The 71,007-nt window shown below is 42.7% G+C and overlaps 4 protein-coding genes across 6 annotated transcripts; 1 reads left to right on the top strand and 3 right to left on the bottom strand.

Annotated features, from left to right (window-relative positions):
• The first annotated feature begins 14,369 nt into the window (after window positions 1–14,369).
• On the top strand, window positions 14,370–16,105 carry THRSP (thyroid hormone responsive). The gene is made up of 2 exons (XM_032770886.2): window positions 14,370–14,821; window positions 15,819–16,105. The coding sequence occupies exon 1, from the start codon at window positions 14,405–14,407 to the stop codon at window positions 14,795–14,797; it is 393 nt and encodes a 130-aa protein (XP_032626777.1). The 5' UTR covers window positions 14,370–14,404; the 3' UTR covers window positions 14,798–14,821; window positions 15,819–16,105.
• Window positions 16,106–21,025: 4,920 nt separating this feature from the next.
• Window positions 21,026–28,585, bottom strand: NDUFC2 (NADH:ubiquinone oxidoreductase subunit C2). Its single transcript, XM_032770871.2, has 3 exons — window positions 28,385–28,585; window positions 25,120–25,263; window positions 21,026–21,245 (listed from the first exon to the last, which is right to left on the bottom strand). Exons 1-3 carry the CDS (start codon window positions 28,521–28,523, stop codon window positions 21,196–21,198), a joined length of 333 nt encoding a protein of 110 aa, XP_032626762.1. The 5' UTR covers window positions 28,524–28,585; the 3' UTR covers window positions 21,026–21,195.
• A 2,254-nt stretch (window positions 28,586–30,839) lies between these two features.
• On the bottom strand, window positions 30,840–58,749 carry ALG8 (ALG8 alpha-1,3-glucosyltransferase). 3 transcript variants are annotated; one of them, XM_032770868.2, is made up of 13 exons: window positions 58,613–58,749; window positions 52,309–52,387; window positions 51,010–51,203; window positions 49,478–49,587; window positions 48,117–48,184; window positions 47,382–47,508; window positions 41,472–41,575; window positions 40,961–41,081; window positions 40,451–40,590; window positions 39,398–39,537; window positions 35,644–35,741; window positions 33,516–33,588; window positions 30,840–31,547 (listed from the first exon to the last, which is right to left on the bottom strand). In XM_032770868.2, exons 1-13 carry the CDS (start codon window positions 58,702–58,704, stop codon window positions 31,316–31,318), a joined length of 1,578 nt encoding a protein of 525 aa, XP_032626759.1. In that variant the 5' UTR covers window positions 58,705–58,749; the 3' UTR covers window positions 30,840–31,315. The 3 variants fall into 3 exon arrangements, with proteins under 3 accessions (XP_032626759.1, XP_074917893.1, XP_074917895.1); XM_075061792.1 differs by lacking the exon at window positions 58,613–58,749 and adding an exon at window positions 56,943–57,152; XM_075061794.1 differs by having other exon boundaries at window positions 30,854–31,547; window positions 39,398–39,503; window positions 40,451–40,548; window positions 40,948–41,081.
• Window positions 58,750–64,973: 6,224 nt separating this feature from the next.
• On the bottom strand, window positions 64,974–70,456 carry KCTD21 (potassium channel tetramerization domain containing 21). Its single transcript, XM_032770872.2, has 2 exons — window positions 70,306–70,456; window positions 64,974–68,672 (listed from the first exon to the last, which is right to left on the bottom strand). The coding sequence occupies exon 2, from the start codon at window positions 68,640–68,642 to the stop codon at window positions 67,860–67,862; it is 783 nt and encodes a 260-aa protein (XP_032626763.1). The 5' UTR covers window positions 68,643–68,672; window positions 70,306–70,456; the 3' UTR covers window positions 64,974–67,859.
• Window positions 70,457–71,007: the final 551 nt, after the last annotated feature.

Here is a 71,007-nt window from a genome sequence, read left to right as displayed (position 1 = left end):
GCTGAACTGGTTACACCCTGCTGTCCCAGCCCTTGGGCCTCCTCACTCTGTTTAAAGACACAGTACGTGGGTTAGTCTGAACCATACATCCCATGACTCACATGCGCTCTGGCCAACATGTTAAGACTCGGATGTCCATACGTGGCTGTGTTTCCTGGGGTGCTCAGACATTCATTAATTGTTGCAGGTAAAATAAGACCAAAGCCAAAGCTCCACTCAACCCTGAACTGTTTTTGATAGTTCACAAATGTTTGGTTAACATTCCCGCCTCACCTCATTTTTGATACACCTGGATTCACCTGGGCTCAAAGGTGGAAAGTATCAGAAATTCCTTGGCTGTGGTATTTCCAGCCTAGCTGGAGTCAGGCAGCACCAGAAAACTTGTGGGGGGAGGGGAGGGGAGGGGAGGGGAGCTATGCTAATGAGATTTCCAGCCAGATTTTTAAACCACAGAGGTTCAAAGAAGAGTGAATATAAACAGGAACTCCAAAGGAGGTAGGGTGACCAGCTGTCCTGCTATTATCGGGATTGTCCTACTATTAGGGGCTTTGTCTTATATACGCAACTATTCACCCTCTATCTTGCCGGGGGAGGGGAAGTATCCCAATTGCTATCTGGTCACCCTAAAAGGAGGGAGAGTGCTGAATCCAAGACCTGACCCAAAAACATTGCTGAAATTCAGATCCATAGCAGAATCTTGCAGTACAGCCTCATCTCTGCTCCAGATTTTTTGAGGTGTTCCTGGTACGTCGGAGGCCAGTATGTCCTTTCCCTTGTCTGTCTGTCTTTGTGGATCATTCCCACAGCTGGACTGTGTCAGTTTGCAAATGTTCATGCCAACTTTTTTTTGGTTTTGCTTTGTGTGAGTTTGCATCCCTCTCCCCCTGTGAGAACCGGGCTTTAAGGTTTGGTCCAGAAAGAAACTTGCAGCACAAAGTGAAAGAGATTTGAATGTGCCTCTGTCACTAATTTTTGAAATTAAACCCATCATCAGCCAGGTCTTGATCAAAGCTAGGCCCAGGTTCTACTGAATGACTCATGCACTTGAGTGAACCTTTCAGTGAACTTGGCCAAAATCTTGATTTTATGATGCAGCCCAGACCAGGTGAGTGTCACATGCTGTTAGGTTATGGTCAAAGCTTCCTGCGCAGCTGTAACCACTTTTCCCCAGAGCTCCTCAATAATAATCCATGTCTGAATAACTATGCATTCTTTTTAGTGCAGTGCTTGGATTTTCTCTTTGTCAGGCCTAAAGAGTTAACAGAGCTGAATGCAGTGAAACTTGAGATGTCCTTGGAGGCAGGAGGTTGTGTGAGTCTCTTAACACATAAACAATCAAGACTCACTAGAAAACAGTGAGAGTTGGCAGGTTTGAATTTTCTAGGTCACTGATTTTTGCAAATCCCATTCTTACATGGGGACAGCTCACTTATGCCTTCCAAACATCCTGGATTTAATTCACTTGTAAACCTGAAGCTGCTGACTGATATAAATTCAAAGTTTGTTCTGTACAATGAGTTTTTGTTAGTGGAGTCATCAGCCTCTGTTCCAGCAGCTGCAGGATTGGAACCTCACCTCTCTACCCCTGCAAACTTTTAACTAGAGCAGTGGTTTTTAACCAGGAATCCGGGGGCCCTGGGAGGGCTATGAGCAGGTTTCAGGGGGTTGATCAAAATAAACTAGAGAGGGGCCAGTGTTTGACTCACTGGGGCCCAGGGCAGAAAGCCAAAGCCAGAGCTCCACCACCGGAGGCTGAAATCAACAGGGCCGCCCTGGGGGGGAATTGGGGCAATTTACCCCAGGCCCTACAGGGGCCCCCATTAGAATATAGTATTCTATAATATTGCAAATTTTTTTTAAGGAAGGGGCTCCTGAAATTGCTTTGCCCCAGGTCCCCTGAATCCTCTGGGTGGCCCTGGTTTCAAATCAAAGCCCAAGCAGCTTAGCTTCATGGGGCCCCGGGCAATTGCACTGCTTGCTACCCCCTAACGCAGGCTGTGCCTTTTAATCTACTGGATATGCAAAAAACAGTTGTTGTGGCTCAGGTAGGCCATGAAGTTTTTATACCATGTTGGGGGGCCCTCAGAAAGAAAAAGGTTGAAACCTCCTGAACTAGAGCATGGCAAATAAAGAGGGGAGAGGTTAGCTTTGTTAAAGTTCATCAGTAGGATTTTGCAAAACCAAAATCAGGGGTGCTTATGGCCCTCCCCAGGATCTGAACACAGGCCTTTCAACAACAACAGCACAGATTTCCCCCACTTAAGCAAAGGTGGTAGCAGTAGTAGGCCATTTTCCTCTGGTGGACCAGTTTCTTGAAGGGGTTGCAGTTCCTGGGCCTCAGTCTCCATTTTCTTACCCCTGCTTTATGCTGGGGTCACTTACAGCAGCATGTGACCCTGAAGAATCCAGGCCAGTGTTTGTGAAGCATCTTGAGTTGTTTGGCTGAAAGGCGCCATGTCTGTGAGACCTAGGATCGTTGTAACTGTGCTGCTGTGCTTGCAGAGCCCTGCTGACAGCATGGCTTGTTTTAAGATGCTGTTTCACAGTCCTAGTATGAGTTTCTCCCAGTGGGACTTTTTTGTTATGGGTTTTTGATTTCCAGCTGCCAAATCCCTCCTGTTTGAAATGGGTTTAAGAACTGCACCCCACTTTCTCCCCAGGGAGCACGTCACTGCAGAGTTGTGGGCATTGTACACCTGCCTCTGAAGCAGCTAATACTGGCCCCGACAGAGACAGTGAGCCCACTGGTCTGGCCTGTTTGGCTGTAGCCCTCCAGGCTGCAATTTATTCCTGCAAGAGGCTTTGAACTGTCAGTGTCTGACTCTGGAACAAAGTCCTCTGCACTAGCATGACGTGGAAACAGTTGCTCTTGCAGCCTGGTGCTCTTCTCTTTTCCTCCTCATCAAAGGGAGGCTACTGGGGCAGGTGGTGGGAGAGCAAACGATGACCTGGAAGAGCACAGTCAATGTTTTGAGGGGGATAAGAGAGGCAGAGCTGGGAGAGGGCTCTCATCCTCCCCAAACACTGACTGTGTTCTGCCATAGCTCCCCACAGCCTGGTGGTTCACATCTCCCTCTCCCTTGGGAAAGGGAAAAAAGGCAGAGAGCTTGAAAGGCTCCATAGTCCAGAGTGAAGAGGTTCCTGGGGTTCCCACCACCATTGCAGCTGCTGTTCTATCTGCCGAAAAGCCCCGGCAATTGTTGTTAAGGCCATTAGGTCGGTTCCTCCCTTTGGGGACGTACAGCCTAGAAGCTGGAATGTCTGAAGTATTGACCTGCAATGTCAGCCCGGAGCTCTGTGTTGGACTGTGCATTGGCAAGAAGCGCTCAGCGAGCTGTTACCTGGAGAATCATTGAAAGCTGCTCCTGCACTTCCCCATTCGCCCTGTCTGCTGGCCTGAAGGAGAGGAGAGTTCTTAGAACTGTTAACCGGGCAGGCCCAATCTAGTAGGACCATGAAGGTCACAGCCCAAGCCTCAGGAACCTGAGGATGTGGCCAGCTGTTGATGGGTAAAACTGAATGATGTTTGATAGAATATTGCTATTGCCTTCCCCCTCTAACGAACATAGGCCCTCTTGGGCCAGTGTTTGTGTCCTGGCTGGTTCCTTGTTAGGGTGACCAGATGTCCCAATAAAATCAGGATTTGTCCCACTAGTTAACCCTTTGTCCTGCGTCCTGATCAATGTACGACCGGGATGCCATTTGTCCCGATATTCAGGTAAGGAGGCGAGCAGGAGGGAGGCACTGACTCCATGGGTGCTCCAGCGTTGGAGTGGGGAAAAATTGCAGCCAAGCTTCCCTCTCCTCACCTTCTTCTCCCCCCTGCCATCCAGTGTGCCATGTTTTCCCCCCCACCCCGCCGCCAGCGCTTTCCACCACTTAACAGCTGTTTGGCGGTGCTTAGCGCTTTCCAGGAGGGAGGTGGGAGGACATAGAGAAGAGGCAGGGTAGGGCTGGGGAGGGGGAAGGGTGTGGAATGGGGATGGAGTGAAAGCGGATGCTTGGGAGGGAAGAGGCAGAGGGTGGGGGAGCACCCACCCAGCACAGGGGAAGTCAGCGCCGTAGGGGCAAGTGGCAGGCAGGGGGGTGAAGATGGCAGGCAGGCAAGGTAAAGAGGCGAGTGGTGGGTGTGGGACTGAAGAGGGATGCAGCAAGCCAGCAGGGGGCCAGGGAATTAGGAAGGGCACGGTGGGGGCCGAGCGGGGAGGGAGCGAGACCTGGGGCAGAGTAGGGGCAGAGCCTGGAAGGAGCCGGGGTGGACTGTGGGTGGGGCTGACGGCACTTCAATGTGTCTCGATATTTTAGTGTTGTGATCTGGTCACCCTATTCCTTGTCTCTACGCAGAACGCTGAGTATTGTGTGCTGGAACTGCTCTCGGTGACCAGGTGAGACCCACTGTGTACATGTCCTCAGGAGGCCTGATGACACCCTGCAGACATCACGAGGCAATTAAGCCAATTCCAGTTGCTTTTAAACAGATGATGCCACAAACCAATCAACTCTATCTTGACTTAGGAATTCAAGCCCCCGCAGGGATAGTCACCAGCTTTGTGTAGGCCAGCAGGAGTTACACAGCCCTGCCTTGTTTCTATGACTGTTGCGTCTGTAAAAAAACCACATAAGGGGTGCTCTGGCTCAGTGTGAGGCTAAGTACAGATCACCTGATAGACTGGAGCGAGGATAAAGGACTCGTTGTTATAGCCTATGACATGAATAATTTTTATGGGTTCTTGTCCCTATCTTGGAGAGTTAGTGTGTAGCCAGATGAGGAGTAGCTAAAGATTTTATGTGGGAACTTTGCTGCTCAGGAAGCTCACAGAGCAGTGAGGTGGAGCAGGGCTGAGATCTCTAGGTTGTGCCCCACTTTCCCCATAGCTCCTTGGAATCCATGGTGCTCAGAGGCCATCTGCTCCATGGAGCTGTAAACCCTTCCCCCATGGACTTTTCACTAGTAGCTCTTCTCTTTTCCATGGCAGAGGACTAGTACACCTCTACCTCGATATAACGCTGTCCTTGGGAGCCAAAAAATCTTACTGCGTTATATTGAGCTCGCTTTGATCCACTGGAGTGTGCAGCCCGCCCCCCCGGAGCAGTGCGTTACTGCTTTATATCCAAATTCGTGTTATAGTGGGTGGCTTTATATCAAGGTAGTGGTGTACTTAGATTGTAAGCTCTTTGGGGCAGGGAATGTCTTTTTGTTCTGTGTTTGTACAGTGCCTAGCACAAAGGGGCTCAGTTCATGACTGAGGCTCCTTGGCACTACTGCAATATTAGTTAGTACGGCCTAGTGGACAGAGCACTAGCTTGATACTCAGGAGAGCTGGGTTGTGTTCCTGCCTCTGGTGTGATGGGTGACCTTTGGCCTCGGTTTTCCCACCCATAAAACAGGGATAATGATATTCACCTCCTTTGTAAAGTGCTTTCAGATCTTCTGTTGAAAAGAGATGGGATCCTTGTGCCTATCCAATAATATATAACTTGGCAATGCCTTTTATTGTGAATAAATAGGTGGTTTTTATGTTGTATAAATATGGACTTATCAACAAACTGGAACAGCTCCAAGTTTTTATTGTGGGTCTGCTTGAAAAATAACATGAGCTGTAAACATTTTTTTTTTAAAGCAGATGTATTTTTCCAATAGATTGGAACTGCCGCTTCTGTTCTGGATTGTTAGACAAACAATAGGTAGATGAGTATTTTATAGCTCTTTCTAAAAATAAAATAAGTCCTGGTAAAAATTACATACTTAAAGAAAGCTGATGCTGTGACATAAAGTGAAATAAGAAAATTAAACTATAGGAGAGTGGGTAGGCTAGAACTAGGAGGAACTCCTGTCTCTCTTTCTGTATCCACCTGTTGTCTCTTATCTTGTACTTAGATTGTCAGCTCTCTGGGGCCAGGGGCCCTGCCTTTTGCCCTGTGTGTATAGTGCCAAGCACAATGGAATCCTGATCCATGACTCAGGCTCTCGGGCCTTACCGTAATGCAAATAATAATAATATATAATAAGTCGGCAAGGGAAAACTTGTAGACACCAAATATCAGGAAACATCTCCTACCAGGGATATCTGTTCGGCTGTGCACACTCCCATGAAAATCCCAGGAGGAGCCCTGTTGCTTGGATTGTTTTAAGTTGGGCTGAACAATAAAATCAACTCTAGGGAAGAAGCAAGAGGGCGAGATTACAAGGCTAGCATCTGTAATTCTGTGGAGGTTATACCTGTTTTTAGCTCCTGCTGCTTTGTCTTTGATTTTGACAGGGCATTCACTGACTCCAATTCAGCAGAGCTCCCCAACCAAACCCAATTCGGGTCATAACCCCCCACTTTCCTGGGCCATCTCTAACTTCTTTGAGGCCCCAGCATGTAAATTCAGGGTCAGATTTAAGCTCAGTGGCTCAGACGGCTGCATACTGCCCCTCCCTGTGTCTACAGGGGTAGCTGTGCTGGAGCTGGGTTTCACCCTGGTGATGGCAGTTTTACATGCCAGCTGGGACTCTGCCATCAAGACTGCCTGGGAGATCCACTGGGTCCGCTTATGTCTGGCTGGGATGGCTTGGTCCTGCCACCTCTTGAAGTTTTTCTAAGGACTGCAGGATAGAGCCTTGTCAGGCGGCACAGTAGAAGCTCATTAGTTTTCACTAATGCCTGGGAGACCTTGTCCAATTCACTGACGTCTGCAAATTTCCAGGTCACCCTAGCAATAGGAGACCCTGCTACACTGACCCCACTGAACTTAACTGTCTCCTCAATTAAGGGTCATGTAATGAGCCATCATTTGTCACCACTGGTAGCTCCTAATCACTCCTGCGAGGTGCTGTCCACATTCAACTCCCACTGTCTGCAGCAGTGAGTGAAGGATCAGCACCTTGCATTATCTGATCCTCAGTGAAACACTCCTAACTTAAATAGAAGCTGTCTCAGCCTGCACAAACATTGCTGTGGGTCCCACCCTTTGCTTCCCAGCCATTTATCAGCTCCACCCTTTTAGGTACACAAACCCCATTTGAGGAATGCCAATCCACCCCAAGCAGGCTCTGTGACAGCTGCCCTGGAATGTAGGGACTCCACTCCCACAATGGAAATTGCTTATCAGCATCTTCTTGCCGGAGGAGTGAGCATCGCTGCTTGGTGACCCTGGTACAAAGTGCGTTATGGTTTCTGACCACCCTCTTGGAGCTGGCTCACCCAGCACATCCCTTAGCAGTGGCACTTACAAAATTCTCACCCTTGCCATGAAGCCCATGAGAGAAGAAGAGAGCATACGAAACTAACAACTGCTGCTATCAATTATAAATAGCCCCACTGAGCTATCAAGATGTTCCTGTGCCTGAGAAAACCAAATGAGTTTATCATTGTCTCCAAATCCTTTCCTGTACCCATTTGTCCACATGCCTCCTTCACTTGTGTCACATTAAACTTAGTGTGTAGCTGTATTGGTGCAGGGCCCATATCTTTATAACAGATATGGGGCATTTAGTGTGTAAGTGTTTTATCGAGGGTATGCTTTCCTCTGGATTATCTGCTAAGAGCTGATGGGATCCCTGACTAGACACACCATCAATCTGTTCTGGTCCTGCATTTCCTAGTCTCTTTTGTTTCAACTTTTCCTTCCTTCCCACACTCTTTCCATTACTCAGTAGATGTAGTTGTGTGGGTGTTGTTATTTATAACTCCCCCTAGCACAGCAGCCCTGTTAGCTGTGTTGACATGAGCCAACTCGGCTGCTGAAAGAGATGTCTCCCTTCCAGTCTCTTTAGGAAAAGCAGGAGTATTCTAACACACTGGACTGCCTCCAATCCCTTGTTAGAATCAGGTTGATGCTGCCAATCTGGACAGGACTGGGAAAACCCACAGCACAGGGAATAGTGTGTGCCTTAAAATGGTTCCGTCCGAACAAGGGTTCAGCCAGCAGCACAATCCCTGACTCCCTCCAGACCCAACGCATTGGCTGGGGTCCATTTTGGAGGAGGTGACTGGGTGGGCCAGAGGATGGGCTGGGGAAAAGGACCCCATCCAGCCCCATGCAATGAGGTGGAAAAGATGATACAGCCCCAGGCTGTGTAGCCCTTCCCAGAGTCCAGGGAGGTTATTGCAGCCCAGGGGAAACCCTTGTAGTGCTTCAGTGGAGCTAAGGATTAGAGCTAGCGTATAGGCTAGGGCCTTCTCACTGATTGCCCTGGGGTCCTCGGTGGAGCTGAGCAGCGCAGGCTGGACCAGCTCCCACTGTGCTCTCTCACGGACTTGTACAGAAAAATACCCAGAAGGATGAAGCAGTTACCAAACCCCCACACAGTTTATTATATACAGTCACTGCCTCACCCTGTGTGGAGCTCATTGCTGTATTAAGACTTTACACACCTCACTCCCATTAGCACTAGTCCAAAGCAGCATAGGTATTCCTGCCTGTTGTGGGAGAGAATGTCTTTATTTAAACCTTTCCTTGGACCTGGGCACCTTACACTACCCTCTACCAGTGGAATCATAGAATATCAGGGTTGGAAGGGACCTCAGGAGGTCATCTAGTCTAACCCCTGCTCAAAGCAGGACCAATCCCCAGACAGATTTTTTGCCCCAGATCCCTAAATGGCCCCTCAAGAATTGAACTCACCAACCCTGGGTTTAACAGGCTAATGCTCAAACCACTGAGCTATCCCTCCCTCATTAATTCCTATGCCGGAATATAGTGTTAACACACTCCAGGAACCCTCCTATTCCCTTCAAAACTAAATCTTAAAGGAGCCAGCTATCCGCATACCTGGCAGGCTCTGCTGAAGGGAATGAGCAATCCAGATCTGCCTGGCGTTAGGTTAACTGCCGAGCAGCTTGTCATAACAGATAGTTAAGGGTTAATGTCTCTTTACTTGTAAAGGGTTAACAAGCTCAGTGAACCTGGCTGACTATATCAAAGGACCAATCAGGAGACAAGATACTTTCAAATCTTGGTGGATGGAAGTCTTGTTTTGTGCTTTTGTCCTGTTTTTGTTCTCTGTGGGATCTGGAAAGGACCAGATATGCTCTCCAATCTTTCTGAAAAGTCTCTTCTATTCAATACTGTAAGTACTAGATAGCAGGCGGATTAGGTATTTGTTTGTTTTCTTTATTGCAATGTGTATTTTGCTGGAAGGATTTAACTCTGTTTGCTGTAACTTGTATACTTAGGCTGGAGGGGAAATCCTCTGGTCTAGGTTGAAGCTGAAAGACCTTGTAACATTTTTCCATCTTGAGTTTACAGAGATAATTTTCACTTTTTTCTTTCTTTAATTAAGCTTTTCTTTTAAGAACCTGATTGATTTTTTTTTTAATTCTTGTGTAAGACCATGGATTGGTTGAGGGAAAGGAGAGAAGGGAGGGAAGGTTAATTTCTCCCTGTGTTAGGATCAGTGTCTCTCTCTCAGGGAGAGTCTGGAGGAGGAAGAAGGGGGGGAAGTGAATTTCCTCTCTGTTTTAAGATTCAAGGAGTTTGAATCACAGTGATCTCCCAGGAACCCAGGGAGTGGAGAATCTGGGAGGAAGAAAGGAGGGGGAATGGTTTATTTCCTTTGTTTGAGACCCAGGAGATCTGGGTCTTGGTTCCCCAGGAAAGGTTGGGGGACAGAGAGTGTTACCAAACCTATATTTTGGTTGGTGGCAGCGTGATAAGATCTAAGCTAGGAATTAAGCTAGAAGGGAATAAGCAGGTCCCCACTTTCTGGACGCTAAGTTCATGTGGGAAAGAGACGCCTGACAAAGCTGGAAGACAGTTGTTGAGCAAGAACACCTGAACCTGATAAATGGCATAGGAGAGTTTAGGTGGAAGCTCCTGAGGAGAAAAGGGTCCTAGGAGCCTGACCTTGAAGAGGATGCCCTAAGGCAGAAAGATAGGAGCAGTACTTCTGCTCGCTCAAGGCAGATGAGAGAAGGATTGCAGAGCTCTCCAGGCCAGGGAGGCCAGGGAGAGAGCCTGAACAAGCAGGGGAAACACTAGAGAGGTGCCCAACCACAGGGAAGCCTGCGGCCTTAAGCAGAAGGAACTGTGGCTGTCACTCAGGACTTCCAGTTTGGAACATAGGTCTTATCTGGGCTCTGCTTACAAAGGGCTCCTTTCAGAAGGCTTTATTAAGGGGCATGTGCAGAGTATTTGCCTTCTCCTTCATCAGGCTGTTAAAGCAGAGGTGGGCAAACTACGGCCCTGGGGAGTCGGGACCCTCCTGCCTGGCCCCTGAGCTCCTGGCCCAGAGGCTAGCCCCGACCCATCCCTGCTGTTCCCCTCCCGCACAGCCTCAGCTCCCTGCACTGCCGGCACAATGCTCTGGGGCGGTGGGGCTGTGAGCTCCTGGGCAGCACAGCTGCAGAGCTGGGCTGACCCGGTGCTTGTGCTGCACGGTGGTGTGGCTAGCTCAACCGGGCAGCGCAGCTGCCTGTCCTGCTGCTCTGGCGGTGCGGCTTTAGCGCTGCCAGCCATTGGTGCTCCAGGCAGCACAGTAAGGGGGCAGACAGCGGGGGTTGGATAGAAGGCAGGGGAGTTCGGGGTGGTGGTCAGGGGGTGGGGGTGGATAGGGGTCAGAGTGGTCAGAGAGCTGGGAACGGGTTGAATGGAGGACAGGGGTTCTGGGGGCAGTCAGGAAGGAGGAGGAGTTGGATGGGGTGGCGGGGGCAGTCAGGGGCAGGGTTCCGGGGGTCATGGGGACAGGAAGTCGGGAGTAGATGGGGCAGGGGTCGGGGGGGCTGTCAGGAACAGGGGGTTGATGGGCAGGAGTCCCGGGGGCATCAGGGGCGAGGAGCGGGGGTGGGATGGGGGGGGGCTAGGCACACCTGGCTGTTTTGGAGGCAAGCTTCCCTTCCTGGCGCTCCATACAATTTCTGAAACCCGATGCGGCCTTCAGGCCAAAAAGTTGCCCGCCCCTATGTTAAAGGGACCTCATTGACCCAGCACGCAAGCTTTGGTTTCTATTGCAAAGCTGCCCCTTTTCCTTACCATGTTGCACTATACCAGGGTAGGCAATCTATGGCACGGTGCCGAAGGCGGCACGCGAGCTGATTTTCAGTGGCACTCACGCTGCCCGGGTCCTGGCCACCGGTCCGGTGGTCTGCATTTTAATTTAATTTTAAATGAAGCTTCCTATGTTTTAAAATCTTATTTAAATTTACATACACAATAGTTTTAGTTAATATATATAGACATAGAAAGAGACCTTCTAAAAATGTTAAATGTCTTACTGGGCACGTGAACCTTAAATAAGAGTGAATAAATGAAGACTTGGCACAGCACTTCTGAAAGGTTGCCAACCCCTGCACTAGACATTAACAGCTGATTTAAAAACTATACCTGCTCTATTAGTCTTAATGGGCTGCAGAGCAGGCAGTTGAGAGCAGTTGCTGAGAGCAGGGCTACACTTAAAATGCTGCATTGCTACAGCTGTAGTGCTGTAATGAAGATGCTCCTACATCAACAGGACAGAATTCCTCTGTAGTGGAGGCCAGACTTGAGAGGCACTGAGTCTGGAAGCTGATAACAACAAAACTACAGCATGAATGACTCCAACAAGTCCCCAAAATATCTCCTGGAAGGACCCTCTTGGAATTTCTTTTTTTATTACCTCCATTCTTTCGTGGCTTTCTCAGTTATTTAAAGGCACAGTGCGGGTGGCAATTTTGCAACAGAAAACCTTCAAAACCAGACTCCAACAAGAAACTGCTGAGCTGAAACCCAAAACAGTTAGACTTCTCTCCACTACAGATTAAGGGCTGGTCTACGCTGAGTTTTTAAAATGTTGAGTCTTCAGGGACCTCTAGTGGATGGAGTGAGACCTCAGCACCTCTGAGAATTAAGCCACTTTTATTTAGGAGCCTAACTAGAGACTATGGGGACAGATTCTCAGCTAGTGTGAATTAACATAGCTCATTGACTTCATGGGAGCAACACCAATTTACATCAGTTAAAGATGTGGCCTGTAGTTGCCTAACTTTAGGCTCTCAAGTTTGAAAATGTTGGCAAGAGGACAAGCCTGGCCTGGCAAGGAGTGGGTGACATGGTAGATCTTTGCATTTTTTACCTCTGTCTATATGACTATAAAAAAATAGTTATTTATGGGATCTAGAACCAGATGGATCCTGTTTTTCCTTTTAAACTGGCATATTTTAAAATCTATGAGTGCTGGTAGTCCATAAGCCACTTTATTTAAGAATACTGGACCAGATCTTCGGCTGATGTAAATTGGCATAGATAGCACCAGTGAAATTGATGGCATTGTGCTGATTTATGCCAGCTGAGGGTCTGGCCCAGGAAGAGCACGTGTGCTAGGAAATCACAGGGAAGATTATGAGTACTTGTGGCACCTTAGAGACTAACAAATTTATTTGAGCATAAGCTTTCGTGGGCTAGAGCCCACTTCTTCGGATGCGTAGAATGGAACATACATTGAGGAGATATATATATACACATACAGAGAGCATGAAAAGGTGGGAGTTGTCTTACCAACTCTGAGAGCCCAATTAAGTAAGAGAAAAAAACTTTTGAAGTGATAATCAAGATAGCCCAGGACAGACAGTTTGATAAGAAGTGTGAGAATACTTACAAGGGAAGATGGCTCAGCCATTCCCAGTCCCTATTTAAGCCTAAATTGATTGTTATCTTGTTTTCATATCAATTCCAGCTCAGCAATTTCTCATTGGAGTCTGGTTTTGAAGCTTTTCTGTTGCAAAATTGCCACCCACGCTGTGCCTTTAAATAACTGAGAAAGCCACAAAAGAATGGAGGTAATAAAAAAAAAAAATTCCAAGAGGATCCTTCCAGGAGATATTTTGGGGACTTGGAGTCATTCATGCTGTAGTTTTGTTATCATCAGTGAGACCAAGCCAATGCACACAATTCATGCTCAGCTGTAAAATTCGTTCTCAGCTTAGGACTACATTTATTAGCCCACTCTTTTAACCCCGCAAAGAGAAGGGAGTAACTAATGAGTCAAGCAAAAACAGGACACTGGAACACCATAAGTAAAGAAGAGGTTGTCCATTATGAAAAGGATACCTGTCAAATACTGGACACTGTAGAATGCCTCCTAGCACTCCTGTGAAGTGTTGTTATTCCCAATTCACAGATGGAGAAAATCAAGACACAGAAATTCAGTGACTGGCCCCAGGAAGCACTGAATCAAGAATAGAGCAGACGGCTGATGTACTAAACACGACACAACACTTTATTTTCGCTTTATTTTGGTGGGCTTAATTAATGGAGTCCAGGTGGGGCTCATTTCTGCCATGAATTTGGGAACGATATTTTCAAGTGGGTTAGCTCCACTGGGCTGCTTCTCTTCGTCTGCCACTTAAAGAACATTTGGAAGGTTTTTGGATGGCAACATAATCTATTGGCTAAGGCACTGCATTGGGAGTCAGAGGACACGAATTCTATTCCTGGCTCTATTTCACCTCTTTGTGCCTCTGTTTCCTTCCCACCTCTCATCTGCCTGCTCTATTTAGACTGTAACTCTTTAAGGCAGGGATTGTCTGATAGCATAAAGTTGCACAGGGGCTAGCATCATAGGGCTCCAGTCTCAGGCAGGCCCTCACCACACTACCGTAGTACCATCCTCCAAAAACAAAAAACAAAGGAGTGTCTCTTCAAGATGGCTAAAAATAAATTCTCTCAACCAACTGGAAATATGGTTTGCCTGTGTCTGTTCTCACACAGTGAAATCTAGGATCACTTGCTAATAGAGATCTTAACTAGATATCATATCCTGTCATTTCATCATTTAATTTTTCTCCTCCCCTCCCTCCCCCAACAAACTTCCCACTCTCTCTCAGTCTCAGCTTAATAAAATGTACCTGGTTTGCTGATCACTTGTGAGACACATGCTTGTTGAGTCTCATGTGCCAGATAGGCGTATGGGTTTCAAGGTTACTCAGCTTGCCAGCAAAGGCAGAGATATGTGCAAACTTAATAAGTCAGGACAAAAAGGGGAAATCATTACTCTGCAGCCTTCACGTCTTGCATCAGCTTTTCAGACACCAGCTTTTGGGGGTTGAGAAAGGGGGCAGGGAAAACTCTGTTCTGATCAGCAGTTATCTTCATGGTCATTTTCTTATCTGGTCATTGAAAGATAACATGACCTATGAAATTCCTGCTTTAAGGTCAAGTTCTGAAATTTAGTTAAGTCATTTGGGGTGAGGTCCAGTTTGCAAATACAGACCCAATGCTGACCCTGAACAGATTACTAAGCAGGTTTTGAGACCTGCAGACACCCAGTGGTGTGATTAGCTGGTATACACACCCCTTCTCTCCACTGTTAAAAACCACCTGTTCGCTGTGCTCCTTTCACCCTCATCATAACAGCCAAGCAGCCTGAAAGGCTTCAGCACCATCAGCCAGCATCCCTGTTAAGACCAGCAAGATTCAGAGCCGGAGAAGCCGTTCAACTACAGCCATGGAAGAGTATTTCTCTGCAATCCGCAAGATGGAACAAGCGGTTATGTTTCCCAGCCTCCTCAGAGGTGTCTATTTGGAACAACAGGATGACACATCCACTGGTGATTTTGGCAACAGGGACCTGTATGAGTATTACATGCAACTGAAATCCATCAAACTCGCGGTGGAGGGTAGACTGGCACCTCTAAATGAAAGCAAACACCAAATCACCAGCAGAGAGGAAGTACAAGAGAATGGAGAGGAGGCCGATCTTGAAGGACTGCTTTATCATCACTTTACAGGCTTGTATCGGGTCCTGACCCATCTGACCAGAAAAGCCAATACCCTGACCAGAAAATACAATGAAATTATAGGACAGATCAACCAGAGTGAAATTACGCTTACCTGGTGAAACATCCACCAATAACTTCAAAAGGTGAGACCTCAGCCATTATATCTGTGTTGAAGTTTTCTGAGATGCCAAATAGTGTCCACTCCCCTTTTTCCAAAATCTAAGTGATTATCGGTCTAGCTTAACTGATAATTATGTTATCAGCACCTAAAAACAGCAGGACCCACAGGTTCAAATCCTAGTGGGAGGCTTAATCACTTTCTTCCAAGGTACTGAAATTGTGCTGTATCCATTTTACCAAATCGGGGTCTTTTACTTGCCTCTTAAAGATAATTTTAAAGAGGGATCTGATTATTTGTTTTAAGGCAGACAGCTCACACTGTCCACCAATTTTCAGATGAGACCTTAATAACTAAGGTTTTCTCTTTTGCTGTGTGAAGAGACAAGAGAACACAGCACATTTGTAGTAAGACTAGTGTTTTGGCTGAGCATCCTTGGACGTGCCATATGTTGGAGACCCTATTGGCTACAGTACAGTGCTGCTAGATGTACTGTAGTTTGCAGAGTGCTCTGGGGTTGAAGGCTGCTCTATAAAGATTACATTCATTTTCTGACATTAGAAAAATACACACACTTGAAATTAAGTTTCAAGTTTGAAATTAACTGATCAGTGAAAAGTTCAAATGCTTCCTTCAGAGACAAGCTCTTGGAGGCCAAGACTCTATTTTGTGCGTGTGCGCATGTACAGCACTACCACAAAGATGCTGATTCAGGCCTCTAGGCACTCTCACAATGTATGTAGTTAATAGGAACAGAGCTATGTTTCAGGGGAAAACCTCATCTCCTGTACTTCTTGTAATAAGTGGAGGATTAATGGAGGTTAGTATGTGGCAAAGACTTGAGAAAAACAGTACTTTGTAATTTAAAAAGTTAGGTATGATTCAAGCATTGGAACCTAGAAATGCCCCGTGTTGGCTATTTTGAATGACAATAAATGCAGTATCAAAATCAGTACTTCCTCAAACATGTACATAAAAGAGAACATGTCAAAATTGCTGACTATTTTGTGATTATCCCACAGGACACACTACCACCCCTGTGCTGCGTGCAGTTGATGTCCTCCGGCAAGTACTGTTGGTGAATTACTTGACTGACACCATAGATGCTGGCCATCTGATAGCCAACGTTTTGTAATAGCCAGAATAAATGTGATCATTCCTTGCTGTAACATGAACTCATTGTCCATCTCAAATACCTCATATGCATGTTAATTTTCAACTACCAAGGCAAAAATCATTGTATTATGCTGCTGCTGTATAAAGTTTGAAAATCACGGGTAAGATAGAAAGATAATCTCTTTTCTTACTTGTCACTATACTTCTGAAAGTGTGCTGCTTCCACCCACTACTTGATAATAAAACATCACAAACTGAAATACTCCTCAGGCATGTGTAACTCTGTACCTCAAGCATAAAGGCTGTCTGGGAAGGAGACAGGGTTTGCTCAAGGGCTGGTCCAAGGCTGTGGAATGAACTCCCCCAGGAACTAAATACTTCACCAACCTCACCACGTTCCACTCCAAGTATAAAGGTGCACGTCTTCAATTTGCTTCTCAAGCACCCACAGAACACAGGGGATGTAACACATTAAATTACCTATTTAAAACCCCACTCAATTTCTCCTTTGAGAGGAGGGAAAGAAAAAATGACATGGGATGGATGCTCGTCATGACTTCAAGGGGGCCAGCATTTTACTCATAGGGTTTTTCCTTTCCCTAAACCAGCAAAGTCATGGGCAGCCAATGACCCAGCCATGGTGGTAGGCTAGTCCCTGGCCCCTACCCTTCTACCCAAGGCCCTACCCCTCCCACTCCACCTCTTGCCTGCAGGAGCCCAGAGCACCCCCACCATGGCCCCAGCCTGAGCACTGGACCATGCAGCAGCAGTGCCCCCAGCCCCAGAATGCCAGACGGCCAGCAGGCCTCAGTGCCAGCTGCCCCACATCCCCATGGCAGGAGGAGACCTGGGGGCAGAGCGTAGGTAGGGCCATGCCAGGCTGTGTGTGGAGGCACAGCCCCCCCAGCCTATGATACCCACCATCCATGAGCAAAGATCCGGTTGTCCAGGAATTAGGCAGGAGGGGACGTACTTCAGCTCTTGGGAAGGAAGGTGGTGACTGCTGGAAGCAGTCAGCACAGTGCTAGTTCATTCAGGTAAATGTTACTCGCAGATCTACTAGAGGATATTTGTCCAGGGCTTCTGGGTGCAGGATAAACCTATTGTTCATTAACAAACAGCTTTAGCTGGCTGCTTGTATTTGCACAAAACATACCACGCCACAAATGGGATAGTCAAAGGACAGGAATAAAAATAAGGGGCTTCAATCACTTAACAAAAAGTTATGCCCCCTCCCTTTCCCCTCTGTTTTAAACAGAGCCAAGCTATGCCTTGCTGATTTCACCATTTGTTACTTGTCAGTTGGTTTGCTTCTATGAACTCCCAAATTACTGTACATTGCACCGTATACCCAGGCTTTTGAGTTGTGCAGCATAATTGTCTGATCTTAACACAGCCCTGGGAATGTTGTTTGTTCACTGCTAGGGCAGAGGCACAACAATTTTTGTAGATCACATGAAAGAAAGGGGTTCTGCTCTCCCATTAGTTTGTCATTGCATGGTAGTTGTATAACAACTAACTCATATTCCTTCCTACCCAACATGTTTATACAGTAACTCCTCACTTAAAGTTGTCCTGGTTAATGTGATTACATTGCTGATCAATCAGGGAACATGCTCATTTAAAGTTGCGCAGTGCTCCATTATAATATTGTCTGGCAGCTGCCTGCTTTGTCCACTACTTGCAGGATTCTCTGAAAGAGCAGCCCCTCCTTGTGGAGCTGCTCCCAGGAGCTTCTGGCTTGCTAGGGGGGGAGGGGGGAAGGAGAGGGGTGCTATCAGGATGTCCCCCTGCTCCTGCCCCCTCCCATACCCCCTCTTCACAAAACAGGGGACAGGGCTCCGCGACAGAACAGAGGGAGCTTGCTAGAAGCTATTGCTGCCTGTCTGATCTCCTTAAAAGGGCAACATATTTGAAGTGGGATCAGCGTAGTTAAAGGGGCAATGCACATCTTGCTCACTCATGCACGCACCCCTGAGCACTTTGGAAAGTTAGCACCTGTGCAGCCATGCACACCCTGTCAGGAGGAAGGAGTGGTGCGCTCCAGCTGGATAGCGTGAGCTCATCATCATGTTCAGTTTTTGGAGGGAAGTGTTTGCAGCTACTGCCCTGCATCTATTGTGTTTCCTCCCTCAGTCCATGCTGCCTTGTAGAGCCTGAGGCTATATTAACAACAGCGTATTAACCCTTGAGGGCTCAGCCGAGTGCTAGTTCATCATTTAGCAGCAAGGCATTCCCTGGGAAATATTCCACCCTCTGACTCCACCACCTAAACCAAGCTTCACAGTCATTCATTGCTGTGTACAATATTAAACTGTTTGTTTAAAATTGTTTAAAACTTTAAACTGCATATGTATATAATGTCTTTTGTCTGGTGAAAAAACATTCCCTGGAACCTAACCCTCCACCCCACCTTTACATTAATTCTTATAGGGAAATTGGACTTGCTTAACATCATTTCACATAAAGGTGTATTTTTCAGGAACATAAAACTATAACGTCAAGTGAGGAGTTACTGGTTTCAGAGTAGCAGCCATGTTAGTCTGTATCCACAAAAAGAACAGGAGTACTTGTGGCACCTTAGAGACTAACAAATTTATTTGAGCATAAGCTTTTGTGGGCTACAGCCCACTTCATCGGCTGCATGCAGTGGAAAATACAGTAGGAAGATATGTATATATACACACACAGAACATGAAACAATAGGTGTTACCATACACTCTTGTTAGCGTATGCTAACGAGAGTGTATGGTAACACTCACTGTTTCATGTTCTCTGTGTGTATGTGTATATGTATATTCCACTGCATACATCCAATGAAGTGGGCTGTAGCCCACGAAAGCTTATGCTCAAATAAATATGTTAGTCTCTAAGGTGTCACAAGTACTCCTGTTCTTTTTGAGGAGTTACTGTAATTCAAAATATTTCCCCTTCAACGTAATGTTTAGAAGGTAGAGAAAATGGACAAAGTATTTTAGTCTCAAAATTTAAAGATCACCTTTAAGTGGAAGCAGTGATGGAGGCAACCTGATTAAGGAAGGTTACTCAAATCTCTGCCACGTGTCATCTGAAGTTAGGAGTGATTATTTACATGCTGCACTGGAGCTAAATAACACAAGCAGAGGGCATGCTAACTAAACAGAGTTCAAATTGTAATGGCTCCTCTAGGCAATCTGAAGATTAATTTCAGACACCGGAGGAAGCAAATTCAGTGCCTTAGATAAGATTGTTATATGTTGAGATTCAGTAGCATTGGAGTAATCTAGACCAGATACAATTTGTTAACAGCACATCTCAGGAAACCAATTTGAGAGATTAGTTTATTAAGTGGTGTTCCCACCAAGGTCTGTTCTAGATCAGGCACTATTCAGTATTTTCATTAACTATGTGGCTGGTGGAGTGGACAGTATGCTTATAAAAATCGGCAGATGACACCACGCTGGGAAGGGTTACATGTGCTTTGGAAGACAGGATTAGAATTCAAAATGATCTTGATAAATTGGAGAATGGGTCTGAAACCACTAAGTGGAAATTCAATAGAGATAAGTGCAAAGTACTAGACTTAGGAAGGAAAAAATGGGGAACAACAGGCTTTGCACCAACACTGCAGAAAAGAATCTGGGGGTTATAGTGGTCACAGATGGAACATGAGTCAACAGTGTGATGCTGTTGAGAAAAAGGCCAAATGTCATTCAGGGTTGTATTAACAAGGTGACTTGGGAGGTAGTTGTCCCATTGTACTTGGCACTGATGAGGTCCAGGTGAGAGCAACAAAAATGACAAGAGATTTAGAAAACATGACCTATGAGGAAAGGCGGAAAGAATGTGGAATGTTTAGTCTAGAGAAGTGAAGCCTGAGAGGGGACCTGATAATCTTCAGATATGTAGAAGGTTGTTATAAAGAGGATTGTGACCAATTGCTTTCCATGTACAAGGGAAGGACAAGAAATAATCAGCTTAGTTTACAGCAAGGAATACTTAGGTTAGATATTAGATAGTCAGTTTAATGGATTATGATAGTTAAGCACTGGAACAGGTTACCTAGGGAGGCTACGAAATCCCTGTCTCTGGAGGTTTTAGAGAACGGATTAGACAAACACCTGTCAGGGATGGCGTAGGTATACTTAATCCTGCTTCAGTGCAAGGAGATGGACTGGGACAGACACTCTTGAGGTCCCTTCCAGCCTAACATTTCCAGGATTCTATACAAGGATAAAGAAAAAAGTTTGAACAGTAACAGCAGCAAAATAAAAGGTTTAAATTCAGCAACAAATTCTGCACCAAACAAGGGTCATGAGCTTAAAGCATGGCCCAAAAATGATAAACTACAATGTGCTCCAAGGGCATGAGGGAGCAGTTTGCATAAACTTGGAAAAGCTTATTCGTGAGTTAAACTTTAACTAATTTTTCAGACATTTGTCTTGGATCTCAACTCAATAATCAGTAATGAGTCTGGGTTTCATCACCCCATAGGTCAATAACTTCGTTTCAATGTCTAAGTTTAGACACATCTATATTTAGGCATTTAAATAAGTGGCCTGATCTTCAGAGATGCTGAGCACCTGCAATTCCCACTAACGTTGAGGAATTGTGGATATTCAGCATCTCTGGGGAAAAGAAAAAACAACAAACGGTGGTGCCTAGATCTGGACTTGGGGGCCTAACTTTAGGCACCAAGGCTGGCAAAAATTTGGATCTAAGTAATGACAGAGAGAAAGCAAGTGGAGAATAGGATCCTAAGGGGAATCATGTATGGATGCCTTGTCAATACTGTGTTCTCTCTCAGCCACTATGGAAACCCTTCCTAGCAAGGCTAACTTTGGCCCCGATCCTGCAATGAGCTCTGCAGGGGCAAGGCCACAGAGTGAGCAAGACTGAAGGAATGCCTTAACAACAACAGACGCACGGATTAAATTTCGCTCTCAGGAAGAAGGGGACCTGTATTTTCCTCGACATCAACAGACTAGTAACTGACCTCCACCATTTTCTTTGGTGCAGTAGTTCTCATTTTGCAATAGCTAATGAAAGAAGCAACTCAAAATTAACATTTAAATATAAGAGCTAAATGCACTGCAAAATACTGAGATAAATATTAATAACAAATGGAACACACTAATTATTCATAGTTTTAATTATAAGAATACAGTAAGGGTAGTTTTTTTTGTTTTGTTTTTCAACCAGTTTCATTTGAAAAATAACTGACATACAGTCTGCTCAAATATATTTGGGAGTGGTCTTATGAAACACGATCTGCTGAGCAAGTCTGTAGTTCTTGAGAAGTTTTCAGCGAATTGGATGGAAATCCTCCAGAACTTCAGCTAGGGTTTTCTTATCTGCGAAAGGTAATCAAGTATAATTAGGAAAGCCTATTCAGCATTTAGAGAGGTTTTTTAAGATTTCAATATTTGATCAATAATCAGTAAGTCAGAACATTTGCTATGGGCCAGATCCAAAGCCCCATTCGAAGTCAACGGGATCCTGTCTTCCATTAACTCCAGGGGGTTTTGGATCAGACTCTATTACAGAAGCACTTTGCTTCACAAACTAAACATTCTTCTCTCCCCTTCCCAGTGAAGATTTAATAGCAGAGCCCTGTAAAGAGGTCTCATTATCAAGAACTTCATTACTTCTACAGAATGTTTACTGTCTCATAATGGAAAATCATAACTAAACTCCACTTAACCAAATATTTTGCTAGGCAGTAAACTCCCCATCATATTTGTTTACTTGCTAATTTTCTAAAATTCAGTCACAATGGCTCTCTCAGGCAATGCTAATTAGCAAGATTCTATTGTACTATGGAGCCATAATGTTTCTACTAAAGCTTATTTCACCTGGCATGTTAGTTCATTTGAGTATTCACTAAACTAGTTTGTTGATACAGTGAATGTTGCAATCTAGATAAATTGAGGATTAGTGCTCCAGGCCTAATGAAGAATGTTGCACTGAGTTCAATGGACTTTGAATCAGGCTTTTAATGCCCAGAGTTTGGGGAGGAAGTAATCAGGCTAAACTCCACTTAATATCTGATTCAGTCTGGAAATGAAGACACCCTCTGAAGAGGCAGCTTTCCCCTCTGCCTTTTACTTTTGTCACACACACACACACACACCCTAGTGACTGATCAAGAGCTAAGTTTCCATTCTTGCAAACAAATGTAATCTATAATGAGTGCACACTAAGTGTATATATTCACTACCCGCCGGATTGGTGGGCAGTGATCGATCCAGCATTGGTCGATTTATCGTGTCTAGTCTAGATGTGGTAAATCGACCCCCGAGCACTCTCCTGTTGATTCCTCTACTCCAGCTTGGCAAGAGGTGCAGGCAGAGTCGATGGGGGAGCATCAGCAGTTGACTCACTGCAGTGAAGACACCACGGTAAGTCGATCTAAGTACATCAACTTCAGCTACGTTATTCACAAAGCTGAAGCTGCGTAACTTAGATTGAGCCTCTCCTAGTGTAGACCAGGCCTGAGCCTGAATCACAGAGTAGTCATCTGTGGTTCACTATGTTAGTCTAAGTACAATTTCCAGCTTGCCTCTGAAGGGATCACAGTGGGTTCATTAGCCATTTTTCATCAGTTTCTGAAAAGAATGGTCACAGTTGCACACTAACCGCCCTCCTTTCCTACCTCTATGCCAACAGTTTTATACTGCATGAGGAGACAATATTCCAGAACTATTAAAATTATAGCAATGGTACAAAGTTGAAGCCATGGGATGATCAAGATGCTAAAGGAGTACCTGAGGGGGGATAAGGCCATTGTGGAGAAACTAAATGAATTCTTTGCATTGGTCTTCACGGCTGAGGATGTGAGAGAATCCTCAACCTGAGCCATTCTTTTTTAGGTGACAAATCTGAGGAACTGTGAGATTGAGGTGTCAGAGGAGGTTTTGGAACAAACTGATAAATTAAAAAGTCACCAGGATCAGATGGTACTCACCCAAGAGTTCTGAAGGAACTCAAATGTGAAATTGCAGAACTACTAACTGTAGTCTGTAACCAATCATTTAAAACAGCTTCTGCACCAAATGACTGGAGGATAGCTAAAGTGATGCCAATTTTTTAAAAAAAGGCTCCAAGAGGTGATCCCGGCAATTACAGGCCAGTAAGCCTAACTTCGGTACCGAGCAAAGAACAAAATTATCAGACACACATATGAACACAATTTGTTGGGAAAGAGTCAACATGTTTTTTGTAAAAGGAAATCATGCCTTACCAATCTACTAGAATTCTTTGAGGGGGTCAACAAGCACGAGGGACCTTGTCAAAGGATTTCTGAAAACCTAAGTACACTATATTCACTGGATAATCTGTCGTGGGTTAAGAGGGAAGGTCCTCTCATGGATTAGTAACTGGTTAAAAGATCAGAAACGAAGAGCAGGAATAAATGGTCAGTTTTCAGAATGGAGCGAGATAAATAGTGGTGCCCCCAGAGGTCTGTATTGGTACGAGTGCTGTTCAACATACTCAAAAATGACCTGGAAAAGGGGGTAAACAGTGAGGTGGCAAAATTTGTAGATGATACAAAACTACTCAAGATAGTTAAGTCCCATGCAGACTGTGAACAGTTGCAAAGGGATCTCACAAAACTGGGTGACTGGGCAACAAAATGGCAGATGAAATTCAATGTTGATAAATGCAAAGTAATGTACATTGGAAAACATAAATCCAACTATACATATAAAACGATGGGATCTAAATTAGCTGTTACTACTCAAGAAAGATCTTGGAATCATTATGGATAGTTCTCTGAAAACATCCACTCAATATGCGGCGGCAGTCAAAAAAAGCTAATAATGTCGGGAACTATTAGGGAAGGGACGGATAATATGACAGAAAATATCATATTGCCTTTTATAAATCCATGGTACACCCACATCTTGGAAACTGAGTGCAGATCTGGTCGTCCCATCTCAAAAAAAAAAAAAAAAGATATATTGGATTTGGAAAAGGTACAGAAAAGGGCAACAAAAATGAATAGGGGTATGGAATGGCTGCCATATGAGGAGAGATTAATAAGACTGGAACTTTTCAGCTTGGAAAAGAGACTACTAAGGGGGAATATGATAGAAGTCTATAAAATCTGTTTGCCAGAAGCTGGGAATGGGCGACAGGGGATGGATCACTTGACGATTACATGTTCTGTTCATTCCCTCTGGGGCACCTGGCATTGGCCACTGTCAGAAGAGAGGATACTGGGCTAGATGGACCTTTGATCTGACCCAGTATGGCCATTCTTATGTTCAAGTGACAAAGAACAGATTAGTTGGGCTGCCATAGTCATCAGCAATCACAGTTCAGAAAACTGAATTTCAGGAATCATGGAGGTACAAAAAATTGGCCAAAAGATGCCATTGATGCAAACACTGCAGTTCATGGAGATTAAAGTTGAAGTGTGACTCTGTAAGAAGCCCTTCTGGAAGTGGGGACAGGGTCCACATTCATTCTCACAATTATTCCAGAACAAAATATACAAAGTCATTTCCCCCTACCTAGTTCCCAGCTGTCAAAGTGGATCTGAAAAACAAGCTGGGTTCAGTTTGCTTCATATCATCACCACTAGAGCTCTAGTGGGAATTTAACAGACAGTTCCTACTGGTGTCAGATAAGATCAGAGAATCTAGTAAAACCTTTGAAGCAATGGAACAGCCTCCAGAGGAGGTAGCAGAAGCCAATCAAATGAGATGTTTAAACATAGAAACACAAGGGACAACACACTGCAGAGAACAGCCCCACAATGGATAACCTACTATCATTTAGATTGTAAGCTGTTTGGGTCAGGGGCTATCTCTCACTTTAAGTTAGCAAAGTGCCTAGTACAGGAGGGCCCCAGTCTTGGTTACCAAAATACAAAAAATTATAAACTAGGTCTCTGACATCTCTAACATCTATCATTCAGTTTGCTCCTCCATAGCTATATTCCCTCTGGAGTGCTTACTATTAAAAACTTATTTCCTCAGTGAAGTAAATGGAAACAACAGAAAACCACCAAGGCAGCAGATCTGTTGAGTAAGAAAGGTCCATTTCTCTATCATAACTTTCCTGACTTTCTATATCACTTTAAATTGTGACTCAGTCACAGAGGTGATACTAACCAGTTGTGGCCTATTATGAAAGATCAGATTCTGACTTTGGCCTACCAGAATTTATCACTTATTAACTAGTGCGCAAGGTCTTTCTTAAAACAGCAACTCAGTATACCTTTCTCCTTAAAATCTTCCGGATGTTGCCTAATGTATTCCATCAGCTCTCTGTCCAGTTTAGCATGAATATAGTCTGCACGTTTACTGAGATAATATCCAACACACCAGCCCACGGTGGCATACAGGACCTGACGGTGTACTCCTGCAATGTGGAAAAAAATCCAGAGAAACTGGTAAGTAAAGTTATAGATCTCATTGCTACACATGGAAGTTAGGATTTTTCTCCCCCACTGCTTTCAACATGCGTTTGTTAAAAATTCAGATCCACAAAAATAGCAGCCTTAGTCTCATAGGTGGTAGGGATGCATTCTGAAGGTATCAGCCTTCAACGTGAAGGCTGCAACAGCCATTATGTTTAAGATCCCAATTTAGACTAAAACCACCCAGATTTGCTGAATATTTATTACAGATGACTTTGCACAATTTGATTTTATTATTATTGGAGCCATGGTCTGGAGATCAGTAACTCGGATACAGGAAGAATCCCCAAGAAAAAGATGAATGATTACTTGCGCTATCAGGATATTGATGGAAGTAGATGCCTAACTAGGATTAGGACAATGCTTGCTCACATGCACAGAACTGATCACCAGGAATGGGACTGGAGGGAAGGAATTATCCCAGGTACCAACAGGGACTGGGCAGTGGACATGATGGTGTTACGTCTTTATCTGAAACATCTGAGCAAGAATCCTCAGTCAAGATCAGATAGACATACACCTAGATCCCCGGGACTATAGAGGAAGTCTTGACAGGCTCCGAGTCTGATCATATTCATCTTCCATAACAAAACAGGGGTACAGGATACAGATGAGACGGCCACTATCAAATTTTCAGGATAAACAAAGTGGAAAATGGAAAGATTCCCATCAGAGTCCACATCTGTCAGCTGACACTAGCTGTCTAGAGGAAAAGCCCCTCAAAGGAAATGAGGAGAGAGAGAGGAATCATTGGTAAGAGTCCCATATCTGCCTTCTAGGCCCAGGGGCATGTCACGACTGGGGTTGTATGGGGCGATTAGATACCTCAATGAGGTGTAGATTCACCCCATCACAGGCACCAGCTTCCTTGAGGCCTCGGGAGTGCTCAACCCCACAGCTCCATTCCAGGCCCCGCCTCCACCTGACTCCTTCCTCTTAGTCCCCACTCTCACCTCTTCCCACTCCTGCTCCGCTCAAGGCCCCGCCCCCACCCAACTCCTTCCTCCAAGTCCCCATCCCTGTCCTGCCTCTTCCCACCCCAGCTCTTCCCCAAGCCCTGCCCCACTTCCCTTCTCCCAAGCCCCCATCCCCACTCCACCTCTTCCCACCCAGTTCTGCCACTTCCCCAGAGCACACCCCATCCCTGCTGTGATGCTCTGTACCTCAGGGGAACATCCCCATGTCCATCCTTGTAAAATGACTGTGTGATATACAATGCAAAGTTTGTCATGTCCCCTGTCTTTGGAAGGTTCATGATGCACTGAGCAATGTTGTTATAGTGATGTTATAATTTCATGTATATAGTTATGAGGCTGAAAATGTATTCTCATGGCTTAAAATGAGCCCAGACAAAAACTCTCTAAGAGCAGAGAGGAAGTTCACAACTCATCAGGGCAGGTATGAAACAAATCGAGCCCAGCCTCACAGGAACAAAGAACACTGGCCCAGGCAGCAACAAAAGAATCTATTTGAGTGTCACCCCCGCCAGCTGCCTTTGGTCAGTTTGGGACTGCGATGAGGTAATGCTCACCTGACTCTGAAGGGTGAAGGCAAAGCCAAGAGGGAAGAAAGGACATGATAAATGGGAGAGACGTTTGCCATGTTCTCCCTCTCTTTTCCGCCTACATTTACAGACACCACCACCAAGCGACTGAAACACTGATCAAAGGGGAGAGCGTGGCTGAAGAGCAACCAGCCAGCCTGTGGTGAGAAGCATCTAAGTTCGAAAGGGCACTGAAAGTGTGAAGATCAGCTTAGAATGTGTTTTGCTTTTATTTCATTTGACCAAATCTGACGTGTTATGCTTTGACTTGTAATCACTTAAAATTTATCTTTGTAGTTATCAAAGATGTTTGTTTAATCTACCTGAAGCAGTGCATTTGGTTTGAAGCATATCAGAGTCTCCCCTTGGGATAACAAGCCTGGTACATACCAATTTCTTTGTTAAATTGATAAACTCTCAAACTTGCAGAGTCCAGTGGGCATAACTGGACACTGCAAGATGGAGGTTCCTAGGATTGTGTCTGGGACCAGAGATATTGGCTAGTGTCATTTGGTTGCACAATCCAAGGAGCAGCTTACATACCAGAGGCTGTGCGTGAACAGCTCAGGAGCAGGGGTTCTCACAGCAGAGCAGGGTAAGGCTAGCTCCCAAAGTCAAGGATTGGAGTGACCTAGCAGATCACCAGTCCAGATAACACAAGAGAGGAAGATCACACCTGCTCCTCCCCCTCCCCCTCTGTGCCTCCTGCAAGCTGTGGAACAGCTGATTGCAGTGGGCAGGAGGTGCTGGGAAAGAGGGTGAGGAGTTGGCTGCCAGTGCGTGCTAAGCACCCACTATTTTTTTTTCTGTGGGTGTGCCAGCCCTAGATATTCTTTAGGGCAGGGGCAATCTTCCTGTTGTGTGTTTGTACCACTCCTTGCACAATGATACCTTGGTGCACAACTGGGGCTCCTAGGCTGTACCGCAATAAATAAAATAATAATAAATCCCTTCTTCCACCAGGAGCTATTCACTGGTCCCTCCTAAGTCACTGCCTTCAGAATCCCCTATCACATACACAATCCCCACCAGCTCACCACCCTACTGTCTCCCAGACAGTCTCTCCTAAAGCCCAACAGGCAACCTCAGTCCTGTCCCACCCCCCAGGCAGCCTCCCTCCTGCTCCTCCGTCCAACAGCCTCACAGCTGCCCCCAGCCAACCTCCCTCCTGCCCCTCCCTCCAAGAGGCTCTTAGCCCGCCCTCCCCAGCCTCCCTCCAGTCCCCCCTCCAACAGCCTCACCGACTGCCCAGCCAGCCTCCCTCCTGCCCCTCCTTCCAACAGGCTCTCAGCTCGCCCCAGCTTCCCTCCAACAGGCTCTAAGCTCGCCCAGCCTCCCCAACCTTCCTCTCCCTTCAGTCCCCCCTCCAACAGCCTCACCACCCCCGCAGCCAGCCTCCCTCCTGCCCCTCCCTCCAACAGGCTCTCAGCCCCCTCCCCAGCCAGCCTCCCTCCTGCCCCCCCCAGTCCGAGCTCCAGGCCCAGCGCAGGCCCCCTTCACCAGCTCCCCCCGCCCCTCACCAGCTCGTATGACCGGGCGCCGGTTGAAGGCGTTGTCCAGGAGCGCCGAGCACCAGCCCACCAGGCCCAGCCACACCGAGTTCCTGTTCACGATGGGAGGCGGCGGGAGCCCCCGCGACTCGTCGGGCAAGAACACCATGGTGCCCGGACCGCGCACAGCGACGCACCGGCCCCACCAGCTCAAGGGCAACAGCCGGTACCGTCCCAATAGCGACCCGCCAGCTCGCGGCAGCCGGGACACCAAGGTTCCGGCGCTCTTACCGTCCCGCACCAAGTGGTGTGGTGTGGAGGGGAGGAAGTGGGGTCCGCTAGCATGGGGCCTCGTGTGCGCCCCTATTGCGGGGGAGGGTGTTTCTAAATCCCCCGAGATTTATTACATGAATCTTGAAACAGCGAGTATCCCAACTAGAAACATCCCCCTCCAATTGCCTTAGTGGTTCAATCAGTGTCCAGATTACACCTGGTTCATCAGAAATCAAGTCTCGGATTGCTAGATGCCCCTCCCCTCTGAAACAGAAGAGGGCGCAAATCAGACATTTTACCTGAATCCCCTACTCCAAAGCGTGGGGATTCAGCTAAATTACACAATAATCCCTAGAGGCCATGCTCAAATTTCTGAATTCAACCCCCCTTTCCCATGGCATCAACTTTACAGTTCTTGTCCTTTTCTGAGCTGTTTCTGGCCCAAGAACTCTTTATCAGTATTAACTGTTTGGGCCAGCCAGAGAATGACTTTGTAGCCTGGTGATTAGGGTACACAGCTAGGAGGCGAGAGACCCAAGAGCCAGAGCATCTGCTTAACTGACTACGTATCTACAATGGAACAGCTTCATCAGAAGCCTGAAGGACCCTGGATCAGAATATCCCATAGCTCAGCAATTCGAATACATGCCTGAAAGATAGATCCCTGTTCAAATCTTTTGCCCCCCTCTTGCTGTGGGGGAAATCAAACCTCACTCTCCCACATCCCAAGTGAGTGCTCTAACCACTGAGCAAGAAATTATAAGGCAGGCACCTCCACTTCTAGCCATTTTGTGTGGTATGCAACCCATGTTTAACTCATGATCACAAGAAATGATATAGGGGCTTAAACCACTGGGACTGCAGAAGAAATTGCTAGTTGCTTGTGAGTTGCTAGCAGAGATAGGCACTTCCGTGCAACCTGGATGAAGGAACCAGCCTTGGGACTTAAGGGACATACAGCTCTTAACAGCATCTCTCATTGGCTAGTTTAGGCAGTTTCCCACCTACTGTGGTAGCTTCTGTGGTTCACATATTTCTCTTCCCCCATGCATTGTTTATGGAGCCTAGGCACCTAACTCAGGCCTTATCACAATACTAGGCCCGTGATTTTTTTCTAGGCACCCATCAGGTGTTGTGACAATGAGCATCACAAAGCCTAAGTCCTTTTGGGAATCTAGCTTTAAGTGTTAAAAGCACTTCAAAGACCTATATATAGAACAGTGAAGTATTTATTCTCTCATCATATATTAAGAGGTCTGTGCTACTAGCGACTGCTCCGATGTCCTTCCACCTTTATTTAAAAAAAAACCAACACATTTTTAGCACTGAAATAGTGATAGCTGAAAACAGATCACCACCTTTACTTACCACATCAACTGCTAACTTAGGTTTTGACATTCCACTCTAAATAAGGGCTGGAGTCCTCTTCCAGGCTAACTGAAGAACTAGACGTCTGTTTGCAAATTCCCAAATCACAGATTAGAGTATAAAACTTGGTGCAGGGGGACTCTGGTATCTGGTACTAAGATTAGGGTATTTTAGGGAAGGAATCATCTCCTTCCAAGTAGTGAGGACAAGCATCATGAGTTAAAAAAAACAAAAAAAACAAAAAAAAAAACTGTTTGGCACAGTCCCTCACCTGTGTAACTAGTTTACATACTAGCATCTTCAAGGATGTGAACATATCAGGTTAGATGAACCTGTGCTCTACTAGTGCCGAACCACCAGACATCACAAATGCCTTTTCTTTAGGGCAGTATACTGGAGACATTCACATTGTGTGGATACACCTAATCCCATATCTAATATTTTTTAAATTTTCTTTTTTGTTTTGTAACAAGTGATGTGAAATCATGCAACAGCAAAAAAGAAACCCAATATTCCCAACAGCATTATACTTTTATTGGGATTATGACAACTCTGTCTCAGAAGAATTGGCTACTATTTGTAGCTATCATTCTCCAAGATGGTTAAGGATAGACAAAATGCTGGAAGATACTTGGGAGGTAGGGGGATAACATGGAGAAAACTAGTGCAGCAAAAATAGACACAAATCAGATAGTGGCGTCATTAGAAGTATCTGATCTTCATATAAGATTTCAGCACTGGGCTTCACAATGAGTCTGGCAAAAAAAACTGACCAGCATACGAATTCCACACTGTATATTAGTTTTACTCGTCATTTGTACAGATGGCCCTCCAGGTCCAAAGATATCCAGAAAGAGATTTTAATGCAGAAATATAAAAAAGTATTTTATTTACATTTTCTATAGTACATGTTTATAATTATGTTCTCTTCTATACAGCAGTGATCCCTTATTATAAGTAGCCATACTGGTTTCTGGCAAAATCTCTCATTAACAAATAACCATACACATTCTCTTCAGAGAAGTAATCTGGACATTTTAAATGGACAATTTTAATACGATATTCTTTTCAATTAAATTTCACAATTTATTCAGGGCAAGTGGCATCTCACCATGTGCTGTGCAACATTTCAAAGAGCTATTCTGATCAGAAGGACAATAGTTGACAGTACAGAGATGCTGAAAACCAGCAGACAACATGGAGATGAACGGTACACAGTACCATTGCCTTTTCAAAATGTGCATGATCTTAGAAGACAACTCCCCCTAGTGCTGGATAATCCTCCTGAAGGATTTACTTGGAATTGGTCCCAATGCTGCTTTATTCTGCCTTCTGTCTGACAGTTACCGATTCAGTCAAGACAGAGACATACAGTTTGAGCCAAGCATATGTGATGCCTAGAGCACAGTATACAGAAGTAAGCAACAAAGGGATAAAAGGGAACTTCAGATTCCAAGGGGTCAAAGGAAACACAATTTCACAAAAGATTTCCAGAGGCACTAGTTCAATGAGGTAGATAGTTTCCAGCCAGTTAAGCAGAGGCCCCTCTTTTCTGTGGGGAAAGGAAAAAAGATAGTAAACGTTATTTCAATTAAGTTTTCCCTCCTTTTCAGTGAACATTAGGCATGTTGCCCTTGTCAAGTCTTTGTCTTGCCTATCTGCTATGCACCAAGTCACAACATGTTTTTAAACAGCACAATGAGCCAGGCAGTGAGAACTTCAAATATAGCCACTTACTAAAATGCAGTGCCTGATAGCATATAATTAGCATAATATAAAAACTAATTTATTTATAATCCTGGATTATAAAGCTCAAATACAGGATTCCATGTTTTAGCATCTTTGAATCTAGACCCATAAATTGCTTCAGTAATTATTTCACTTCACTTTGCCCCACACCAATCCTGCCAATATAAATGAGCCATGAGACCTTCCACAGCTTTTGATGCACATTCACTGCATCACAGTTCTTCCACATTCAGGTAGTGGACATGTCAGGTCATTATTTCTGGCTGTATATTTCTAGATATTGTCAGATCATCATAAATGAAAGAGAGCTTTAAGATAGTTCATAATTCCTACACAAAAAGACAGATATTTTCACTGTAAATATTATTTAAAATATATTTGTTACTACAGGTAAACCTTTATTTGGGGAGGAGGTCTCAGAGGACACCATCCTTCTTGAACATATTAAGGTTTCAGATGATCAGGGGCATCGGCCCCACAAAGCTCAGATTAAACTCTACCAGAGGCCCTAAATTGTATAGGCACAGAACTTCAGCCCTGAAGAGTTGAAGAGCTTTGCAAAAGTGGATATTCCGTCAGTACTGTCCTAGAGGGCATACAAACCATCAATTAACTGCAACTCAGAAAGAATCAAGGTGCTGCTGTGCTCTGTTGAAAAAGTTCACCTCTGGCAACAAGCCCAGTTTTGTATCTCCATACCCATACAAATGCTGCTTCATCCCATCTGCTAAGGGGATATCATTAGAACTAAGCATTGTCATTGAGATTATAACAGTTGCCTCATCTGAAGAGGGTCCCTTGCTACCTAAGACACTACTTCCCCCATAAATCACAGCTTTCCCCTTGGGCCAGAGACTGAATGAAACCTCTTCTCTTCAAAGCATTTGAAAAAAAAACAAAAAAAAAAAACAAAACAAAAAACCCCCCAAATAAGAACAGAAGAAAGCCTGGCAGAACATTCAAAGGGTAGAAACCAAAGAGCAGGATGGAGAACTGATTGTGTAGAAAAGGCAGATTCTTCTGTTTTCTACAGCCCACGTACATCCCTAGACAATACAGAGCAGTAGTCCTCAACGTTTTCCACGTGGCAGGCGAGGACTGTGGCCACCGGACAAGCAGCTGCTGAGAAGCAGCAACTTCAAGAAGCGATGCCGCCAAAGGCCAGTGTCATCAAGAGGCGTTACAATTGCTAAGAGATACGCTAGTGGCCTGGGAGATACTCTACAGTGGGGAATTCAAGAAGTTAATGTTGATCTCTCTCTGCTGGTATTTGTAAAAAAATTCAGTACTTTGACAAATTACACCTTACTGTTAATAAAGTACCACCTCTATTATGCATCTTTTAACACAGACAAGTATATGAAAATTTATGCAAATTCAGTGGTGATGAAAGCTGCCATATGACAGCTTTGGAGACTGAAATCCTCTAACTATATAACAGGTATGTCTTAGAAAGGGTATTACAATTTTGTACCCTGACCCCGATGTGGACGGACTGTTTCCAGGGCCAAGTGGATAGTTCTGTGCCCATTCAAACTTTGGCTTCTCTTGCAACAGGAGTGTCAAATGTTTTTAATGTGGACACCTGCCTAATCGAATTGAACTGACACCTCACATTTTGGTCATTACTGACTTGGATTTGAACTGGTGGTATTTCAGTTCCAACCTCCTAAACCATCCATTCCCACCACTACATACAATACAGTCCCCTCCAGTAATACAAAAAGAGTGTTTCAATAGCCTAGACATAAAATATTTGTTTACTTATTACCTGAACAGAGCCCTCAGTGAAGAGAAGCTATAAACTGTGAACAGCAGCATGAGCAGTATTTTAGTTGTGATTTCTGAAATAAAGAACATTTTTAAAAATTCAACCAACTTGCAATGCTGTTGCTTATTATAAGTTACAGCATCCTCAAATTACAGATACAATAATTTAAAATGCTTAGTATGCTTAGTACTAAAATTTGAATTGTTTATTAAAGGTAATAAGAATCATTCTCTCTAAAGGGGAGTAGCAGAAGTCCCATTTCTTGGAACATTTAAAATTAGACTGGTGGATGTACTATTTGTTAAGGAACAAATCTGCATAGGCAGCATGATGATCAGTGTCTTCATACTGAATCATTAGTTTCAATGATTAGTGCAATATATATTAGAACTATATAATGTAGTGGATTGATACTTAGATCCTGTACTGTTTGACTAAGAAAAAACAAGTCTACTGAGAAAACAAACTATACACCCCCCTGCCTCCCTGCCATAAAACCAACAGTACCCAATTATCAGATTAACTAGGAAAAAAGGATTTAAAAGGCAATGTAATAGCAGATGGAAGTAAGAGTACAAAGGAAATTTCTCACTTCTCAGCACACCAACATCTCTATTTTAAAGAGCAGCATCACCAGACATGAAAGGAAGTCCAAATCCAGACACCCTCCCAGTAGAAGGACGCTTATCATTATGTGGAAACTTGAAGGCATAGAACCTCTGGAATGTGGCAGACCCAGGAGGGGATAGCAAAGACAGGCTACATGATTCTATGAGAATTTTCCATATCCGTCTTTATGCAAATACTGTAGTAGTCTGATCACTGAAATTTTTGCCCATTGAACTAATTCCTCATTTCTCTTGAGGCTTGGGGATTTTAGATTTGAGGAAAGATCACACTTGGTTAGGGTAGATAAAAATCCATGATTTTTAAAAAAGATAAATCAGATTTGATTTAAATTGGATTTTTTAATTTAAATTAAATACAGGTTTAATCTTGGAAAAATAAGTCTATTTAAAATTAAACTTGAAACAGACAACTTGTGTTAAGACCTAAACTTATTATTTTTACAATTATTTAAATTAAATACAAAAATATTAGAAAAGGATATGTTTGCGGTCATGGCTTAAAGGAAGTTAAAAAACTGGACCAGAGTTTAATGAAGTGATAAACCAGCTTTTGAGAGCAGTAGTCTCTTCTGCAGTTGCAGAGAGAATATTTTCATTTTACTTTCTTCAACTATTTCAGTCCAATGACTAGTTCATTCATAGTTAAGAAACCAATCAGGAGCTGAAAAAAGCAGGAAAGCTCGTTTTACTCTTCCAATCTATGAATAAAAACTGGGGTGAGAGGATGAGATCTATTAGTTTGAAAATTGTTTCTGGTCACCATGTCCTTCAAAAACAGGTACACTGCCTTTGCTTAATGAATCAGTATAAGTTTTAAATGTAAAAAATGTTTTGATAAACTTTGATTTTTTTTTCTCATGTATCCAGTACATTTAAGATGCGTGTTTTGAGCATTTTTAATTGCATTTCCATCCAAACAGAGCTTGATGCAAATCACAAATAAAAAATTAATCTAGTAAATAAATGCATCATTCACCATTTTCTAACATACTAAAAAACAAGAATCTGAATAAATGTAAGATAAGCTATATAATTGCTTAAATAAATGTGTATTGATATAGTGTATCCTCCTGGTTAGCAAAAAGCACCAAATGTATTGTAAAGGCTATACTGAGTTGCAATTCAACATGTTTTAATGGCTATCAACAAATGAGAATAAACCTTTCTTTAGGAAAATAATTAAAAAGTACAAACATTATTTACATTAATGATTCCTACTTGCTGATTTAAGTCAGCAATTTAAATCATCCATCCTGCACTTGTGTGCACGGCCCAAACCCTGAACTTTGCTCTTTAGTGTGTTTCTGTTACTGCCCAAAACCCAGTATCTTCTCCTTCCAGGGCACCTTTCTGAAAGTGGCTTTTGGACACACAGTCTAATGTCCAACACTGTGTACTTAGAGGGTTTCTGGCAGCAGAGCTATCACTGAAAAAATGGAAATAAAAATATTCAAAGTGGGGGCAGGGGAGAGAGAGAGAGGAGATGCATAGGACCTTACCTGGTGGCGTAAACAGCAATGGAAAGAGTGCAAAATGCCCTGTAGTTGTCAGAATCAGATAAATGCCAGCACGTTTTGGACTCTCCACAGACAACAAGCTAAAATACAAGAACTTTGATTTACCTTTTGCCTCTTAAAAACCAAGCCTAATTTTACCAAAGTACACAAGTCATAGCTGACAGACTGAAGCCAGCAAAACAGCTGCACAAGCAGTTTAAGCAGTTACTGCTGCATTAGCGGTGGAGGAAGTAAAATGGTACCTAGCAGGGGCCACTCCTTACACTCGGCAACCCCTAGACTCAAAACTGTGTAAGGGAGACGTGCTCCCCTACAGAACCCATGTTAGCTCTTTCCCTCAAGCCATGAGGGTTTGGGGAAATAAACTGCAGGAAACTGCCAGCCAGAGACCGAAGCTGCTGAGTAGCTGCATAAAGTAGTTCAAGGAGGGACAGTCAGGCACTGATGTCAGACTTCACTCACTGTTCTTTTCTGTGCCAAGTAGATGTTCATGCCAATCTCCTCTGGCCCTCTCCTGTGTTTTTCCAGTTACGGAATCCCCACCTAACACAACCTCACTAAATGGATTTAAACTAGGGCTGTCAAGCGATTAAAAAAAATTAATCGTGATCAATCATGTAATTACAAAAATTGTGATTAATCACACTTAAAAATAGAATACCATTAAATATTTGTGGATGTTTTCTACATTTCCACATATATTGATTTCAATTATGCCACAGAATACGAAATGTACAGTATATTTATTTTTGATTACAAGTACTTGCATTGTAAACAAAAGAAATAAGTATTTTTCAATTCACCTAATACATGTACTGTAGTGCAATCTCTTTCTACATTTGTAAGTTCAGCTTTCATGATAATTATGTACAAAAAACATTGCACTGAAAAAACAAAACAATGTAAAATTTTAGAACCTGCAAGTCCACTCAGTTCTACTTCTTGTTCAGCCAATCCTCAGAAAAACAAAGTTCGTTTACATTTGCAGAAAATAATACTGCCCCCGTCTTGTTTACAGATGTCACCTGAAAGTTGTAGCTGGTGTCGCAAGATATTTACATGCCAGATGTGCTAAAGATTCATATGTCCCTTCATGCTTCAACCACCATTCCAGGGGGACATGCATCCATGCTGATGACGGGTTCTGCTTGATAACAATCCAAAGCAGTGCAGACTGACATGTTCATTTTCATTATTTGAGTCAGATCCCACCAGCAGAAGGCTGATTTTCTCTTTTGGTGGTTTGGGTTCTGTAGTTTCAGAGAGTTTCTCTTTTAAGACTTCTGAAAGCATGCTCAACACCTTATCCCGCTCAGATTTTGGAAGGCACTTCAGATTCTTAAACCTTGGGTCAAGTGCTGTAGCTATCTTTAGAAACCTCACATTGGTACCTTCTTTGCGTTTTGTCAGATCTGCACTGAAAGTGTTCTTAAAATGAACATGTGCTGGGTCATCATCCGAGATTGTTATAACATGAAATATATGGCAGAATGCGGATAAAACGGAGCTGGAGACATATAATTCTCTGAAGGAGTTCAGTCACAAATTTAATTAAGACTTTTTTTTTAAACAAGCGTCATCAGCATGCAAGCATGTCCTCTGGAATGGTGGCCGAAGCATGAAGAGGCATACAAATGTTTAGCATATCTGGCACATAAATATCTTGCAATGCTGCTACAGAAGTGCCATGCAAATGCCTGTTCTCACTTTCTGGTGACATAAATAAGAAGAGAGCAGCATTATCTCCGGTAAACGCAAACAAACTTGTTTGTCTCAGCGATTGGTTGAACAAGAAGTAGGACTAAGTGGACTCGTAGGCTCCAAAGTTTTACATCGTTTTGCTTCTGAGTTCAGTTATATAACAAAAAATATCTATATTTGTAAGTTGCACTTTCATGACAAAGCGATTGCACTACAGTACTTGTATGAGATGAATTGAAAAATATTTTTTATAATTTTTACAGTGATTTCAATTACAACACAGAATATATGAAAATGTAGAAAAGCATCCAAAATATTTAATACATTTCAAATACTATTCTATTGTTTAACAGGGCAATTAAAATTGCAATTTATTGCGATTTTTTTAAATCGTGATTAAATATTTTGAGTTAATCGCGATTGACAGCCATAATTTAAACAGAACCAAAAAAACGAGGAACTAACCTGAAGTTTGCAGCCATCACGTTGTTCACTCTGCTCGTATGTTCTATCCTTCTCCCCTACCCTTTATCTTGTCTATTTAGTTGTAAGCTCTTTGGGGCTCAGATTGTCTGTCTGTACAGTGCCTAGCACAGTGGGGCCCTGATCCCAATTGGCCTCAAGGCAATATCCTAATAAACAAAATAGTGGTAAATAGCAAACTGCTGTTTCATCTGTCAAGTGACAGTGAGGCTCAGAGGCCAAAAGATAGGCCTTCACAAATATAGCATACTACAAAGTGAATCTCAAATCTTAGCTATTTGAAGAGAAGATCTGCTTAATCAATTATTAATGCTTATGGATAGGGATCCCTGTTTTTCATAACTATAAAATCCACTTCAGACCATAGAACTGTGCTGAAGAATCTAAACTTGTCTTAAAAAATGAATTTTCAAGTCCTGTTTGTGAAGCAAACCTTGAAGTGTAATCCAATGCCGTGATGCATATCTGAATTTGTAGGCAGCCTGAAACAATAGCTCAGAAGTGTGAGCTATCCCAGTCATCTTAATGCATTAATTCTAAAACCTGAAGGTGACAGGCTAAATGTTAATTTTGTTCCTGGTCATGCTGATTCAGTAATCCTAAATCACTGACCAGGCCTTCTTGGATACCAGAAGTCCCAAATATCCCTGTATCCAGCTACCAAGACTTCCCCATAATGGTTTCTATGATGCAGGTATGTGTGAATATAAAAATATGTAGCATTCAATGAATGTTATGTTGTGGCTATAGTACTGATTTTCAGATTAAATCCAATTAAAAGCTCCATTTTAAATTTAATGGAAACTGCACAGGATTTCCCAGCTGAATGCATAAGATTGCCACTGAATTTAGGCTCAGTTTGCCAGCTAACATGGCTTTTGGCAACCTGGTTAATTTTTTGTATTACCCTACTACACAAAGTTTCCTAAGTATCTGAAGCTAAACAAGTTAATTTATTGTCACACTATGTACAATACACATGCCCCAAATGTTCAAATGGAAAGACAGATAGGAAAGCATGTAGCAGTTCTATCTGGGAGTCATGACTCCTGGATTCTACTCCTGCTACGCTCTTGACTTGTGTGGCTTTCAACAAATTGCTTAACAGTTTCTTTGTGCTTCTATGCCCATTTGTAAAGTTAGTACAATACTTATCTCAAAGGGCTATTGTGAGGATAAGCTACCATTAGTAAAGCATGATGAAATCTTTGGATAAAAGGTTTTCCATGAATGCAAGGTATCTTTTAAAAAAAGATGAATTGCTAGGAGCACCTGAAGAGAAATGCTACTTTTTAGAGCAGATTTGTGTTATTTTGCACCATTGAACAGTTAATATGTTCCACCTCAGAGGGGGCTATATTTAAGGGGTGGATGAAGTGATTCTTATATGTAAAGTAAATTAGGATACTTCAGTTTGAGAGGTTTTACATATGATATGAATTCTCTGAATGATCATACTGAAAACCAAGTGACAATCCTCCTTTGAAAAGTTCCTCAATCATAGCCTGCAACCAGATGAATCTGAGGAACTACCACTTAACAAGTCACTTACCTCAAAGGAAGAATAGCGAGGAGTATTGCTTTTTCATGCACATGCCAGCCAAACATGAATGAGCTCAGTGCACAAAGTATCAGGCACTGAAGAAAGCCTCTGGGCCCTTGGGGTTTAAACCAAAGACAGAAAACAGATGGCTAGAAACAACAGGCAAAAATAAGATTTCAGTGTAAAAATTCACAATCCTGTATATAAGCTATTGCCCATATGAACTTTATGATGTTATTATTGAAATACACAAATGAGCATCCAGCTCCTGCTTTTACCACAGCACCGCTTTGCAGTATCCCAGGAAGGTATATATTTCTGGTGTGTATATGTAGTGCTCATGGAAGGTGTCAAATAGACAGCACAGAGATTGAAATCTTCCATCTATATAACAGGAACATGGGCAGCAAAAATGCAGACTTCACTCACACTGTCAAATGAATGGTGTTTTTCTGATTGTGGGGAACTGCCTCTGGGAATTTAACTGGAACCACCAACCCACTTCACATAAGTGAACATCTAATGGCTGTTTAATATCCTTTGGCCACCAATATCCTGACTGATGATCTAGGATATCTACATCCAATTTCCAGTCACCTGAGCCTTCTGCTCCTCACTCCATTAAAAAATGTGGGAAGATGAAAAGTGACGGATCAACTCCATTATTCCTGGCTCCAGATAATGCTATTAGGAGCTCTGTAAGTTTTTCAAACAGCTCTGCCAGTGCATCTCAGTCCAGTCTTGATACATCCCTTGAATTTTACTCAAAGCACTATCTACAGAATTACTTCCAGCTCAGTAAACAAAATGGTTTTGACCAGAGTCCCTGCTATAGGTCGGTCTGTCTCTGGAATTCTCTATAGTTGACATAGACCATGGCTTCTAGGAATACTCAGAGAATGCTTTGTTATGCAAAATTACTACTGCCTCTCTTTTCCAATACTAAGATACCTAGTTCAAGAGCAAAAATATATGTAAGTATCAGGTACTGTTATTCAATTAAGGGAAAAGGGGACACGGAAATTAAACACATCAAAGATCATCATTTTTTTTTGAAGTTACCAATATGGAGATGAAGGTACAAATTAGTGTTGCTAGTGGAGTCACAGAAGGAAGGACGGTGTGCTGGAATTCTTGAACCAATCCACCTGTCATTGAGGCTTTAGGAATCTTTTCAGGATCAAGGAATTTATATTTTATACCTGCAAGTGAACATAACGTTTGTTCAACAGTATAGGTACATTTTCAGCTATAGATACACACTTAATTATTATGAAAAGTGTATAATATATGTATATATTAATATATAAATCAATATAAACGACAATTATGTGAACACAAAGATATGGCAGAGATTTCACACAAGTTTCAATAATCAAGCTATTCTTCTTCTACAGCAATTAGGGACCTACTTCTACGCAAGGCATAGAGCTGAAAAGCAAATGATTAATTTAACTTTAAAAACAAGCAACAAAATTTCATTCATTACATGAATTCAGAAAGGGAATTTGAGTCCCATAGGGGGCATTATATGCAAGTAAGCACTGAAAATACAAAACTAGTTTACTGTACCAACAACTGCTAATGTTTTGTCCACTGCATTGTACAAAGCCCAAAAATTAGGGGCCCAATAAGCATGGCAGAGGCCTCTCTTGAAAGGGAAAAGACGTGAAATGACTTGAGGTAGTTGGCCCTGTAGGGAACAAAAAGAATATAAGAGGACCCTTATTTAGAGATTCTTCAATTTTTTTTAATTGTTCAACTTTGTTTCTAAGGGCTTGTGTACACTACTGTTTAAGGCAATGTAACTTACGTCACTCAGGGATGTGAAAAAGCCACCCTGAGTGACACAAGTTACATCGACTTAAGTGCTGTCCACCAGCACTAAGTTGGCAGGAGACACTCTCCCGTAGACATAGCTTCCACCTCTTGTTAAGGTGGAGTAATTATGCTGATGGGAGAATGCTCTCCCGTCGGCATAGCGTGTTTTCACCAGATGTGCTGCAGCTATGCCGATGTAGCACAGTAGTGTAGATTAGCCCTAAAAGGAAGGTTAGAGGGCTAGGGAATAAGGAGTCATTACCAGTACTGCAAAGGGTCCCAATGAAAGAGCAGAAACAAGGCAGACAATCAATCCCAGCGAAGTTATACGAAGAAAGCTGAAGCTGCTCCACTTGAGGGATCCATCTACAGAAAATTAACATTCATATTAACAGAGATATTTGGGGATGTAGAAGAGGAATAGGAAGTAAACAAATTGACTTGAGTAGTAAAGAAGCTAGTACGAGTATCACCCTTTAAGTGAATATTTTCAGTCAGTAAGTAGTATTTTGTCCAACAACTAGGTTTACAAATCACAAAGTTATACCCATTTCTCAACAGCTGGAGAGCTCAACTTTAATTTGCTAGTTTATTATTTGTATTATAACACCTAGGAGTCTCAGTCTTGGACCGGGACCCCACTGTACTAGGCGCTGTACAAACACAGAACTAAAAGACAGCCCCTGGCCCAAAGAACCTACAAGCTAAATATAAGACAAACAGATGGGTACAGACAAAGGAGTAAAAGGAAACAATGACACAATGACACAATTCTGTCAGCGTGACAGTCAGTGGTCTGAGCAAACCAGCAGCTCAACCACTGTCAAGTCTTCTCTAGTCTTCAGAGCAAAAGTAGAGTTTTAAGGAGGGTTTTGAAGGTGGATAATGAGGTAGCTTTGCAGATGTTTAAAGGGAGTTTCCCACAGCCATGGAAGAAAGCACAAAGGTGCCTGTTTGACCTTTAATAAGTGGGTGATAGAGGATGGCATGATTGGCTGACTGGAGGTCGGAGTCTGCTTTTCAATAATGAATGAGGGAAGATAGATAGGGTGGGGATACATTGTGACGGCCCTTGAAAGTGAAGACTAGTAGCTTATGTTTGATATGAAGGGATGAAAAGAGAGGGGTGACATGATCAAAATGACAGACTAGGAAAATTATCCTTGCACCAGCATTCTGAATGGCTATCAGCAAGGCAAGACTGCATTTGTCAAGACCAGAGAAAAGGATATGCAGCAACATCATGAAAGATGGTATCTTGAATGGAGACAGTTTGATCTAACAAGTCTCTCTCATTTCTAACTATTTTGACATCAGTCTAACAGTAATTTTGAAAATGTAGCGACGATGCTGGTTTTGCTTTTCCAATCAGTTTTATAACAGATTGTGAAATACATAGATTTGCTATATTTATATAAAATCTTAGGCAGCTATGGTTTAGAATGAAAATGCCATTACTTTCAGCTTAGAATGCTTACATTTTTTACACACCACTTATGAAATACTGTGCTCTAACTGCTGCCACTTTATAGCATGCTGCTTCATCAGAATAGAAGGAACAAAGATAGCCCTTAGCAATATTTTGTGCAGTGGTCCTCAACACGGTGCCCGCAGGCGCCATGGAGCCCGCCAGAGCACGTATGGGCACTCAACTAGTGACAAGGTGTGAAAAGTAGTGCTGCAGCCCTGCGCCTGCTGGGGACAAATGTTCTCTGTCCACGGCAGGCGCAGGGCCGCGGCTTCTCTCTGCGCTGCCCAGCGCAAGCTGGTCTCATTTTCATTCACTGGAACAACCTACCAGGTTTAGTAGTATCATGGTAGTGCAGATGTAGGCTGTCTCATGAGCGTGTTGTTGGTTCCAACCTCTTGTCACTCGTGTATCGTCGCTTTATTTTCTGCTTGCACCTGCGCATGCAGTGGGATGTCAGTGACCCGTGTTTCTGTATATTATGTGAGTATTCTTTCGCTACACTGATACTGCTGTTTTCTCGTGCTTTGTGATTTATTTTTTTAACATTTTGCCCCAAAATGAGTGGTTCAAATAAAAGACAATATATGTATTATTTCAACGCAGAGTGGGAAGAATCCTATAGTTTTATTGAAAATAGAGGGAAATGTGTTTGCTTATTGTGTGGTGGTACTGTTGCAGTGCTGAAAAAACAATGTTGAACACCATTTCCAAACTAATCACAGCTCTTTTGACATTAACCATCCACTTAAATCTGAGCTGAGAAAGAAGAAAATCAATCAACTCAAATCAAACCGATCTGCCCAGCAATCTGTTTTCACTAGACAAGTGGTAAAGTCTAAAAGTGCTAATCTTGCTTCCTTTAAAATTGCTCATCTGCTCGCAAAGAGAAAACCCTTTCAAGATGGTGAATTGTTGAAGGAAGCATTTTTGATTGGTGCTGATTGCCTGTTTCAAGGATTTTCTAACAAGCATGAGATTTTGTCGGCAATATAAGGCTTGCAGTTATCAGATAAGACAGTTACGAGGAGGATACCTGCAATTTCAAGCAACATGCAAACTCAGCTAAAGGAGGACTTGGAAATATGTGATTGGTTTTCACTGCAGTTCTATGAGTCGACAGATGTATCGGATACAGTGCAGTTGGCAGTTATGGTGAGGATGGTATCTAGTGACTTCACATAAAAGAAGAGTTACTAAAAGTATTGCCTATGAAAGGGTGAACAAAGGGTGGACATATATAATTTATTCAAATCATACTCAAGATCAGTTAGTATGCCACTACATACATTGTCTGCGATCACCACTGACGGGCATCGGCAATGATGGGCAGCGCCAATGGATTCATTGCACTCTGCAAGAAGAATGAATCCTTTCCGAACTTTATCTTATCATTGCATTATCCACCAAGAAGCTTTGTGCGTCAAAGTTCTTTCTTTTCAACAAGTCATGAATGTTGTTAAAATAATTAACTCTATTTGAGCGAAACCTTTGCAACACCGACTTTAAGGCCCTGTTGGAAGATGTTGATGATAAACAATCTGATCTTATCTTGCACACAGAAGTGCAATGGCCGAGCAAAGGTAAAGTTCTTGCATGTTTTTTAAGCCTAATTGAAGAGATCAAAGAATTTCTGAAGTCCACAAATCAGAACTTTGAGCAACTAGTAGACTCCAGCTGGTTAATGGACTTGGCTTTTCTTCCCGACATTATTGACAAATTGAACATTTTAAATCTGAGCTCCAAGGAAGAGACAAACATGTGGCTCAAATGATAGGTTCTGTAAAATCATTCAAAGCAAAACTGATCTTGTGGATGTCACATATGAAGACAAAGTCTCTCGTACATTTCCCACATATGAAGAAAATAGTATGTGAGAGTGATTTTAACCCATCACCATTTGTTATCCACATTCAAACATTTCTAGAACAATTTGAAAAGAGATTTCAACAGTTCAGCATCATTGAGCCTGTAGTTGCCTTTCCTGTGAATCCTTTCACTTGCCAAATAGAAGTAACAGAAATGGCTACATCAATTGCGAGTCTCATTCAAGTAAGAACAGAAGAAGTGGAACTGGAGATTTTGGACCTTCAAAATAATATTGTTCTAAAATCCTGCGCAACAGATGAAAACTTTTGGAATCTGGTTGACCGAAAAAAAGTTGCCTGCCTTAAAAAAATTGTAGCATTCAAAATAAAATCTTATTTTGGTTCCACTTATCTATGCAAAGTTCTGTTTTCAACAATGAACATCAAAATACAGATCTTGGCTTACAGATGCCCATCTTGACGATTGCTTACGAATGGGAATATCATCCCACTCTCCCAACTACGAAATATTGGCTGAAGAAATGCAGTGGCAAAAATCACACTGATTTTATTAGAAAAAGCACATGAATTAATGATACCTATTTTCCATTAAGTGCTGATTAGCACGTATGATTAACTTGTGTTTAACTTTTTTTCATATTTGTTTATTGAAATCCAGATACAAGTAACGATACAAAGAATTTTTTAAATTAACCATAACTGACTATCTATGTTAAAGTAAGTACACCACTACCTTAATATAACGCCACCCGATAGAACACGAATTTGGATATAACGCGGTAAAGCAGTGCTCGCGGAGGGAGAGGGGCAGCTGCGCACTCCAGTGGATCAAAGCAAGTTCAATACAACACGGTTTCACTTATAAGGTGGTAAGATTTTTTGGCTCCCAAGGACAGCGTTATATCGAGCTAGAGGAGTATAATAAATATATTTGGACCAGCAGTTCAACAATGTTTTACTTTTTTAAAATAAAAAAGATAAAAACTGTTTATGATATTTATTTTGTAAAAACTCCTCAATTTTCTTACAGGTAGATAAAAAAGAGCAAATCCATTTGGTAAGGTGAAAGAGTAACTGCCGAATAATTTAATTAATACCTTTTACGTGTAAAATTACCTTTTTTATCTTATGGATTCATATATTATGTAATATTAAATATGATATTTTTGTATTATTTCATGTACAAATGCAAAATAAGCCCTGAAAAATTGCTGGCGCCTGCCACACTCTTCTGAAAACATGAACGTGCTATTGGCCACAAAAAGATTAGGGACCACTGATTTAGTATATGCATGAGGAAAAGGATACATTGCCATGATAAATTCAAATGGACCATTATTTCAAAGTAGGTCTTAGCAGGAAAAATTAAATTCAGTCTACCTACATCTATTCTTTCTGATACCTAACTTGAACTCTATGGTCATTGACTTTATTCTGGTAACACAACATACATATCATTTTGCCAGTGAAATATAATATCTATGACCGTTAGTTTGAGACCAGTGTCAGAATATCTCCTTTTCAACATTTAGACTGTACTTTTTACCAAACTGGTTCCAAATAGGCTATTCGATGAAAACAAGAAGTCAAGTCTGCAGCAGTTTTGCTGGTAAAACAGCTCCAACTACATAAGGCATGTTGTGTATTGACGTGGATGTAATCACTTCTGACTGGCTTATTCACTTTTCATTCCTTCTTCTTTCTTCTGAATTTATAGGCATCCGCAAAATACGATTAGCCTGTGGATGCCTTAACTCTCCTAGCCCGTGGATGCAATTGCTTTCAACTATAAGCCCCATTAACTTGAGGAATTCTAGAGATTAAAGTGAAGAACATTCTTTGCAAGACTTGTATCCTTGTACTTGCTGTTCACTATGCATGAAGCACTCACCCTATTCCGATCTGCGTAGCCAGTACTGCCTCATTTAGGTCTTGAAAACTCATCACTTACTGATGCCTGCAATAAGTGGGTTTATATTTCTTCTCCTGGATCTTTTTTCCCCTTATTTTCATTTGCACAAGGAAATAAGATGCCAGGATATAAAAGCATATTGCTTCTAACCTTGTCTCTTACCCCATCCCCTCTCTATTATTTGTAACCTTCATTTGTTGTATAGTATTTAAACTGTAGATGATCTTCTCTTTGGTGCATGGACCCGTGTCTTCCCTTTTCTTCTGAAAAAGATATAGCATATTTTTGGGCACTATAAAGTGAACAGTAATCCACAGAAATAGGGTTTGAAGGGACCAACTGAGTCATCTAGCCTAGTGGTTCTCAACCTTTTTTCATTTGCGGACCCCCTAAAAAACATCAAATGGTGGTGTGGACCCCTTTAGAAATCTTACACATAGTCTTCAGACCCCCAGGGATCCATGGACCACTGGCTGAATACCACTGTTCTATGATAACGACAACCTTTCACGGACCCCTTAGACATAGTCCGCAGATCCCTCCGGGGTCCATGCACTACAAGTTGAGAACCACTGATCTAGCCATCCTACATTTCTCCAGAATAGCTTTCTGTAGCACTCAAATTGTTCTAAAGACTCAAGTCAAGCCAAGACTTTGAAGTACGGAAATGACTTGTGAGAAAGAGAAGCTTGTTCAAGAGAACTTTAAAAACAGTCTCCAATAAAATACTTTAAGTCAAAGCTTCTATTTCATTTGCATCCACTGAATAAATGTGGACTTATCACTACCTCATCACCATACTGCTTCATGCTAAGATAATATGTCAGACTTACAAAAGAGAATTTCAAGGACAGTAACGACAAGTTAGCACTGAATGTAAATGTCATGTCTTTCTACCCCTCCTGGGCCCTCTTCTCACACATCATTAATGCAAAACACATAAAGGAAGGATCAGTAACTTACCTGCCCTATTTGCGGTGAAACAATAGGATCGTAGCAAATATACACAATACGCTGGGGCTACATAGATGTAGATGTGTTTGAAATGCAGGAGAACAGCAAAAAGAAGAGCACCCTCCAAATGCCTTTTCTAAATGGAAAAACAAGTTATAGAGATGGAAACCCCATGACAGCTCCATTTAAACTCATTCTACCTTAACACTAGCAGTTTCAAAGACAGCCTTCCTTCATTGCCTAAAGCATCAAAACATTTCTTGAATGCAAGGATGGGTATTTTTTCCATTTGCCTAGAACAAACAACTAGGCCAGAGCAGAGTAGATTCAGGAAACAAGATAATTTCTTGACATTAAGGGGTGTTTGGAGCCCAGGGGATCCCTCATATCTCCCCAGCCTCAGAGATAAACCCCCTTCCTCAGGGTAATCTTTCCTGCCAAAAGACTGGTAGCTCCCTCCAAAATAGGTGAGTTCTCTTAAGCAACAACTAGGAAGAAGTTGTGTATTTAAACAGCAATACATGGAGCTCATTCCCTCACAGGGGGGCGGATATGCTGTCTCCACAGCACAGCTAATATTTTATGGCCAAGTGAACTGAAAAACAGAACAAATACTAAGAGATCCAGTTCCAGAGGGCAGCAGTTCAGAACTGCTCACTTATTAAAATAGGAGCAGGCCCATGATTAAGGTTAAAAGTCTTATCACGGGACAACAAAAACATGGCAACTTGATTGTATGGTTACCTGAAATAAGCGAGCAACAGAAAGAAGCATCAATCCAAATAAAAAGCCATTGTACTGAAAGTGAATATCTGAACTTGTGTCAAGGAAGAAATTTTTTACCATCAGTTTGCCTGGGCAGAATTAGAAGTCCACAATCAGCAAACAGATCATACGGAACTATAATCAAGGAAATATTCCTAAATTATTACTCCAAGTTGTCAATAACATTACCTTTTTGTTATCCGTTTTAATTAGAAAATATAAAAGCTGCAGAGCTTAACCTCACTAAGAAATTCTTGGTTACATGCAGGTAATACAGCAAAGCGTTATGTGTATTATGGAACTCAACAAATAACACTACAAACAAGGCTATTATGCTAAATGGATTCAACTATACTCTGCTATCCTCTTCCATCACCATTTTCACTTGATGAAAAATCCCCTCTTTTTGCTGAAGTTTTAAATACTAGTCTCTTACCAGAAGTGACTTAAATGTTTGAAGCACACATATTCAGGTGTTTGAGTTGCCAATGGAGGGGGCTGTGATGAAAACTGTCACAAACGGTTATTTTCTGTTGTAAAAATAATTGCTGCCATGCTCCTTCTATATTTCCCTCACTACACATATAACTGAAAATATGGTAATGGCATGCTGGAAATTTGGCATGGAAATAGACCTCACTGATGAGTACATATTCATGGTGAAGGATGGAAAATATCATTTTAGTATAAAGTCAGGAATGTTCAAAAATTGCTGCTACAAATATAATGACAGAGTTCATACTTCTTGAAGTGCACTGGATTTTCACGCAGCTCCTGAAGTGCTCATTTTTTAAATGTATATTAACTGCCACTAACAAGTACTCCTAGCTAGATCAGTGTACATTTTGCCAAGACTGACTGATGCTAACTAACAGATCTAGCAAGCATTATCATTTTCTACTTTCTCCTTTCTTTTAAATTAAATGTTGAAAATTAAAGTTCATTCAAGTTCTAGGTTGCACACTAACAAATCAAAGTAAAAAAAGAGTCTGGTAGGCTGACTGCCCCAGAGTCGTGGACCCTCTGAACCCTGGAGAAGTTTGTGAAACACTTCAGGTTTGCCAAATCAGTAAATTTCGACCAGCTCTAGTTGTAATCCAACTCTTTGGAGCTATATAATCATGATCAGAGAACTTTTAAAAATAAACTTTGAATATATTATTACAATGAAACTTTATTCAGCTGAGACCTCCCTGAAACCCAAACAGTAACACACATATTGCAATCAAGAGTAATACTAGTTCTGACTAAGATATTAGATACTGCCACTGGTTTTTGTATATATTGTATTTGATTTGTTTAAAGTCTTGCTAGATTTTGACAACTCACTGAAAGGATACGATCCACAATTAATAAGCCAAAATTCCATAAGAGCAGAACAGCAAGAACAAACATTGGTTTTTCCAGAAGTTCTTTTCCAGGTCGTTTCCCATTCACATATTTGCAGCATCTGAATGACGGAAATCAAACAGTAATACAGATTTATTTATTTTAGCACCAATTTATATTATTAACATGGAAGATGATCTCTTCATGGAAGTTTCTGCCATATGCCAGTTATCAAAAAATTGCTCTCACTTTTAGTAATTTATTCAAAATTATCAAAGAAAAAAATAATTTACAATGACTTATACTGTATAACTGGAAATATGTTTTTAAAAAAATAAACTTTTCCTATTTTAGGAAAAAGTATATTTTTTAAACACAAAATTCTGAAGGTCTGACTAATTTCCCAAGCAGAAAGTATCAAGCAGACTTCAGAAAATTATAGGTTAAGAACAATAATTTTAGAAGATTTTTTCCTTGTCTATGTTACAACCATAATCTTATTATTATTATTAAATCAAGGAATTTTTAAAATCTAATTTGTTTTTTGCATTCTCACCTTGGAGAAGGAAAATATAATAGCATAACTTTATTTACTTTTAAGTTTCATTACCAGGTTCTCATGCATTAGCACACTACAGTGTTTGGAATGCAACATGCAAGGTAGTATTTATTTTAAAGTTACTTCTATTGGACTTTAAAAAAATACAGAATCTATGACCATACAACAACACTCCCCTCAGTATGAGTAAGACTTTGCTATTTCTAAATCACTTTGGTGGGCAACAGGTTTTTCTTCAAAATACATGCGCTCTCTCCACACCCCCAACGTGAGAGATTACACATACTCTTTGCCCTCCTCCAAATCCATGGTACATTTAAATATGCTATAAACTTTTATTAAAACTGCTTAACTAATTGCCAATAAAAAGTTAAATTTGGAAGACAAGACCAACAGAAAAGAATGGTTTAATATGTGACAAGATGTCAAAATTACATGAATGAGATTCTTTCATGTTTAGAATCCTAAGAGGGTGAAAAATGACTTTGGTCATCCAGTCTGAGCTTTGAATTCCTTCAGAATTCTTAAACTACCAAGTACATTACATATGAGAGAAAGCAGCAAAGCGTCCTGTGGCACCTTATAGACTAACGTGCATCCGACGAAGTGAGTATGCATCCATGAAAGCTCATGCTTCAATACATCTGTTAGTCTATAAGATGCCACAGGACTTTTTGCTGCTTTTATAGATCCAGACTAACATGGCTACCCCTCAGATATGAGAGAAAGTAACTAATGTCTAAAATAAATATAATTGTGCCCACAACATTAGACTCCCCAGATAAAAGAGGAAATAAGGTCTTTTATCTGAGCTACACCCCCCCCCCCGCTGTTCCTTTAATAGGTTTAGCCAACAGTGTTCTTTCCACACATTTACAAGTCTATATGCAGACATCTTTGTGATTACCACCTGCCCATTTCTGAAAACTCAATACTTTAAACAGACACCCCACTGTCCCCAAAGAACAGAACACTGAAACTTACTCATGGGCTGCATACACAAAGAGAATATCTGTAAAGATGACAGAAAGTCTTTGGAAGAAGACTGTTGCCTGACTGGAGTAGTTCAAATTTTGGATAACCAGCATTTCCTGGTCAAAGTATTTGGCAACATGTGAAAGTGCATATTCAAACCAAGCAAAGAATGGAGGATAATCCAAGGTCCACTCAGAAGTTGCCTAAAAATAAAATAAGATTTACCAATTTACAACTGAAGATCAAGACAACTGCTCATAGAGATTTATATACAGAAAAGTTTGTCATATGGGATTAATTGGTATGTTCACTCCAGTAGCCAGTATCGAACAAAGGCTAATACCTTTGATTTCAATTCTACTTTACAATGGAACTGAGCAATTGTACAATGCTGAAAATGACTTCAGCAGCTCTGCTATGACATGGTAGTGTTTATGGAGGAACTGGAAGTCTTTTGGTGTTGGCAATGGGTAGCTATGGCAGAATTCGCATTTTATTTTATTTTTTTTTACAACTGACTGATAATATTTTTAAGCATTTTTTCAATTTTTATCAATTTAAATAATAAATTATTGGAGCGGGGTGGGCAGACAATCTAGCAACAGTAGGCACTGACATTCAAAAAGTTAAAGCTTTATAACTTTACAACACAAGTTATCAACATCACGTCAAAATATACAAAGTAAATATCCTTAAAACAAACTCTAATAAGTTCTCAAGTAGCATTTTTCTTATTTTGCTTACTTGTAAATTTTGATCATCATCGATACTACAGTGAAGGCAGTATAAGAACCTATAACAAAACAAAACAGCTCTCTCTTCACAAGCATGCCAATTATTTTTCGGATGTGGTCTGATGTCCACTGTGAACTGCTTTATTCAGGTTCTTTCACTTAAATCTACGCATTTTAGTAATAACCTTATTCTTAGTTTGACTACAAGCCATCTTAGGGTATATGTCAAAATGATGTGTGTCTCCTGAGCTAAGCTAACAGACTGGCATAGCAGGGAGCTGACACAGTTTAAGTTTTAGCAAAGCTCTCCCGAAATTTCTGAGACCGAGAGTAACACTGTGTCTTATGGCTCTGCATGCCCTGAGGAGAAGATCACACTAACACAATGGGGTCCTGATCCATGATTGGTATCCCTGGGCATTACTGCAAAACAGCCACCAACTACTGACCATCAGTATCCATGATGTATATTTTCTGTGAAGAAAGGACTTCATTCAGGATGTCAGACTGGTGTCTCTAATAAGCACAAAATTCACATACAATTAAAAAGCAAATGAACAGAACAAGAACTTACTTCATAGTACCACTGAGAGACTGGTAAATTGTGAGTGATGGCAAGCCAGTTTCTATGTACTTCAAAATCTGTGGAATGACTGCAAAGAATATGGACAAAAATAATAAGGTATGTATGGATTTAAAGATTAAAAAATCTTTTTCAAAATATTCAACCATTTACAGCTACACAGAAAAGAATCAGAAAGAAACTATTTGTGTTGCTAGTCCAGTGGATTTAGCTGCATCAAAACCATAGTGGTAATTAGGCAATTCTAAAAAAGCAGCCTGAGTAGTAACTATAAGAGAGCATGAATCATCTTGGTTCTGACAAATTCCTAACAAACAGGAATATTAGGATCCAGTTATAGCTCTCAGTTTTGCTCGGCATCAGGGGCTGAAGTTCCTATTTTGAAGTAATCCAATTTTCAAGTAACAGAATCATAGAAATATAGTGCTGGAAGTCAAGTCCAGCCTCCTGTGCTGTCGCAGGAACAAGTAAATTTAGATCATCCCTGAAAGATGTTTGTCCAACCTGTTTTTTTTTAAACTTTGAATGATAAGGATTCCACTACTTCCTTTGGAAGCCTATTTCAGATCTTACAGTTAGAAAGTTTTTCCTAATATTTAACCTAAATTTCTCTCGCAGAAATCTTGCAGATTAAGACATTACTTCTTGGCCTACCTTCAGCTGACATGAAGAACAACAAGACATGAAGAACAAGAACAACTTCTTTACCACAACCCTTAATATATCTGAAGACTTATCAGGACCTCCATCTTCATTTCTCAAGACTAAATAAGCCCAGTTTTTTAAAACTTTTCCTCATATGTCAGGTTTTCTAATACTTTCATCATTTTTGTTACTCTCCTTTGGACTCTCTCCAATTTGTCCAATCTTTCCTAAAGTGTGGCACCCAGAATTGGATACCTTACTGCAGTGGTTCTCAAACTGGGGGTAGGGACCCCTTAGGGGGTCATGAGGTTATTACTTGGGGGGGGGGGGATCATGAGCTGTCAGCATCCACCCCAAACCCTGTTTTGCCTCCAGCATTTATAACGGTGTTAAATATATTTAACAGTGTTTTTAATTTATAAGGGGGGGGTCACACTCAGAGGCTTGCTATGTGAAAGGGGTCACCAGAACAAAAGTTTGAGAACCACTGCCTCACTCCAAATGAGGCCTCACCAGTGCCAAACGGAGCAGAACAATTACCTCCCATATCTCGTATACGATACTCATGTTAATATACCCCAGAATATTAGCCTTTTTCGCAACTTCCATCACATAGTTGACTCATTCAGTTTCTGAGCCAGTATAACCCCCAGATCTTTTTCAGCAATACTACCATTTAGGCAGCTATTCTCCATTTAGTAGCTGTGCATTTCATTTTTCCTTCTTAAGTGAAGTACTTTGCACTTGTCTGCACTCAATTTCATCTTGTTGAATTCAGACCAATTCTCTAACTTGTCAAGGTTGTTTTGAATTTTAATCCTGTCCTCCAAAGTGCTTGCAATCCCTCCCAGCTTATCATCTGAAAATTTTATAAACACACTCTCCATTCCACTATCCAAGTAATTAATGAAAATATTAAAAAGTACTAGACACACCCCAGTAGGACCCCATTAGATACACCCTCCCAGTTTCAGAGCAAACCATTGACACTCCTGGAGTTCAGCTTTCACCCTGTTGTGCTCCCACCTGATAGTAATTTCATCTAGACCACATTTCCCTAGTTTGCTTAAGAGAAGGTCATGTGGTACTGTGTCAAAATCCTTACTAATATTAATATACATCATATCTACTGATTCCCCCTACCCACTAGACCAGTAACCCTGTCAAAGAAAGAAATTAGGGAGGTTTGGAATGATTTGTTCTAGACAAATGCATGTTGGCCATTCCTTTATAACCGTGTTATCCTCCAGGTTATTTACTTAGGTATATCGCCGTATAAGTTATCTCACAGAACTGGAAGGGATCTTGAAAGGTCATTGAGTCCAGTCCCCTGCTTTCATTAGCAGGACCAAGTACTGTCCTTGACAGTTCTCCCCCCCCCCCCAATCCCTAAATGGCCCCCCTTAAGGACTGAACTCACAACCCTGAATTTAGCAGGCCAATGCTCAAACCACTGAGCTATCCCTCAGATAATAGCTGTTAGAAATATAGATATAAAACAACGAAGAACATACAACATACATAGCTAAAGAAAGATCTACTTTGTATAGGACTAATTTAGTTTATAACGTTTTACCATTAGCATTATTACTTATTACAAATCTTACTCTAGTTGCTCGGCAACAGAAACTATTACAAACAAACAATTTGTACTACAAGATGACCTGAAAGTGTAAAGATTTTTTTAAAATTAAGTATTGACATCAGATTTAAACATTTTGATAACACTATTCCCATCTTAATGAACCCACTGCAAAGACTCACTGCAGAGAGTATTCATATTGTACAAGGAGCCTGACAACTGAAAACAGTTCCAATTTACAGAAAAGCTGACTCTTGTTACTCAGAAATGTAAAAGTTATTAGATAGACTATTGGAAGATTCATGTCACATGTTGTTCTGATCTGACACAGCTGTCTGCCAAATTATTAAAGCTGCATTATAAATATATAATGCTTTTGGTTACCTCAAGGGTAAATTGTCTTAAAGTTCTAGTGCGGTTACAAAAGGTCAGGTTTTTTTTAAGTCCTTTGCTCCTGTTACAAAAATAATGAGAAACGTATTTAAAAATCAAACCATTCTGCTTTATAATTGTAGAATCAAACTTCACATGAACATAAGAGAAATTTTATGTAATACGAAACAGACAAGCATCAGACAATATTAATAATGAGCTACTCCAACTAACACTTATGAACACGCTAAGGAAATGAATATCATAGAATCATAGAATATCAGGGTTGGAAGGGACCTCAGGAGGTCATCTAGTCCAACCCCCTGCTCAAAGCAGGACCAGTCCCCAACTAACTAAATCATCCCAGCCAGGGCTTTGTCAATCCTGACCTTAAAAACCTCTAAGGAAGGAGATCCCACCACCTCCCTAGGTAACCCATTCCAGTGCTTCACCACTCTGAGTGAAAAAGTTTTTCCTAATATCCAACCTAAACCTCTCCCACTGCAACTTGAGACCATTACTCCTTGTTCTGTCATCTGCTACCACCGAGAACAGTCTAGGTTCAACCTCTTTGGAACCCCCCCTTTAGGTAGTTGAAAGCAGCTATCAAATCCCCCCTCATTCTTCTCTTCTGCAGACTAAACAATCCCAGTTCCCTCAGCCTCTCCAGCCCCCTAATCATTTTACTTGCCCTCCGCTGAACTCTAATTTTTCCACATCCTTCTTGTAGTGTGGGGCCCAAAATTGGACACACTACTCCAGATGAGGCCTCACTAATGTCGAATAAAGGCGAATGATCATGTCCCTTGATCTGCTGGCAATGCCCCTACTTATACAGCCCCAAATGCCGTTAGCCTTCTCGGCAACAACGGCACACTGTTGACTCATATTCTGCTTCTTGTCCACTGTAACTCCTAGGTCCTTTTCTGCAGAACTGCTTCCTAGCCATCCAGTCCTTAGTCTGTAACAGTGAATGGGATTCTTCTGTCCTAAGTGCAGGACTCTGCACTTGTCCTTGCTGAACCTCATCAGGTTTCTTTTGGCCCAGTCCTCTAATTTGTCTAGGTCCCTCTGTATCCTATCCCTACCCTCCATAGTATCCACCACTCCTCCAAGTTTAGTGTCATCTCAAACTTGCTGAGAGTGCAGTCCATCCACCATCCTCCAGATCATTAATGAAGATATTGAACAAAAAACCGGCCCCAGGACCGACCCTTGGGGCACTCCACTTGAAACCGGCTGCCAACTAGACATGGAGCCATTGATCACTACCCGTTGAGCCCGACGATCTAGCCAGCTTTCTATCCACCTTATAGTCCATTCATCCAGCCCATACTTCTTTAACTTGCTGGCAAGAATACTGTGGGAGACCGTATCAAAAGCTTTGCTAAAGTCAAGGAATAACACATCCACTGCTTTCCCCTCATCCACAGACCCAGTTATCTCCTCATAGAAGGCAATTAGGTTAGTCAGGCATGACTTGCCCTTGGTGAATCCATGCTGACTGTTCCTGATCACTTTCCTCTCCTCTAAGTGCTTCAGAATTGATTCCTTGAGGACCTGCTCCATGATTTTTCCAGGGACTGAGGTGAGGCTGACTGGCCTGTAGTTCCCCGATCCTCCTCTTCCCTTTTTTAAAGATGGGCACTACATTAGCCTTTTTCAGTCATCTGGGACCTCCCCTGATTCGCCATGAGTTTTCAAAGATAATGGCCAATGGCTCTGCAATCACATCGTCAACTCCTTTAGCACCCTTGGATGCAGCACATCTGGCCCCATGGACTTGTGCTCGGCCAGTTTTTCTAAATAGTCCCAAACCACTTCTTTCTCCACAGAGGGCTGGTCACCTCCTCCACATACTGTGCTGCCCAGTGCAGCAGTCTGGGAGCTGACCTTGTTTGTGAAGACAGAGGCAAAAATATCATTGAGTACATTAGCTTTTTCCACATCCTCTGTCACTAGGCTGTTTCCCTTTTTCAGTAAGGGGCCCACACTTTCCTTGACTTTCTTCTTGTTGCAAAAATACCTGAAGAAACCCTTCTTGTTACTCTTAACGTCTCTTGCTAGCTGCAACTCCAAGTGTGATTTGGCCTTCCTGATTTCCCTCCTGCATGCCTGAGCAATATTTTTATACTCCTCCCTGGTCATTTGTCCAATCTTCCACTTCCTGTAAGCATCTTTCTTGCATTTAAGATCAGCAAGGATTTCACTGTTAAGCCAAGCTGGTTGCCTGCCATATTTACTATTCTTCCTACACATCAGGATGGTTTTTTCCTGTAACCTCAATAAATATGATCATATTTAGCAAATGAAAGTGTTCATACTTAAGTTTTAAGTTTGAATTAAAAGCACCTGTGCTCCATTCATTTATAAACTTTTGAAAAGCCCACTCTGTAAATGTCTGAAACAACTATGCAGTTTAAGAGTAGAAGCATCTTTTGTTTACTATTAAAACTTTTTCACAAAAAATAAGAGACTTCACACTGCATCTTTAAAACAAATTTTAAGAGAGTTTTAAAAAAAACCATAAATAGCCATAGAGGTTTTACTCAAAGCCATCTATTTTGTTCTTCTTTGAGGAAAGAAGACATCATACTTTGATCCTCTAGCACAGATTTGAAGTGAGGTTTTAATAGGTCTAAACAAGAATCAGGCTGCTCAGGAACATTCTCAATACTCTCTACAGAAGGTGCCACGTAACATTGCTCTTAAATCCGTCATCATTACAAACCCAAATTTATTCCCAATCAGGACAAATAAAGAAGATAGATTCTCACTTATAATTTGTCTCAGAAGTGATAAATTATGAAACAAGTACAGTATTAGAAAAATAAATACTCCCACAATGCCACATCATATAAGTGTGCAGTTCTATTAAGTAGCCTCCTTCCATGTCACGGGTTGGTAGCTTAGTTAAAGTCATCAGTATCTGTGCTAAAAGGCTAAAAATTTTGAAACTCATATGCAAAATTTAGTATCACTTTCATGGGTGACAGATAAGGCCACTACCATCAAGCACAAAGTAAACCAAAACAAATATGGGCGTTGGAAAAGATTTTTGACTCTCAGGTGACCTGATGCCCTGCTCCTCCAGCAGCACGAATAGAGAGTGGGGAGGCAATTTGCAGCCCAAACCAGCAAAAGCTAGCACAGGATGTAACTGTTTATGGGTTGCTTTGGGCAAGTTGCCAGCTAACTTCATAAACCCCGGGGCACCGTTCTGGGGGTGCACGGTAGTTGCACTCGACTGTGAAGAGCCATTGCACTAATACAGGAGTCCCCCAGCAGTCCCCACACCCCAGGACAGCGGCATGGGGAAGCTCGGCCTCACTGCAAGTCCGCAAGGCGGCGCCGCGCAGCCCGCGCGAGGAGCCCCTTGCCCACCTGACATGAAGGTGCCGCCGCGGGCAGAGGCGGCGGCGGCGCCCTGGGCACCACAAGGCGTTACGGCCACGCGACACTGCACCGATGGTAACCAAGGCAACCTGGGACCCGCCGCCTGGCCCCTGAGGCCCCACAGCTCCCCCCACCCAGGGGCTGCCGGTCAGGGAGGGGGGAAGCACTGGCCACGCCGCACGGGATGGCCCGGGGCTGCTAGCGCGGCTCCCCCGGGGACCGGGCGGGACACGGACACACAGAGACGTGGCGAGGGGGAGGCTGGCCCGGCCCAGCGCGGGGCGGTTTCGCGGCCCTTACTAGGTCGGTATGAGGAGACATTTTAGAAGGGAAACTCCGATCGCCAGAGCCAGGAACCGGCAACCGCCGCTTCCGCCCGCCGCCGCCGCCATGACACAGCTCGCTGACAACTCCGATACCACCGCTGCGCACGCGCAGAAAGTGACCGCGCGAGCCCGCCTAGATTGAAAAAAATAATCTTGCGACCACAGGGCGCATGCGCAAGATGGCCGCCTGTTCGCAGGTTACGTGCTAACTGCGCTCTCCGAATGCGTTAGTTCCCTCCGCCAACTCTCCCTGGGGACAGGCCTACTGCGCAGGCGCTAATGTAGTGTCTGTTAAGTGGGGTCTGCTTCACTCCAGAATGAATATAGGGCTGTCACGCTGGGAGACTGGGTCAGTGCTCAGTGAAGGGGGAGAGTAAGCAGCACTCACTCTTCAACACCCCTTCCTGCACCATGTGGATTTTACCTAGTCTCCCATCCAAGTACTGGCTTGACTTAGATTAGGATGAGCTAGAAAGAATTTCAGCCATGAAGTGTTAGGCCTGCAACCCTTAGAGGTGTGCAGCAGCTGCATAGTTTAACCACACACGTGACATAAGCACATCCTACTGTGATTAGGGCATCGTGTAAGTGCTGATAATTATCACACCTTTGCAAAATTCTACTTGCCTATTGGAGTAAAAAATAATTAGTTTTCTCTTCCCCTATCATAATCACTTCCCATAGGAAAGGGAGGGATAATCAATCATATTCTACCTGCAGCCAATACACTTTAAGGACAGTTTTGCAAGGCTGCATTAACAATGATTAATATGCAGCTGCCTCCAGTGATTGCCCTTCCCAGCAGCAGTGCAGGCTCTGGAGGATAATGATGAGCTGACCTGGGTGAGAGAGCAGCAGGCTCCTTCCCCCCACCGGGTGCAAAAGCCAGCCCTTCTTCCACCCAAATTATATCCTATGTGCCCAGAACTATTCCTTCCAAAGCAAGGCGTGCATAATAGGATAGAGGGGAAAGCATTGGTGAACTCACTGCAGCTGCAATGCTTACCGCTTCCTGTCATTGTTAGAAAAAACACACCAAGGAATACATCAGTTCAGTTGGAGCTGAGCTAACTTATTCCCAGGAGTTGCAACTAATTGGTATAACTAGGTGGCTGTGAGATAGGGTGACCAGATGTCCCGATTTTATAGGGATAGTCCTGATATTTGGGGCTTTTTCTTATATAGGTGCCAATTACCCCCTACTCTGATTTTTCACACTTACTATCTGGTCATCCTACTGTGAGATGTTTTTTATAGGTTGGCAGGCTCAAGACTTTTGATGCCTTCGAGAAATTGCCAAGTGTTACAGGGCTGGGTGTGTTTGTGTGAAAGTGACACTTGCATGTCATTTTGTGAGCTCTCTGGAGCAGGGAACCATCTTATTACATGTTTGAAAAGTACCTAGCGTGTAACACATCAATGCAAATCATACAAATGGTATTTAAATTGGCTTCTTTTCCTTCAATGCAACTGCTACATCAACATCATATAGGTTATTGTTCAAATTTAGGGACAGTACAGAACCATGGGTTGAATAGCAGCAGGGGCGGCTCTAGGGATTTTGCCCCCCCAGGCACGGCAGGCAGGCTGCCTCTGATGGTTTGCCTGCGGAAGGTCCGCTGGTCCCGTGTCTGCGGGAGGTCCGCTGAAGCCGCGGGACCAGCGGNTCCGCAGGCACGCCTGCGGCAGGTCCACCAGAGCCGCGGGACCAGCGGACCCTCCGCAGGAAAGCCGACGAGGGCAGCCTGCCTGCCGCCCTCGCGGCGCCGGCAGAGCGCCCCCAGCGGCTTGCTGCCCCAAGCATGTGCTTGGCGTGCTGAGGCCTGGAGCCACCCCTGAATAGCAGTATCTTTGCAGGAATTGGTGCTAGAGGACAGAACTGTTCACAGTATAATTGATCAAACCTTAAAGGGTCTAATGCAGTAGTTCTCAAACTTTTGTACCAGTGACCCCTTTTACATAGCAAGCCTCTGAGTATGACCCCCCCTAAATTAAAAACACTTTTTAATATATTTAACACCCCTATAAATGCTGGATGCAAAGCAGGGTTTGGGGTGGAGGCTGACTGACAGCTTGTGACCCCCCCCATGTAATAACCTCATGACCCCCAGTTTGAGAACCCCTAGTTTAATGCATCCATACTAGCCTAGATTATAGCCTAGGATTTAAAATGGCCTTTGCTTCTGCTTCATGTCCACACTAGGATTATTCTAAACCAGTTTGGTTGCTCCTAGTGCAGCTCTCAGCACTAGTGCCTTCTGGGTGATAGTATTGTGATAATGTGCTATGTAAAGTCCTAGAGAGAGGGAAATAAGCTACAACTTCAGGAGAAAAATTACATTTTCATTTGCAAACAAATTTTATGTCCATCACTGACTCTAGTGCACCACTCATTACATTTTATTTACTTATTTTTAAAATACACTTTTAGTAACATTCAGAAAAGAGCTATAGAAAGAAAAAGGTGACACAAATTCAAAATTAAAATGCACTATAAACTCTGTAAGAGTTAGAGGAAGTAAAACAGCTTCTGATATTTTTCAGAAAGCAGAAAATCAAAAGCATAGCTCTCTTAACAAATCTGGGACAAATTCTGGACAACTAGAAAATCCGAAAGCCAGAAGCAAGAAAATAGGGAAGAGAGTGCCCAGCAGCCCATTCCTAGACTCTTTGCTTTCTTTAGAATCCATGGATGTATCACACCACTGCACTTCTAATGTTGTCTAGGATTGGAGCCATCAGGGAGTTCTTCCCAAGGACATCAGGGAACATGATCTGCAAGTTTATGACCCTGATAGGCAGCCCATCCCACCCAGAATAGTTGGATCTGGATGTTATTTGAGAATGTAGCCTGTAGCATTAAGAGAGTTAAATATTTTTAAATAAATCAGTGTCATTTCCCGTACTTTAAGTATAATGGCATCTGGGAAAACATCAGTCTCTTTCATAGCTTCTCCATTTGTCTATGAAGCATCGGTGCATAAGATGATCCCAGGTTTAGTTTACAGTGTTAATAGAGTCCTTATTGCATGGGTTGAGGATCAAATTTGCTACTCCCTATAAACCTAATACATAGCTCATGGCAGCCCTTTCTCCATAATGGTAGAGTGAGGGTAAATCTGATTCATTGCAAGTGTTTATTGCCAGCAAATTCAAACAGGCAACAATTTCTGTCAGCTATCAAGGCAGAGAGTAGTACAAGCAGCTAGAACTGTGCAAACATTTGATTACATTAATGTATGTGAAAATTAAGCATTGGTCTTCGGCTCCTGGCAATGTATCTCTCAGTGTCACATTGTTTGGACACCTTCAAGTTATGGAATAATAGATGATCTGAGCTGGAAAGGTCCAGCAAGGTCATTCCAGTCCCAGCCTCCTGCCTGGCAGCCTGGGGAGCAGGATCTTCTTTGAATTATTAATCCCACTAGGATATTATCTACCCTGTTTCTGAACATAGGTCATTTATCCCACTCTCTCTCAAGACAAGCCCTCACACTTCCCATCTTTAGCTTTATACCACTACTCCTTATGTCACTACCATCACCTACAGGAACAAACCCCACTCCTACCTTCTGTTCACCTCCCTTAATGCCTCCTGGTTATATACATTAAGTTCCATCTCTTCAGATGTCATCTCCTCTAGTTCCTTCATCATCTCAGAACCATCTCCAACTTGTCAATTTCCATTTTCAGTGAGCCCGCAGCATATGCAGAATTACAAGAGTAGTCCTTCCCAGGTTCTAATAAGCTGCTTCATAGTAACTTTGTCATACAAGAGATCCCTTTGTGTTGTGCATACAGCCCTGGCTGGCAAAGGCATTGCATTATGAGCTCATATTTGATTAACTACCCTTTCTGGTGTTTTTCTGCCCTGTTATTTCCTAATGGTCTCCCTTTGGTGGAGGTCTCAGCACTTTATTGAAGTATGATTGAGACTCATTTTACCAATGGAGGAATTGAGGCATAGAGAGATTAAGGCCATGTCTGTACTACAGCGGCCCAGCTATGGTGCTGGAACTGTGCTGCTTAGTACCATAGTATAGATGCTTCCTACGTTGATGGAGTGGATTTTTCCATCGATGTAGTCAATCCATGTCTCCGAGATGCGGTAGCTCAGTTGATGGAAGAATTCTGCCATTGGACCTGGCTGCATCTACACTGGGATTTAGGTCAACCTAACTACAACACACAGGGTGCAAAAATGTTCGTAGCCCTTAGAAAGCAAGTGTAAACCTCTCCCGTATGAGCAGGCATTTTACATCCACTTTGCCTAGATGTCAGTGACACTAGTATATAGTGGTGGGGAACCAGGCTCAAGTGTTCCAGGCTCTCAATCCATGGGCTACAGTTTTTGTACCAATTTAACTTTTTCAATTGGAGTGTGATTTATTTTTTTATCAAATCAGCACAATGCCTGGTAGGCACAGTGATACCAGTACAAAATAGCCTTATACCAGTATAGCTTATTTCCCTCAATTTATAGGAATAAGCTTCATTGGTATAACTGTATCCATATCAGGGATGGGGAGAGATATAGCACTGATACAGTTAAAAATCAGTGTAATCCCCTCTAGTGTGGATGGAACTTGTAAATGTGGAGTCTCTGAACAGGCCTTTATTCATTAAACTGAGATCTCCAGTCCCACCTGGATCACCCTGAATATGAACATTGGACTATAACCTATGGACTAATTCTGAACGATCTCTTTGCAACAACTACAAAGCTCACCATCTCTACTATAAAACTGATCTCAGAATGGTACACTTTTCTGTATGTATGCTGATCTTTTAAACAATCCTCTCTCTTTACTTTTTAAATAAATCTTAGTTTAGTTAATAAGAATTGGTTGTAAGTATGATTATCGGGTAAAATCTGAGTTATATATCGACCTGGGTATGTGGCTGGTCCTCTGGGATGAGAAGAACCCTTTTGTTTGATGAAATTAGTTTTAAATAACCACTCATTAAATTTAGGGTCCAGGTGTGGAATCCAGGACTGGAATACCTAAGGAGGCTGCATTTCTGACTTCTTGTTAGCCAGTGTGGTGAGACATAAGTTTACTGTTGTTGCTGGTTTGGTATATATCATGGAAGAATAACCACCAGATTTGGAGAATCTGCCCTTTTTCCCAGCAGCACGTCCTGAATATGATATTCTCAGTTGTGACCCACTGGGGCACAGTGACAGTATTCTCATCTCATTCCTAATGACATGGGTCTGTAGCCCTACCAGCTCAATGCCCATCTAATCTTTCTCAGATGCAGCATTTGCATTAAAGAGAGTTTCTCAGGTACAACTCCCTTTAATTAGATCCTAGCGCAGAAGAAGACACCCTTGATTTGTTAGTACTAATACTTAGCATTTGTAACACCCATATGTTTCACAAACATTAATTAAGCCTCATAATACATTTGAGGCCCTAATTACTTTCCCCTCCATTTTACAGATAGGGAAACTGAGGTAGAGAAGGTCTGTTACTTGCCCAAGCCCACAAAGGGAGTGACATCAAAGATAAGACTGTTACTCCAGACTTTCATTCCTTTCTCCAATAACAGCTCTCCCCTGAAGAGTTTACCACAGATGAACACCTGGACACTTCAGGATTGATGTTTTATTGAATCATCTGCAAGATCAGGCAGGAGCAGTCTTGTAACACATCTAAACCCTTCCTCTCAGAGGGGAAAGAGGGTTCTGTTCTATAAATATGCTTCCTCTCTGCAGCTTCTTATGGACAAAGTACCATGTAGCACTCCTGTTCAATGTGTACATACAGCCACGAGAGAGACTGCAAAACATAAAAGCAGTGGTTTTCAAACATTTTGAGCTGAGCTCCCACTTTGAGTTACAATTTTTGGTTGCACCCCCACCCCACTACATGCCCCTCCCTCCTTGGGACGGAGAAAGGTGCATGTGAGGGTCTCGGGGGCAGAGCCAGCACTGGGTGTGCAGATGTTGACGCTGACCCACAGGCTGGCTGGGGTGAGTCAAGGGGTGGAGGTGGCACTCCCTCCTCGATCCCCCACCAGTGCTGGCCAAACCCCCACTGAACCTTCCTCCATGTCCCCCAAGGGGATACACCCCACAATTTGAAAACCTCTGCATTAAAGGCTGTGGTGTGATTAGAATGAAATAAAGCCCTTCATCTCTTCTTCATCGAACCTGGGTGTGGCCATTTCTCTGCAATCCTACTGTGTTATAGCGGTAGCGGCTGGCCTTCCGAGCTTTTCTAGTTCCCTTGACTGGTAGGTATCTGTGCAGTAATGTTACTGGTACCCGTCTAGTTCTTCCTGCTAACTAGGGAATTACGGTAATATGAATTTGAAGAGTTTGATTCTTTTGATGAAATAGAAGTTGGAAATATTGGGCCAGCATCTGAGCTGGTGTAAATGAGCAGGGCTCCACGGACTTCTGTAGAGTTACACCTTTCGAGGCTTGTTGATCTAAAAATGTACAGAAAAATAAATTCCTACAGATTAATATTTCTTTTCTCCTGACATATGAAAATGGTGTCTGCATATCAGGTAAAACTGAAATTCTGTGGTTAGAGGGTAGGATAAAAACCTCCCCAGAAACTCTATAAGCACTACTTCCAAGGTTATTTTATTTACTTTATGGCACAGCTTTGGTTAGAGCAGGCTGCTTCTGAGATCTTGCAGGTCAGACTATTCAGAGGATGTAAAATGATTAGTATTGTATAACACGTTAGCATCCAGTTTAACTATAAATTCTTTGTATCAGCTAGATTCACACAGGAATCACTTTGCTTCACCATTGACATGCAGCTACCTCTGGTGTGGAATATGGCAGTTGTTTAACACCGCACAGCAGTTTCGGACAGGGACAGAAGAATGCTACTTGATCCATTTGAAACGGCAAGGGGATTTTAAATGGGAAGAACATAATTTTTCATGGTGGATCTTGGCCAGGAGATCAGGATTAAAATCCTCAATCTTATGAAAGTTTCCAGATGATTTTTAATAAAGGGTCAGGACCTCAATTTTACATTTCACCCAAAAGGCAGCATCTCCAACAGCATGGTGACTCCCATATCACACAGCTGCATTGGTACAGCACTGATTAAGAGGGAGTGGTGTTGGTGGCTTGATGTGTACCACCACTTGCTGCAGTATCTGGGTTTTTACCATCTACAGCCACTGCAGCTTGGGGTGGTAAAGTTGCACAGGACTTATACATTTTAACAACAGTAACAAAATACAACTCCTCTGCAATGGTTACATATAAACTGGTTCAGTACTGCACCATATTACTTTAGGAAGCAAGGACTAGGATAAGGCTAAGTTTTGTAGAAACTCAGACATGATTTAAAAGCTTCTGGAGACAGTAAAAATGCAGGTATGGATGCTAGTTATTGGATGCCTTACAGACCACTGTATTCTCCCTTCTGTCTCATTACAAATGACAGTTGGTGGGTGATATCCAGAGGTTTGCTAGTGTAGTCAGTGCTTGAGTGTGACAACCTTGTTCAGAAAGACACATCCCAGTGGCCCGCCACTTCCCGCAGCTCCCATTGGCTGGGAATGGCAAATTGCAGCCACTGGGACCTGCAGCGGGCCAAACCTGTGGATGGTCAACGTAAACAAAATGTCTCGCAGCTTGCCAACAGATTACCCTGATGAGCTGCGTGCAAAGGTTGCTGACCCCTGGTGAAGCCCCATCGCATAGGGCTGAAGCCCAGGTCCCAGAGGCCCGCCACCCGAGGCTGAAGCCTGAGCAATGGAGCTTTGTGGGGGCCCCAGGCAATGGACCTGCTTGCTACCCCCTAACGCTGGCCCTGGCTTTTATATGCAGAAAACCAGTTATGGAACACGTGGGCTGTGGAGCTTTTAATAGCATGTTGGGGAGGGGCGGCTCCTGAAAGAAAAAGGTTGAGAACCTCTAGTGTAGACAAGGCCTTAGTTAAAGTGCTTGGCTATTTCCACCCCTTCCACCATTTCCACTGGGTTTGTTCTCCATTTCCCTGTCCCTTGTGTAATCATTTACACCCAAGCACAGTGGGTGTAAAATCCTTCCATTCTGACTGGGTAGTCTTTTACAACATGCACTTGGCACTGGTGTAAACAAATGCACAAGGTGCAAGGCAAATGAGAATCAGGCCCTCGGTCTTTCCTGAAGAAAAGTAGTTAGAAAACATATCATGCATAATCTAATAGAAGGGGTTGTTTGTATTCCAAAAGGCAAACTATGTTTCGTTCAGCCCTTAATGCTTCATTACCCATCTGCCCTGGGGACCATGTGCCCAAAGAGAAGATGTAGGGCATGGGTAGATGTGGTTCAAACTATTTAGAGGACATTTGGGGCTGACATTCTCTATCCGTTAATTGTCTCCAGAACAAAAAATGTTTTCAACAGTATCCTCCAGACACACATACCCTTATGAGAAAGGCCAAATCTAGTTACCTTTCGTGCATTAGAACGTAATTGGTAAGGGTTTAAGTGTATCCAAAGCATGTTTAAACAAACCCACATAGACAGCATTATTCTGTATGCAATGCATTCTTCGTCATTTGCGATACAAACTCCCCAGTGCAAACATGGCTAGTTCAATAGAAGAACAGGATTGAGGATTCATTACAGGGAAAAAGACGACTTCAGTTTGAACACTCTAAGCCAGATTCTGCACTTCCTTGCATGGTCGTTTATACCTGTGTAAAGTGTGTGTGAAACCTCTATCCTGCTGACGTGGTAGCATTCTACATCCACTCTGGCCAGGTACAATTGGCTACACAATGTGCAACGTGGTGGAGAATCAAACCCACTGCACTTACTACAACTCTGTAACGCTGCATTGGATGATCTCAAGACGATCTGTAAACCTCATTATTTAAGCCTCATGGCATTCTTTTGAAGTAGGTTAAATATTATTATCCCTGTTTTCCAATGGGAAAACGGAGTCAGAGAGAAGTTAAGTGACCTGCCCACAATCACACAGTGAGTCAGAGGCAGAAATGGAGCTCAGAACTCCTTAATTTCTAGACCCTGCTCAAGCCAATAGACAACATTCCATCCACCTAGAATATAGACATATTCTGAAAGGACACTGGTAAATTCAGTATAGGAAAATCAACTCACAGTTAGTGATTTTTAGTACAGATTATCACATAATTTTTGTATTAGGCTGTTACAGTGTCTTGAAGTGGGTCTTAAAATGAAACACTGTGTTTGGTTATGTATTTCCTGATACCATAACAACAGGCTATTCCTACTTGTACCGAATTAGTCGAATAATCTTATTATTCATGAAATCAGAAGCATGGGGGTGGGAGGAATCCACACAAAACCCATCACTCATGGCTATTTTTAGCACCTCTTCCACAAATACCTGGAAGCTATTAATTTGCTTATTAGCTGGCACCACCCAAAGTCTCTTTAAGTTCTGTCTAGTGTACTCCTCTTCTGGCAGGCCTTCCACAGTCGCGACCCAATCCAAGGTCAAGTGGTTGGGGTCCTGCAGGTAGCTGGATATTGAAGACAGGTTGCCATTGAAGCAATAGTAAAGTCTGGAACCCAGGAGCTTTAAGAACAGAGATGACGTGCTGAATATGTGGGCACTAAATACTTCCATGTTGGAGGACGACAGGCTGTAGATCTGGGGCGCTTCCCGAACAGTGAAGTGAACTGTCTGTGTCTTCTGATCCAAGGTGATGTTGAGCATGGCGTTTTTCTCAGCTTTGGAGAGCTCCACCTCCTTCTCTTGCAATGCTTCAATCAGCGGCTGGACCTGATAAAAATCTGCTTCCCGTCGCAGCAAGCCCATTTCCTGGAAGTCCTCAGGGAGGTCCAGGTGGGAAGTTCTCAAGAAGTTCAGGATGTAGCGGAATACTTTGCCATCTCTGTCAATGAAGCAGTTGCCTTGGCTATCCCTCTTGGTTGGCATCTTTCCACTGAACATGGCGCCCAGCATGGAGTCTGGAAAACTAGTCAGAGTAGACAGGGAAGTGGTGTACAGTTTTCCTCCAACGTTGAGGGTTATAGGTTCTGACATGATAGAAAAGTCACAATGCTGGGAATAACACTGGGGGAAAACAAACAACGTAACACATTTAGAGGTTCAGAACAGTCACTTTGTAAATCAAGGATATTGCCCCAAGGATATATATCTATTTCTATGTCTATATCAGTATGAAAGCTACAGAAGTTAGAGATGGGTAAAGTTTTAGAGGTCATCTTGGACACATGGGGGAGAAAGAATCTTGTTCTGACTCCCAACAGACATTCAAAAGGGCTTTGTCCAGTTCATTTTAATAATGGTCTCAAGTGAAGTGCTTCCATCACTTCCCATCCAAAATAAGGGTAAAATCCTGGCCCCACTGATTTCAGTAGGTCCAGGATTTCATCCTGGATCCACCCAATCCCATATCCCTCATGCACACAAAACTTCCACTGAGCCACACAGAAGTTTGGGATGCATGAGAAATAAGTGATCAGGAAGCTTGCATCTCTTTGGTGTTCCCTGCATGTGCTCCATTTAGAGTGCAAAGGTCTTACCGGAACCACAAAAGTTATCATAGCAGAACATCCCAACACTGCTTTGTGTTGTCTTCACCACATTACACAGGTGTGTGACAATGACAAGTCCCGATCACACAAATGTTGCAGTGCACAGTCAGAATATTTGCTGCCAAACACATATGGCTGTCGACAGCTCCATTCAGTAATTAAGTGGCTCTCCAGTTCTTCAAGGTTCACTACTATCCCAGTCTAACGGGTTTCACCACTCAGAAACATTCTGGGCCACATCTCCAACTAATGTAACTCAGTGTAGCTCCATTGCAGTCAATGAGGATATATGGATTTTCACCAGCTGAGGAGCTGGTCCTCAACCTACTGTTTCTTTTCCTCAGTTTCATGTTGTTCCTTCTAGCTAGATGTTGACAGTCCAGTCTAATCAATGGCTCCCCCTCCTATCCAGAGATACAAGGTAGTTGCCTTCTATAAGCTCATGCTGCAATATGTGTGGCATTCCATAGGCAGCAGCCGAATTGTTCCCAGTAGAATACACTTTGAGTGGCAGGCATTTCAGTAACTAACTATGGAATAATGAGAGATACTGTGCCACCATTATTGGCTCTGTAGTCACATTAATAGATATAGTGACAACACGATCTTACACCATAAAATCAATTCTCCCCTGGCTAGTACCAAAGACAATAATTGTGCTTGTCCCTCCTTTCATCCAAGGATCTCCAAGCACCTGCAGACATTTGTAAGTTAAGGCTCACAATACCCTTGTGAGACAGATGATTGTGATAACCATTTTACAGAGGAGGAAACTGAAGCGTACAGCGACTAAAGTCTCGATTTTAAAATGTGTGCACACTGAACTCAAGACTCAGCCTGGTTTTGGAGAGCCACTGTGCATGCATTACTTCAACAGAGGCTGCTGGCATTCAGCACCTCTGATCAAGATAAGGTGTTAGGTGTCTGAAGCTGAGCACCCAAGAAGGGAGACACCCCTCATGACATTTTGATCTGAGCAACTTACCCAAGGTCACTGAGGAAGCCACTGCAAAAGCCCAGATCCAATTCCCAGCCTTTTGTCTAAACCACAAGTATCGCCCTCCTCCTCATACCTGACATTCCATTAACCATTTATGTACATTAACCCATTAATGGAGGGAAGGAATCGGATTTGCTTGGGCACATACCAGCTCTCTGAGCCTACGGAGCTCTTAGCATAGAAGATCATTGGTTAGATGCCGTGTATAGCTGGAGATGAAGGTCTTGAGCTTTAGTACCAGCCCCACATGTATTTGATAAAGTTGGGCAAGAAAGACTCCTGCATATAGACAGACACAATTCACAATTTTTCAATTATTTATTTATTTTTTTTAAACTACAAACCCCACACTACCTGTGTCACATTCCTATTATTAGCCACAATGGGATGTTTCCTGAAAAAAAAAAATATATATATAAAAAAGAATTAGTTCCTAGGATAAAACTATTTTTTCCCCAATCTTAAAGCCTGCTCTCCACTGAAGTGTCAGCATATTCCACTGCTCTTGCATTCTACCTATAGCTTTCTGCTTATGTAGAATAAGGAGATGAGTTAAATTATATAAAGGGGTGGCCTGGCCTGGCCCTGTAGTTCAATTGACAGCTTTGTGTTTTTCCAAGAACTGATACTCTGGCAGTAAAAAAATGTTCTGAATGAAATGTGACATTCCAGAGATCTGCCCAAAATGAATGGTTTTTTTAAGTTTAATCAAAGAATAAAATCCTTGTATCCTATTGCATGGAACACAGAGAGCAAGCCCATTCCTTGTGTTACCACATTTCTCACCCTCTTTGCTGGTCCTGACTAGCTGAAGAGAGAGAAGTGTGATGTTTTCACTCAGTTTGTGGGA

This window comes from Chelonoidis abingdonii, chromosome 1, assembly GCF_003597395.2.
Source record: "Chelonoidis abingdonii isolate Lonesome George chromosome 1, CheloAbing_2.0, whole genome shotgun sequence".
Lineage (NCBI taxonomy): Eukaryota > Metazoa > Chordata > Testudines > Testudinidae > Chelonoidis > Chelonoidis abingdonii.
Note: the sequence above shows the minus strand (reverse complement) of the source record. Positions and strands in the feature narration are given on the sequence as shown.

Excerpts from the sequence above, each read along its gene's own strand:
- THRSP (XM_032770886.2), top strand. The coding sequence starts at position 14,405 with ATGGAAGAGTATTTCTCTGCAATCCGCAAGATGGAACAAGCGGTTATG.
- NDUFC2 (XM_032770871.2), bottom strand. The coding sequence starts at position 28,523 with ATGGTGTTCTTGCCCGACGAGTCGCGGGGGCTCCCGCCGCCTCCCATC. Across the intron at positions 25,264-28,384 it reads GCGCCCGGTCATACGAGCTG|GAGTACACCGTCAGGTCCTG; the intron begins GTGAGGGGCGGG and ends TCCACATTGCAG. Across the intron at positions 21,246-25,119 it reads GGAAGATTTTAAGGAGAAAG|ATAAGAAAACCCTAGCTGAA; the intron begins GTATACTGAGTT and ends TACCTTTCGCAG.
- ALG8 (XM_075061792.1), bottom strand. The coding sequence starts at position 57,064 with ATGACCAGGGAGGAGTATAAAAATATTGCTCAGGCATGCAGGAGGGAA. Across the intron at positions 48,185-49,477 it reads TGGCTTATTAATTGTGGATC|ATATTCACTTTCAGTACAAT; the intron begins GTATCCTTTCAG and ends ACACAAGTTCAG. Across the intron at positions 47,509-48,116 it reads CTGTTGCTCGCTTATTTCAG|AAAAGGCATTTGGAGGGTGC; the intron begins GTAACCATACAA and ends TTTTCCATTTAG.
- KCTD21 (XM_032770872.2), bottom strand. The coding sequence starts at position 68,642 with ATGTCAGAACCTATAACCCTCAACGTTGGAGGAAAACTGTACACCACT.